The sequence below is a fragment of the Oncorhynchus tshawytscha genome, linkage group LG02 (assembly GCF_018296145.1).
Source record: "Oncorhynchus tshawytscha isolate Ot180627B linkage group LG02, Otsh_v2.0, whole genome shotgun sequence".
In the NCBI taxonomy this organism is placed as follows: domain Eukaryota; kingdom Metazoa; phylum Chordata; class Actinopteri; order Salmoniformes; family Salmonidae; genus Oncorhynchus; species Oncorhynchus tshawytscha.
Genome location: NC_056430.1, coordinates 73222900 through 73294988, shown reverse-complemented (window position 1 = coordinate 73294988; position 72089 = coordinate 73222900). Strand labels below are relative to the sequence as shown.

Below are 72089 nucleotides of genomic sequence, written 5' to 3'. Positions count from 1 at the left end.
GCTGTTTGGTGCAGTGTTGCTATGGAGACACTGGAGGCTGAAGAACACCAACACCATCCACTTTGACAACCCCGTGTACCAGAAGACCACAGAGGACGAGTTGCACATCTGTAGAAACCACAGCCAGGACGGATACACCTACCCACAGGTACTGTCACCTAGCAACCCACCAAGCAACCCAGTCACTGTCTTATTACTTATGTAGACTACACGTGTCACCAGGGTTAGAGTTCATTCCATTTAAATTCTCATACTGTGTTAAGATCAATTCCATTTCGATTAAGTGAAATAATGGGATGAATTGCCCATTGTTTTCCTATGTGGAGTTGCAATCCACTTGACCCCAATCCTGCAGGTGTTCTGCAGTGGCTAACAGAAAGCATGTGACTGTTGATTATGGTATAGCCTATGAAATACTGCATGTAGTGGTTTTCAGTGTTGTGTGACTTTGTGTTTATGGTTATTTTCTGTCTCCCCTCACAGAGACAGATGGTGAGCCTGGAAGAAGACCTGGCATGACTAGTAGAAGAAGAAGAACAAGTGGATATGAAGAATTGTATTTAAAGAGAGATTTTTGTTTGAAAAAGTGACAAACATAAACCGATGGAGGTCATTTTAACCCTAATGCTACTGACACGTCCTTTCCAATCCTATGATGATGACCTCATCTCGATGACCTAAGTTCCTGGCTTCCTGTTCCGAAGATTCCGTTCCGACCTCAACACTGTGCTGCCATCCAAGACGAAGAAGAAGGAAAAAAGAAACTCAGAAAGAATAACTTGGTTGCCGTGGAAACCCACCCCCAAAACAAGGAATGGATGAAGAAGAAACATATACAAACGGAATCACACAAAAAATGACTTGGTAGCGTTGTGGTCTCGAACAACCCTGAAGAGAAAAACATCTGGAGGCCATTTTGTCAAACATCGGAAGGACTTGAAAATGAAAGACACAGTAAATGCACAGTTGGACTGTAGTCGTCCGTTCTTTCATAATGTAAGAGTTCTTACCTAGGTGGCCTGGTCCCAAATGTATGTATTTTAGGCTAACTCCTCGTCAGAGAGAAGAATAAATGTCTAAGCACATAATGCACAGATTTGGTACCAGGCTAGGTCCTGGACCTTGGCTCTTTGACACAAGGAAGTTAAAAATGACAACCATCTAACACAGCTTCAACTTTGTTTGTTTTTGTTACATATCACTTAGCAGCTCTTTTGTAAATGAGTGTACATTTGGCTACTTACTGTAAGATAGGCAAACCTTTGTTCTAATGTTGCATAAGATTGTGCATAGCACTGTACAGAAGACGTCCTACACTTCCAACCCATTTGATTCTTGAGTTCAGTTGGATCCCACTTCCTTTGTCAGCCTGACGAAAGCACTAGAAAACACAATTAGCACGACATGAAGGATGTGTTGAAGATTGTGGGTTTCAAACAGGCTGCAGTCAAAAAGCTGTCTTGTCATATCTTTTGAAGGTCGAAAACGGTACCTAGTTTGTATGTTTATGGTGTACTTAACAATGGACATTGAGACCTCTGGATGGCCTTACCATCTGACATTGACACATGCACGTGCCTAGTCACTTAGCACTGAACATCACCACATCTTAAAGTGGAGACTTTCCCAGGGGGGACATTGAACTATGGTGTGACACTACTCTGAGCTGAAACGTGTGAGTTGTCGGCCCTACTCTGAGATGAAACGTGTGAGTTGTCGGCCCTACTCTGAGGTGAAACATGTGAGTTGTCGGCCCTACTCTGAGATGAAACGTGTGAGTTGTCGGCCCTACTCTGAGCTGAAACGTGTGAGTTGTCGGCCCTACTCTGAGATGAAACGTGTGAGTTGTCGGCCCTACTCTGAGGTGAAACGTGTGAGTTGTCGGCCCTACTCTGAGGTGAAACGTGTGAGTTGTCGGCACTAATCAGAGCTGAAACTTTTGAGTTGTCATTGGTCTCTTTACATATTGGTGCCTTTGCCATCATTAATGCAAGCATTTCTATACTCACTCCAGCAATGTGTGTAATGTCTAGTGACGTACATGTTCTTACGGTATGTGGTATATAGTGTCTAGTAGAGCCCAAATGCCTTATGACCTCCTTTCACTATAGTCAACTATAGCTGACATGATAGTTCTCTTGCCTTGGCACGTGCAGCAGACATTGTCTCTTGGTAAATATGATCTTATAGCCCCTGTCAACTGTTGCCTTACACAAGTTAGTGAGTTGAGTTGTTGCCTTATTGCCTTCTATCTGGTTATGGCTTTACACGCCTTGTGCATTTTTGATATATTCCAATTTGTGCATCAACAAGTTACATCCAAATCAATAAATCGATGAGCATTGTTTTTGTGGCCAATTTTAAAGATGGCTGAATGCCTGTAGCTGAAGGCTAGTTGAAGGCCAGCAGCTGAAGGCCAGCAGCTGAAGGCCAGCAGCTGAAGGCCAGTAGCTGAAGGCCAGCAGCTGAAGGCCAGTAGCTGAAGGCCAGCAGCTGAAGGCCAGTAGCTGAAGGCCAGCAGCTGAAGGCCAGTAGCTGAAGGCCAGCAGCTGAAGGCCAGCAGCTGAAGGCCAGCAGCTGAAGGCCAGCAGCTGAAGGCCAGCAGCTGAAGGCCAGCAGCTGAAGGCTAGTAGCTGAAGGCTAGTTGAAGGTCAGCAGCTGAAGGCTAGTTGAAGGCCAGCAGCTGAAGGCTAGTTGAAGGCCAGTAGTTCAATGCTAGTTGAAGGCCAGCAGCTGAAGGCTAGTTGAAGGCCAGTAGCTGAAGGCTAGTTGAAGGCCAACTAAAAGCCACTGGTTTATGTCTGTATGCTGCTCACTGTTCTAAAGAGTTAAGCCATGAAGAAAACACCTTCCGTTTGATTTTTTTATTGAGGTGGAAAGCTGACAAAATAAATTATGGTGAATGATGTTGAATGACATCCTGGTATGATATGAAGATACTAATTATTATTTTTGAGAATATGTATATAGTTTGTATGTTTCTGTAAATACTACATCCTCAGTTCACTGTGGTATCACCCTGTTAATTTTGTACATTTTAAAACGTGAAAAATATGTTGTACATATTACAGATTTGTTTTATTTATTTATATATATATACACATGTATAAATATCTTGATTGGATGTTTTATTTTCCTAAGCTCTCGTGTCTACTGTGAATGGTTACACAGTTGTTAATATTGTCCCATCATCATAACCAACCAACCAATGTTCATTATCTTGATTCATTATCCATTGAATCATTATCTTGGTTGTGTGAATGACACTGCTGGTTCTGAACAACAGTGTAAAGTTCAGATCCATATATAGACATACATCTATGGTTCTGGTGAAGTTGATGTTTGTTCTGTTATATGGTTATGTTTTCATTCACAGCTGATTGAGGATCTTACATTTTGTAGACTAAATTGCCCCCGTTGTGCAGTGTTTTATGACATCTTACATTTTGTAGACTAAATTGCCCCCGTTGTGCAGTGTTTTATGACATCAGTTGTGGTGTGTAAAGCACAATGTTGTGTATCACCTTAAGATGTACGAGTCCACAGGACAGAGCACCAACAGATTGCCTGTTACATGCAAATTGCTCTTCTTGTTGAGTCTTAATCTTCCTGTTCAGAGAATCCAATCTCAAAGTGACCATTGTATAGTTTGTGTTGTGATTATTTTGTTTAATAAAAGATAAATGATGATCAAGTTTTATCTGTCACGTCTCTTTCGTCCCACTGCACAGATACTGTCTTCCTTGTATGGCTGTGTCATCGTTAGAACAAAAAAACACACAACCTGTCCTTAACGTTCTGGCCACTGAACATACTGTATTACTCATCCCGTTCCTGATAACGGTGGGAAGCCAATCTAATACGGCTTTTTGATGTAGGCTTTCAGTTTTACTGTTTGTTCGGGGCGAAGGCCTAAGCTACAACTTATTTTTGTTCTCGGTCAGTTGTTGTTAATGCTTCATAAGGTTGTTTTTTGTGCTCAGTATTGTATTCAGTCTCTGACATCATCTCCTTCCTGTCAGTGTGTTTCACAAAGCCTTTTACCACCAGTGTAAGTCCAGCTTTTGTTATCACGTGTCAAGGTGAAGATGCAGCAAGGTATCAAATAAATGGAGCCGGCACACTCATAAACTCCACCACGCATCTATTCATAAACAAGGTTTCATCAGGACCTGATGAAGATCCTTGCAGGAACTAAACGTTGTGGTTAGAACGTTGGGCCCAGTAACCGATAGGTTTCTGGATCGAATCCCGAGCTAACGAGGTAAAAATCTGTCGTTCTGCCCCTGAACAAACAACTGAACCTTATTCCCCGGTTGGCTGTCATTGTAAATAAGAATGTGTTTTTAACTGACGTGCCTAGTTAAATAAAGGTTCATAAAGAAATAGGTGCAGCTTCTGAGTGCCGGTTCTTTATAGTGTACCAGCTGTTTTCAGCCCTGCACCCAACCTATTTATTAACCTTTACTTAACTAGTCCGTTATGAACTAATTCTTACTGATGAAACATGTCAGTTTGATCACACTTGACTACTAATAAGGAATGCAATGTGCAGGCTGTGTGTTCTAAGCTAATTTAAACACATGTTTTTATTCTCACTTAGAGAATATTCCACTTGGATTACCATTGTGGGAGTAATGCATTGTTGAACAGCCTAGATATTTGGTCTAACATGTCCTGCCCCAATATGTCACGGTCACACAATTCTATTCTATGATAATCCAGTCATTCCCTGTGAACAATTAAGTTGCTGACTTGTGATAAGGACGTTTACAATGAAGTCCTTGCGACCCAAATTCTCCTTTACAATTATCCAGTCATTTTCATTATACAATAGAGTTTGGATGTATTTGTAACAAGGAAATTAGCACATTTTGGAAAGTCATAAGGCCATCAGAAATAACCCTCCAGTCAAGAATGACTCAACTGTACTGTACCTGTAATATCATGCTCCTGAAAGCCTCAAACTGGATAGCTAGGGATAAACTCATATTATACTCACTGCAGTATTACAGGGTATTTCAGTAACCTCACTGAAATGGGTTATTTAGGACAATTACAGTGTGGAAAGATTGATGTATGTGCACATTGTCGCGTTTCATGTTCTCTTTTAAAGTGGTTCATTGGGAACCACCCAAAGTGTACAGTTGGTCTTCACTTTCAAAGGGAAACAGCATGACCTTGCAATTATGGTTTGATTCAAGTTACAGTACATTGGTTTCCCTGAATCATCACTTGTCTTTGCAATGGAAAATGTGATGGGTAAGGATGTATTCCAGGGTGTATAAACGGTGTGAATAAAGGTGTTTCTTTTAACTCAGGTTTTGTGAGGAATTGCCAGTAGACCTACAAATCTAAGTGTATTTCCATCCTGACTTCAGATAATAAAATGCATAATGTGATACAAAGTTGTGGAGATCAGACAAAAAAAAAGTTGGATTGATCTGGCTGTGAGACTACCCATACATTTCCCCCGGAACATGGAATTACACACATGGGTGAGTTCTAAAGTCTGACTGTAGAACTGTCTGTAGTGCAGATGGTCTCAAATACAGACACACCCAAACAAACTACAGACAACATCCTGTCATCATTTAACATCATCCATAATTCATCCATAATGATGGGTCTTCCCTCTATCCTCCCACTTTTCCCTCTATACACCAGAGACTCAATCAGCACTCTACTTGCATAATGGAACAGAGAGAGAGTTCCGGAACAGGGGGATTAAGATGTGGAATCAACCACCATAGTGAGTTGTGGGAAGAGAATTGTTGTTGAAGAGAATCTAAACTTATAGCCCTCTACTGAAATCAGAAGAGAACTCTGCAACATTACAGTCTTTGGTTCAAGATTGCTTTAACAGCTGGAGACATTTGCTTGGAAAGTAAACCAGAGAGGGAGCAGGGATTGGACAAACAAAGATCACACCACCAGTGGCGTGTATTCATGGATACCCAGGGGAGCCAGGCTTCTCCAAAAATGTACAGATTATTTATTTATTTATTTTCAAATAATTTATCTTTCGTCTCTGTGTTTCATAATTTTCCTTCAATTCGCAAGAGGCTGAATGTATCTCACCGGAGAGTGTGCCCCTCTGTCTCTGTATGTGTAGGCCATCTATCTGATTCTGTCTGGTCCAAAAGGGTATGACATTATTGCCGCCCGTAGCGTTGAATGCAAGGGAAGCCAGTGAGCATTTGGCCTCCCTTGCCCCCTAAAAGTGTCAAGCGAAGCCAGTTTGGATTGGCATCACTCCTATCAAATTCATCGAGAGCATACGTCATTGACAGAAACAACTTGAATTGTTGCGTCTCGTTGTGTTGTTGTCCTCCGGTGGCTATAGCTAGCTAGAATAGTCTGTTTCCTAAATTAGCCATGGATGGAGATAGGGATACTTAATTCTCTACTGGCAAATTATTATAATTGAGATTCTGATCCCACCATAAATTCATACATTGTGTCCCTGGCCTGAGAGGATGGACGTTCAACATGTAGCTAGTAGGTTAATGTTAACCAGCTGGCCTGGCGCATCATTGCCCATGAAAGGAAGTCAGGATAACGAGCATTTTAGCCAGGTAGGCTAGGACAACAAAATATATGGTACTGTATGACAGAGTCACAGACCATTTAGGAAACATGAAAGAGAGGAGGATGGCATTGGCATTTGTCTACAAGTAGGGTGAGTTAAAAATGTTTATACTTGCATGAACGCACACACACACACACACACACACACACACACACACACACACACACACACACACACACACACACACACACACACACACACACACACACACACACACACATCATATTTACTGTAGCTTACATTGATTGGACTAAATGTTTTTGGTATATTTTAGTTGTCACTGTATTAGATTAAGCAGAGGTGGTTAGATGATGTTGACATGTTGAAGGTGAAATGGTGCTGGAATAGTGGAGGCAGCAGCTGTTTTCTTAGAGACTAGCGGTAAACTCTTCGTGGTTCTAAATCAATAGTTCCCAAAATGGCGGAAACATGAACTTGCTTGAAATTATTATTTTTAAGTCTGCATATTTTCAAACAGTACATTTATATTTTCCAACGGGGCTATACATTTGGGTGAGGTTTTTCTTGCCTGAGTAGCCTCGTTTCACTGCCAAAAATACAATTAAACCATCTAGTGTTCAGCGAAATAACAACACAATGTCAAATACAGGTAGCCTAGTCAAATAACTAACATCCAAACATTAACTGTTACTCTCTTGCAAGGAACCTTCACTCTTGCTCAGACATTTAGAAATGAAACATGACAATTTGAAAAATAAGCCACAGGAGTTTTTTGAGTGAGAATAAAGACGACTTTCGAGTAGTAAGACATGTATAACAGCAATAGATACCATTAATAAGAAGGGGCTAGAAGCATTTTATATGGTGAGCTACTGAGTGGCTAGGACAGGCAAGCCCCATACTATTGTGAAGGACTTAATTCTTCCTGCTGCCGCGGATATGACTGGGGGAATGCTGGGGGAAAAGGCCAAAAAAACTATAGACAATGTCTTCATCATACAACACTGTTTCACGATGCATCAGTGACATGGCAGATGTTTTGAAACAATTACTGCTTTGCATACATGCCAGTGAAATCTATGCGTTACAGCTGGATGAGTCAACAGACGTGGCGGGCCTGACACAGCTCCTGGTATATGTCCGTTTTGTTTATGGGGGGTCAATTAAGGAAGACATCCTCTTTCTGCAAACCACTGGAAACCAGGAGAGAATATTTTTAAAGTACTGCACAGCTTTGTGACATCAAATGCAACGTTGGTGGATGTGTTGGTATCTGTACTGATGGGGCAAAAGCCATGACAGGGAGACATAGGGGAGTGGTAAAGTATGTGCAAGCAGTTGCTCTCAACGCCACTTGGGTACACTGCAGCATCCACCGAGAGGCTCTTGCTGCCAAGGGAATGCCTGATAGCATGAAAGACGATAGCTTCGATAGCTTGGACACTAAAAGTGAAAATGGTTAACTTTGTTAAAGCAAGGCCCCTGAACTCTCCTGTATTTTCTGCATTATGCAATGATATGGGCAGCGACCATGTAACGCTTTTACAACATACAAAAAGTCTGCTGGCTATCAAGGAGCTCTTCTCTGTCTGCATTAACAAGGACAACACACAGGTCTTTCCATCATTGTATGATTTTTTTTGTGTGCAAATGAACTCAAGCTTACGGACAATGTCAAATGTGATATAGCGAAGCACCTGAGTGAGCTGGGTGAGCAATTACGCAGGTACTTTCCCGAAACAGACAACACAAGCAACTGGATTCGTTATCCCTTTCATGCCCTGCCTCCAGTCCACTTACCGATATCTGAACAAGAGAGCCTCATCAAAACATTTAATTTAATCAGAAACTGCTAGATTTCTGGATAGGGCTGAGCTCAGAGTTTCTTGCCTTGACAAATCGCGCTGTTAAGACACTGATGCCCTTTGCAACCACACACCTATGTGAGAGTGGATTCTCGGCCCTCACTAGCATGAAAACTAAATACAGGCACAGACTGTGTGTGGAAAATGATTTAAGACTGAGACTCTCTCCAATACAAACCAACATTGCAGAGTTATGTTCATCCTTTCTAACACACCCTTCTCATTAACCTGTGGTGAGTTATTCTTAATTTTTGACTTACACATAAGGTTTTATATGTAAGATGGCTAAATAAAAGAGCAAAATTATTGATTATTATTATATTATTATTTGTGCCCTGGTCCTATAAGAGCTCTTTGTCACTTCCCACGAGCCGGGTTGTGACAGAAACTAACACTCATTCTTATGTTTAAGAAATGTATTGTATAGTGTGTGTGTGGCAGGCTTGATGGCAAAAAACAATATTTGAGAGTGCGCTGACCCAGGTGCTAGAGGGGGTACAGCTGAAGGTTGAATGTTTGAAGGGGTACGGGACTATAATAAGTTTGGGAACCACTGCTGTAGGTGATGTAACTGTTTGTTACAGGCAATATGTTTTGTGGACTTCACAGGACAGAGGTTGCTCTTCGGTTTTGTGGTGAAACAAAGGTGTGGTTGAATTTATTCTGCCACTGTGTCTTCTTATTGTCTCGGCTTTAGGCCTATATATATATATATTAATATCACGGTGTCAAGGCATATGAAGTAACAGGTTATAGAGCAAACAACGCAATTATCACAACACATAGGTTGTAATATGGCTTTTGTTCTGGCTTCCCCAGTTATTTTGCCCGCAAACTGCTACTGTACACTCCTCGGTAACAGTGTCATTTACAAGCAAAAAGTCACACCATTAAGAGTAATTGACAAGAATGTTCCCTTTAGGGGCTGGTCATAGCTAGGCGATACTTAAAAGAGTCCAGTTATACCAGTCCTTCAAATAGACCAAGGCCTGTCCTTCATACAGACACCAGCATCGATCAAACAACCTCCAACTCTAACACCTGGGGCCGAATGTGTCAAGCGTCTCAGAGTAGGAGTGGTGTTCTAGGATCAGGTCCCCTCTTGTCAATTTAATCCTACTAAATCTCTACAAGATTAAACTGATCCTTGATCAGCTCTCCTGCTCCGAGACTCTTTGTGAATACTGCCACTGGTCCCCCGTCCATCTTATTCATTCACAGCACTCCTGCTCTGAGACATCTGATACATTGTACATACAGCCCCTTATCTCCTTCCTAGACACAAGAGAGAATGCTTCTGTATACTGTAGATAAAGCCAAGGGCTTGGATCCCATTACGGCAGGCAAAATTATGGAGATTAGTTTAGTTTGACCCAATACTCTCTCTCACTCCCTAACACAATCTTGTCTGCATGGTACCTCCTAGTACTAACCCTGACTGATAGCAATGTTGCAATGTTTCCTCTCACTATAGTCACAAGATACGACACATGTACGTCAATATGATCCATTTGAAGTCATCAAGGTGTGCTATTATATCACATATTACGATATACAGTGCCTTGCAAAAGTATTCAGACCCTTGGACTTCTTCACACTTTATCAAGTAAAAAAGTGGGATAAAAATAGATTTTTATTGTCATTTTTTAAATTAACAATCTACACAAAATACTGTAATGCACAGGAGGTTGGTGGCATCTTAATTGGGGTTGATGGGCTCGTGGAAATGGCTGGAGTGGAATCGTATCAAATACCACAAACACATGGTTCGATGCCATTCCATTCCATTCGCTCCATTCCAGCCATTATTATGAGTCATCCTCCCCTCAGCAGCCTCCACTGCTGGAATGTCAAAGTGAAAGAAAAATGCTTAATAGAAATGTAATAACAAAATATAGTCGTTGCTTAAGTGTTCAGCTCACCAATACATGTTAGAAACACATTTGACATCTATTACAGCTGTGAGTCTTCTTGGGTAAGTCTATAAGCGCTTTGCACACCTGAACTGTACAATATTTGCCCATTATTATTTTCAACATTCTTAAATATGTAGGGGATCATGTCTAGACAACCATTTTCAGGACTTGCCATTGATTTTCAAGCAGATTTAAGTCAAAACTGTAACTCGGCCACTTTCACTGTCTTCTTGTTAAAAAACTCCAGTGTACATTTGGCCTAGTGTTTTAGGTTATCGTTCTGCTGAAGGTGAATTCATTTCCCAGTGTCTGGTGGAAGGCAGACTGAACCAGGTTTCCCTCTAGGATTTTGCCTTTGATTAGCTCCATTCAGTTTCTTTTTTATCCTGAAGATCTTCCCAGTCCTTAACAATTACAAGAATACCCATGACCTGATGCAGCCACCACTATGCTTGAAAATATGGAGAGTGGTAATCAGTAATGTGTTGTATTGGATTTGCCCCAAACATAACACTTTGTATTCAGGACAAAAAGAAAATTGCTATGCCACATTTTTTAGCAGTATTACTTTAGTGCCTTGTTGCAAACAGGATGCATGTTTTGGCATATTTTTATTATGTATAAGCTCCCTTCTTTTCACTCTGTCATTTAGGTTAGTGTTGTGGAGTAACTACAATGTTGCTGATCCTTCCTCAGTTTTCCCCTATCACAGCCATTAAACTCTGTAACCGTCTTAGTCACCATTGGCCTCATGGTGAAATCTCTGAGCAGTTTCCTTCCTCTCCGGCAACTGAGTTAGGAAGGACACCTGTATATTTGTAGTGACTGGGTGTAATTAATAACTTCACCATGCTCAAAGGGATATTAAATATCTTTTTTCTTTCTTTTTTTTTACCCATCTACCAATAGGAGCTTTTCATTTTTGATTAATTTGTCAAAAGTTTGAAAGAAAAAAACCAATTCCACATTTACATTATGGGGTATTGTGTATAGGCCAGTGACCCAAAAAATCTCTATTTAATCCATTTTAAATTCAGGTTGTTACACAACAAAATGTGGAAAAAGTCAAGGGCTGTGAATACTTTTTGAAGGCACTCTATCTACCTAAATGACTTTGTACCCCTAGACATCGACTCTGTACTGGTACCCCGTCATTGTGTATTTATTCCTTGTGTTATTATTTGTCTATTATTTTTCTCTCTGCATTTTTGGGAAGGGCTCGTAAGTACACATTTCACTGTTAGTCTACACCTGTTGTTTACAAAGTTTACATTTGATTTGAATGGTATCTAGCTTACTTATATAAAGTATATATAGGTGAGCTATGCAGGAAGTGAATGAATAGATTCGTCTATGAGCTGTGATGTCGTTATCCACTCCTCAAGGACAGACCTGTTCTCTATTAATGAATCCCATCTGACAGGAACTAGCATCCACATTCCTTAGTAGGAGTGGTCTACACGTGGAGTCTACCTAGACAGCCAGGAACATCTAATGGATAGAGAATTACATAGGATCGCCTTGTCATCCTCGCGATATTTCTGTCAGGTTTTTGTGCGGTACCTATGCATGGGCAAACAGTTTGCCAACATTTATAATAATGTATGCCATTTAGCAGACACCTTTACTTAAAGTGGCTTATAACAAGTGATTGCATACATTTTTGTACTGGTGGCCCCAGGAGGCCCCAGTGGGACATTCAGTACAGTTTTACTGTAGATCAACAGTCTTCTGATAAATCTTTGGATTCAACATATAACTGCAATACAAAGCTGGAGGTGCAATTCTGGGGTTGTTTTCTTTGGCCTAACCTTCACTCCCCTTCGTTAGATGCAGTATGTTGTATGGAAGCTAAGCTATAATAGTGTTGTGGGTAAAGTGACGCCTGCAGGTAAAACGTGTGAAAGTGCAGAGCAATGGAAATTATACAGGGTCTGTATCCACATACACTCCATCAGCATCACTGTTGACAGATGCACATAGCTATCGCCCTTTATAGCCATTCAAATGAGCCTAGATCCACAGTGTGCTAGACCCTATGGCTTTAAGACACACCCTGAAGCACAGGTGACAAACAATGTTTGTCCCCAGGGGATAGGCTCATAGACACTATCTCCTGTATCGTCACCTCACCTGACTATTTACATATTGCCATTCCACCATCTCCCATTGGCCAGCGATGTCACAAAGGGGCGGGGTCCGAACATCACACCACTGTGACAGTCTACGAGGGAAAGTGTCTTGTGACATGAGAACAGGAAGTCACTTCAGGAACAGGAACAACAGGTCACTAGCCAGTTTACCAAACAGAACAGAGTGGTACTGGCTGTACTAGTCTGGTGATAAGCAATAACAATAGCCTCTGTCTCAGAGACCCAAAGACACCAGCCACTACCCAGAGAAATGCTTCCTCCCAGGCTGCAGGGGAGGATACACTTTGAAACACACTGCTGCACTCAAATCAAACACACCCAGACACATGTAGTCATAGGCCAACTAGTCATAGGCCAACTAGTCGTAGGCCAACAAGTCATAGGCCAACTAGTCATAGGCCAACTAGTCATAGGCCAACTAGTCGTAGGCCAACTAGTCGTAGGCCAACTAGTCGTAGGCCAACTAGTCGTAGGCCAACTAGTCGTAGGCCAACTAGTCGTAGGCCAACTAGTCGTAGGCCAACTAGTCGTAGGCCAACTAGTCGTAGGCCAACTAGTCGTAGGCGAACTAGTCACTAGTCACTAGTAGTTCTACCATCGATATGTTCAGTGGTGGCTCTACACTGTTGAAAATTGGTAGGATTGAGAGTAAGACTGGTCAAGAGCATCACCATTTAGCTTGTCCATTACATTTCTCCATATGCCCCGGCCAGGCCTGTACATACCATGGTGAAGTCTGAGGGTTAAATGAACTGAGCTTGTGATGGTTTGATGATTTGGGAGATGATTTGACCGGCACAGGTGTTCTTAACTAGGTCATGACAATAGCAGCTGCGTCAATGTGTCGTCTGTTGTGTATGTCTACCTCTTTATGGCACTCAGCAGTGCACTGAAGGAACAATAGAATGTACAGTCATATCGACCCACTAGATGGCCAAGCTGCAAAGTCGTAAAAATGTATGGATTTGTTTTTTCTTTTTAATCTTAATTTAAGGGTTAGGCATAAGGTTAGCAGTGTGGTTAAGGTTAGGTTTACAATCAGATTTAAAATCAGTCGTTGGAGGGCAATCTGGGTCACGGTCAATTTCTCATTTGGCTCTTGAGCTGATAAAGTTTAAGAACCCCTGTTATAGCAAGAAGCTACTGTTGAACAGTTTAACTTGTTGACCTACTGTATAGTAAAAACTAGAGCGCTAGAGGAAAAGTCATTTGTTTCCTTGGAGTCTGTCTGAACTACAGGTCATTTGTTTCCTTGGAGTCTGTTTGAACTACAGGTCATTTGTTTCCTTGGAGTCTGTCTGAACTACAGGTCATTTGTTTCCTTGGAGTCTGTCTGTACTACAGGTCATTTGTTTCCTTGGAGTCTGTCTGTACTACAGGTCATTTGTTTCCTTGGAGTCTGTCTGGACTAAAGTTTGTTTCCTTGGAGTCTGTCTGGACTACAAGTCATTTGTTTCCTTGGAGTCTGTCTGGACTAAAAGTAATTTGTTTCCCTTGGAGTCTGTCTGGACTAAAAGTCATTTGTTTCGCTTGGAGTCTGTCTGACCTACAAGTAATTTGTTTCCCTTGAAGTCTGTCTGGACTACAGGTCATTTGTTTTCCTTGGAGTCTGTCTGGACTAAAAGTCATTTGTTTCGCTTGGAGTCTGTCTGAACTACAGGTCATTTGTTTCCTTTGAGTCTGTCTGACCTACAAGCCATTTATTTCCTTGGAGTCTGTCTGGACTACAAGTCATTTGTTTCCTTGGAGTCTGTCTGGACTACAGGTCATTTGTTCCTTGGAGTCTGTCTGGACTACAGGTCATTTATTTCCTTGGAGTCTGTCTGACCTACAAGTCATTTGTTTCCTTGGAGTCTGTCTGACCTACAAGTCATTTATTTCCTTGGAGTCTGTCTGGACTACAAGTCATTTGTTTCCTTGGAGTCTGTCTGGACTACAGGTCATTTGTTTCCTTGGAGTCTGTCTGACCTACAAGTCATTTGTTTCCCTTGGAGTCTGTCTGACCTACAAGTCATTTGTTTCCTTGGAGTCTGTCTGACCTACAGGTCATTTATTTCCTTGGAGTCTGTCTGTTCCTTGAGTCTGTCTGGACAGGTCATTTGTTTTTGTTCCTTGGAGTCTGTCTGAACTACAAGTCATTTGTTTCCTTGGAGTCTGTCTGACCTACAAGTCATTTGTTTCCTTGGAGTCTGTCTGACCTACAAGTCATTTGTTTCCTTGGAGTCTGTCTGGCCTACAGGTCATTTGTTTCCTTGGAGTCTGTCTGACCTACAGGTCATTTGTTTCCTTGGAGTCTGTCTGGACTACAGGTCATTTGTTCCTTGGAGTCTGTCTGGACTACAGGTCATTTGTTTCCTTGGAGTCTGTCTGGACTACAGGTCATTTGTTCCTTGGAGTCTGTCTGGACTACAGGTCATTTATTTCCTTGGAGTCTGTCTGACCTACAAGTCATTTGTTTCCTTGGAGTCTGTCTGACCTACAAGTCATTTATTTCCTTGGAGTCTGTCTGAACTACAGGTCATTTGTTTCCTTGGAGTCTGTCTGGACTACAGGTCATTTGTTCCTTGGAGTCTGTCTGGACTACAGGTCATTTGTTTCCTTGGAGTCTGTCTGACCTACAAGTCATTTATTTCCTTGGAGTCTGTCTGACCTACAAGTCATTTATTTCCTTGGAGTCTGTCTGGACTACAGGTCATTTGTTTCCTTGGAGTCTGTCTGACCTACAAGTCATTTGTTTCCTTGGAGTCTGTCTGACCTACAAGTCATTTGTTTCCTTGGAGTCTGTCTGGACTACAAGTCATTTGTTTCCCTTGGAGTCTGTCTGACCTACAAGTCATTTGCTTCCTTGGAGTCTGTCTGACCTACAAGTCATTTATTTCCTTGGAGTCTGTCTGACCTACAAGTCATTTATTTCCTTGGAGTCTGTCTGACCTACAAGTCATTTGTTTCCTTGGAGTCTGTCTGACCTACAAGTCATTTGTTTCCTTGGAGTCTGTCTGACCTACAAGTCATTTGTTCCTTGGAGTCTGTCTGACCTACAAGTCATTTGTTCCTTGGAGTCTGTCTGACCTACAAGTCATTTGTTTCCCTTGGAGTCTGTCTGACCTACAAGTCATTTGTTCCTTGGAGTCTGTCTGACCTACAAAGCGTTTCCATATGTTATTGTTGGACCTCCAAGTACCCCATATGGGGGATATGGGAAGGCTACTGCAGTCAGTCAAGCCTGCATCTCAAATGGCACCCTATTCCCTATATAGTGCACTACTTTTGACAAGTAGTGCACAATGTATGGAATAGGGTGCCATTTGAGACACATCTCAAGGCTGCAGCGGTGATGGCCTTTCCTTCTGGCTTCACATCCAGGCCACAACAACAGGGGAGGAAGAAGAGGTCCGATTCAGAATCGTGGGGTTTAATGTTGATGTTTACATTTGTCACAGTACTCCCTCTCTTCCTGTAGGCCATGCTTGATTTGGAGTGTGGGGGTGATTTGTTCAAGTTTAAAATCAAACATTGGTGGAGGATGCTAAACTTTGATTTGGATAAACTGTCATCTTTGCTCGTCACGTCACCTGTTTTTAGACACATTTTGTCCAAAAACAGGTCAAGTTAAGGGTGGCTAGAAAAGATGGCAGTAGGCCTGCACTAACTGACTAAAACAAACAGTGTGTGTGTCTGAAAGGTACACAAAGCATTCCTTAGTTTGCATGTCACCCATTGGCCCACATCTGACCCTGTATTATTTGATAGCCAGGCCACAGCCTTTGTGAATGTAGCATGTGTGTTTCACCAAGGCGTTGCTGTCTAGTTTACAGCTCCAGTAGGTCTACAAATTCTCCTATCTGTGGGTTGGATATGGCTACTTCAAGCTGGTGCAAACAAAGCTTTTGGACAAAATGAGCAATAATTTGACTGAGATTGACACATGTCCCAACCCTCCCATAACATACACAACTCCTACATGGAAGTCTGTTGTTGGCCATGGCCTTCCTATAGCCTAAACACACACACACACACACACACACACACACACACACACACACACACACACACACACACACACAAAGATGAATACTATTTGAACCCAGGTCTAGACAAATCCTTATAGGCCTTTGTAAAGATGTCAAGATAAAGAGACCAGTAAATGCTGAAAGGCCTGGGGTTTTGTAATGAAATAGTAAAGTGTCAGATCATTTTTGGTGGGTTTGACTTTGAGGAGAAACATGTGAGTTTGTTGTTAGCCAGTTCTTTGCAAGATTCCAAAAGTGAAGTCAGAGCAATAAATATCACTGCATTAACTTACAAAACATCTTGACAGACATAATGCCTGTTAAAAGTCAAGGTCACCAGGTCAAAATAAATCTAGTTGGGAAAAGCTCCAGCCATCTAAAGTAAATTCTAGATATGTGAAGCAGAAAATATATTTTTTATTTTAAATTCAAGATCACATTAAACTGTTATCAGCAGGCCAGGCCTACAGACCATAGAGTCTATAGACTGTATGGCAGTGGAGGCTGCTGAGGGGAGGACGGCTCATAATAATGTCTTGAACGGAGCGAATGGAATGGCATTAAGCAGATGGAAACCATGTGTTTGATATATTTGATACCATTCCACTTATACAACTCCAACCATTACCTCGAGCCTGTCCTCCCCAATTAAGGTGCCACCAGCCTCCTGTGCTGTATGGTACAGAATCGATCGGTGGATTTTTGCAATCGTTACTTATCTAATGTACGTCTGCCCTCTTGTGGAAGTCGTGAGTATTGCGCTAAATGTTCCAACATACATATTTGGATCTATTGCGCCATCTCGCGAAATAATCGAGCAGTGCGTCCAGGCCTCTTTTTCCATACAGGTGAGTGCGATGCTGTTAATGTTTTACCTGGAGGCCCGTGACGTCAGATCTGACGTGTCCCTTCAAGAAAAGGAACCGTGGAAGCCATGAGTAAATTTATACCCATTTAGACTACTTTACTGGCGAAAGGAAACGCTTCAAATTTAAGCGGACAAGCTTGTAGTGGTTGAAATACTTGCGGAGTGATCCATTTGGTGCTGATAATGTCTGCCTCCGCTGTCTTCGTTCTGGACTTGAAAGGAAAGGTAAGATCACTTCTCATTTTGATTGTTGCCATTGATAACGCTATAAACAATGTCAGTTTTAGCTTGACTTGACCTTAACTCGCTTTTGTTTGGGATTGAAATCGAGTTTGTTCAACGTTTGCTCTTGCCATTAAACATTAATAGATAGCCACGTCGTTAAAGATTAATTCGTTGCCTGTGACAGTTCCATTCAAGCCTTGCACAAGTCACTTCCGGACACAAGCGGATAAAAACAGGTCATAAGGCCAGTGGCTGCATCCTTTTTAGACTTGACAAATTCTTATACCAGGTGTTATGAAAAAAAGCTGCCACAAAAGAATTACATATCATTTCCAAACATGAAAGTGAATATAGTAAGTGAGTCAAAGTTGCCTGGCACCTGTCATCTTGTGTACATTGTAGAAGGATAGTGCCAAGCTTAACACATTATAAATCACATTTGGTTGGGCAGACAACACAGTACTTCCTGTTATAAACAGAAGAGAAGGCTCTATTCAGGTTTCTTATCCTGTGAGAGATTCAGTATAGCCTGAATCTCTCACAGCTAGAGGTGTAATTTGATAAAAAGATTCCATCCCTCTACAATAGGCCTAGAAGTCATGGGGGGAAAGAGGACATGGTTTCAGGTGGCACAACAGCAAGAGGTTGTATTAGGCTACATGCAAATTAGTAGGCCAAGGCAACCATATTCAGCAGCCAGCCGATTATGTTCGAGGGGCCAGAACATAATTATAATACTTTGTACACTACAAATTGACCACAACTAAGCCAAAAAGACATATTTGAATACCTTGATTACATTAAGACACAATCATTAAAGTAAACTCAATTTTAGCTGAATTCTTGTTGATTTTAGTCTTTTTTTTATTTTTACAAAAACTAAAATCCTAAAAAATATATATTATATGTTGATTTTTCTAAAAAACAATATCACTTGGGATGGTTTTGGGCCGCCTGTTGCCGAACCCCTGGCCTAGGCTTACACAACAACTGACAAGCCACAATAACCACCGTTATAAGCCTGTAGCATGGTACTACTGTACACCTAGACTTTGTAGGCACTGCAACATCTTGATTGAGTGACAGGTGTAGCTCTGGAGCCCAATCTCAGCCATCTGATCACTTGTCAGGGCAAAGAGTTGTCAAGCCCTTATGATCTTCCTTCATTTAGCATTCCTTAGAGATGGAACATGTACAGGACTCAACATGAAATACTGTGTAACGTTTATGAGCACCTCTTCGCCTGACACATCCAGAAGGTTGCTGGAATAATGATCTCTAGTTCTACTCTTCCCATATCTGCTCTACGTTACATTACCTCATCACTTCTCTCACCCGTTGACCTCTACGTTACATTACCTCATCACCTCTCTCACCCGTTGACCTCTACGTTACATTACCTCATCACCTCTCTCACCCGTTGACCTCTAGTAGGACCATGAGTTTTTTTAGTCACGTCACATGCTTAGGAAAAACTCAGGTGCCTTAAGGGTGACCTTTGACCCATATAGGTTATTGTTTTTCTTTCCCTATTAATTTCCCCTCTTACCCTGCAGGTGCTCATATGTCGGAACTACAAGGGCGACGTGGACATGGCTGAGATTGACCATTTCCTGCCTTTGCTCATGACACAGGAAGAGGAGGGGCTTACCTGTCCAATCATGTCGCACGGCAACGTTCATTTCCTGTGGATCAAGCACACCAACCTGTACTGTATCCTTATAATGATTTTAGTCGCTAGCCAGCTAAAAGTTAATCATTACCATTTTGTAGCCTGTATAAATCATGTTAGCTTTACTAATGAGATGCTAGTCAAACCTACATAAAGACAAATATGTATTTTTCCCTAGAGTAAAGACGATAATGAACTTCTTAAACATATTACACTAGGACCTTAGAATAGGCCTGTGTGTTCTATCTACCTTGACGCTCTAACAGTGGTTGCCACTACCAACAAGAACTCCAACGCCTCTCTGGTCTATGCCTTCCTCTATAAAGTGGTTGAGGTGAGTCAGAGGTCTGTCTGTGCTGTCTTAACAACTCCATTGCTGTCATTTTCACCCCAATGGCTGAGTCAGAAGTGTTTCTCACTACCAAAAGACCTGCATAATGTGTCTACTGGTTTCTCCCTACCCATTTGACATAACATGATCATAATTCACATATTATTACTGAGGCTGCCAATCGATGTTGTGTTGTTTCCAGGTGTTCACAGAGTACTTTACAGAGTTGGAGGAGGAGAGCATACAGGACAACTTTGTGGTGGTCTATGAGCTACTGGACGAGCTCATGGACTTTGGCTTCCCCCAGACCACCGACAGCAAGATCCTGCAGGAGTGAGTGACACCCGCTCACTTACTTACTTGCTTATGGCTGTCCTTCGATGATGACGCTGCTCCCAATTGTGGGGAGTTGCGTTAGTGCCACTGCATGTGGTTGTGCAGGCCAATTCGAGACCCGCGTGGTTTGCCACATGAGGGGCAGGTGAATTCTCCACCTCAGAGGGCTGTACCCGCTGCACGCTGGTGTCGTTGTGCAAGACGTGTGTGACACCCAGGCGGAAGGTGGGACGCCAGGTATGGCAATTGGTTGTCAGGCTCTCCGCTTCAGGAAGGTCTTGCTGTGGTCCATGATGCACTTCTTCTGCCCCCTGGCAGACCTCAGTCCATTCTTCAGCTGACCATAAAGGATCTGCAGAGGAAGGCGGTGGGGAGCCTGCCAATCACAACACACACTGACACACGTGTTCTCTGTTACAATATAGTCATACATGTGTACTGGGTAAATGGAGAGAATGGACTGAGTATGGTTGAGTATGGCGCTTCTAATGCCAGGGTAGTGAGTTCGATTCCCAGGACCACCCATACATAAAATGTATGCGCGCATGATTGAAAGTCGCTTTGGATAAAAGCATCTGCTAAATGGCATATTTTTTATTATTATTATTATTATAAAGATGCAGCTTTAATAGACATACTGGTTCTAGACCCAACACCATAAAGTAAGGACAAGTTTTGGGACTTCTGAAAGTCCAATCAGACTGATCTCCATACTGTATGTCTCTACTACAGGTATATTGACTTTTATCTTGACTTAGTCTGATTCCAGATCTGTATGTGCTGTCTTGCCAATTCCTGGTCCTTTTAATTCATTGTCTTACAAAACAGATCTGGGATCAAACTACTGATGTCCATACTGGCTGTCTCTCCAGGTACATCACGCAGGAGGGCACCAAGCTGGAGGTGGCTAAGACTAAGGTTCCCACCACTGTCACCAACGCTGTGTCCTGGAGGTCAGAGGGCATCAAGTACAAGAAGAATGAGGTCTTCATCGATGTCATCGAGTCCATCAACTTACTGGTGAGTGGTTTTACCAGAAGGATGTTGGGTTTGATACATGCAATTCGGCAATTAATTTTCTTGTTTTTCGGCAATATCAATAATTGTCATAATTGGTTTTGTGTGTATAATGCTTTAATCTCCATAGGAAAATATTGATCACTGAAAATACCAATAACCTTTGCTTTCTGAATAATTGATTCATTTAATTGATTAAAGCTGGACTCCTTAATTGGTGGAACTGCCACGCCTGTTTGTGATATTACAACAACAAAGAAGTTACGGGAACCAACGAACACAGTTTCTTCCCTCAGACATCACTGCACGCGCAAACAGCAGAATATGTAGGCCTACTGCAGTTGTTTTCCCCTGCTGCCGGGTGCTCCCCTCTGCCGTATCTCCTCAACAAAACAAAAACAATACCGAAGATGCCGGGGTGAACACTGATGCTGTTTCCCCTAGTGTGGATTTGATCTTTAATTGACTGAGCATTCTCTCAATAAATCAACTAGCTACTGTATAAAAAGTCTCCATCAGAGGTTGACCCCTGTGTCATGCGTTGACCCCAGGTGAATGCCAATGGCAGTGTGATGAGCAGTGACATCGTGGGCACTGTCAAGCTGAAGACCATGCTGTCTGGCATGCCTGAGCTGAGACTGGGACTCAATGACCGAGCGCTGTTCGCCCTCACTGGCCGTATGTACAATACACACACACACACACACACACAGTCACTGCTTCTCAGATGCAATTGCATTTTAGATGTTGATGAAAATGAGTGTGTGTGTTCAGGCGACAAAGGGAAGACTGTAACGATGGAGGACGTTAAGTTCCACCAGTGTGTTCGTCTGTCCCGTTTCGAGAGTGACCGTACCATCTCCTTCATCCCTCCTGACGGAGAGTCTGAACTCATGTCCTACCGCATCAACACTCACGTGAGTTACCTTAATACATTCATATTGTATCTCTGAAAATGTACATGACCTCCCTAAAATACCCTCATCCCTCCCTCATACAGTTTCACTCTTCCATTGCACTGTTACTGTACTGAAATCAATACTTGAGTGAGCTGTAAGCCCTGTCTGTATCAAGTACAGTGGTGTAGTGGAGGGTAAACACTTCATGCACCATTTTTTATTTTGCGTGTGCACTTACCCACATTTTTCGGGGAAAATGCATTGAAAGTAATGGGAGTATTACTTGACTCACCGCGAACGGCTGATAAAGTATAATGGCTTTCCAGTGGACGGTAGAACTAACTACATTCTGTATCCCTACAGGTGAAGCCTCTGATATGGATTGAGTCTGTCATCGAGAAGTTCTCTCACAGTCGAGTTGAGATCATGGTTAAGGTAGTGTTATATAGTAACACTCAGTGTATTAATCTATGCATTGTCCTATGCTACAGTTGCCTGTCTCTAATTCCATAGGCTAAAGGTCAGTTCAAGAAGCAGTCAGTAGCCAACAACGTGGAGGTGCGGGTTCCTGTCCCCAGTGACGCTGACTCCCCAAGTTTAAGACCAGTACAGGCCACGCTAAATACGTCCCTGAGAAGAACCTGGCTGTGTGGACTATCAAGTCCTTCCCTGTAAGTGTTTCACCCAAGCAGCACTTGCTAGGTAATCAATCCTCTGATGACAATGTTGTAGACGATAACCATCTGATTAATTGCACAAGCTGCATTTGAAGCCAGAGGATTCTGTATCCCACTCCCATGTAAATAAACCACTTTATGATTCTGAACTGTGTGCAACTTTTCATGATGTGGCCATCGGACAGGAAATGGGTCAACAATGAACCCTAGAATTTAGAACATTAAGGCTCCTGACCTGGAAAAACTCCAGCCTCTTTTTCTGGTCAGGACACATCATCAGAATGAAAAAACTCAGGGCCCTATATGAACCATCTCACTCTTTCTGTAATTTTTCTCTCTGTATCTCTCCGCCCCCCTCTCTCTCTTTCTTTTTCTCCCTCTCTGTCTGTCTGTCTGTCTGTCTGTCTGTCTGTCTGTCTGTCTGTCTGTCTCCAGGGCGGTAAGGAGTTTCTGATGCGGGCCAGCTTTGGCCTGCCCAGTGTGGAGAATGATGAGATGGAGGGCAAACCTCCCATCACTGTCAACTTTGAGATTCCATACTTCACAGTGTCAGGGATACAGGTGAGCTGTGTGTGTGCTCGCGCCTGTGAGTATACTGTATTGACCTTTGAAAACAAGCTTATGCGGAACCAAAGTGGTGACTTACTTAGCATAAACTAGCATAGGCTACAAGTGCCTCATTTGGTTAGGCAAAACAAATGGTCCATTATATCAAGTTACACTGATCTCTCTCCTCTCCTCTGTCACCCTGTGTGCCTCAAGGTGCGGTACATGAAAATTATAGAGAAGAGTGGTTACCAGGCCTTGCCCTGGGTCAGATACATCACACAGAGTGGAGGTAGGACTGCCATGCTCTTTAGATATAGCTTACTCATGTATAGCAAAAAGAGACCCATCATCTAGTATTTATCCTGTAGTATTTTTATTGTTCTATTTTCTTTCATTTAGATTACCAACTACGGAGTAACTTCTAAACCATGGTGGCTAACGTCTGCCTTTGCTTCCAGAGATCATTGTTCAATTTAATTGCACACTAAAAAAGGAAAATGTCTTTGAATTTCATTGAAATGCTCTACTTAATAATGTTACTGTATAAAATTGTTTGTGATTTTAACTTTTATGTCATGCAATGTAATTTGTGATTTTAATTGCTTTACTCATTGTCTCTTAGATTGTTAAATGTTTATATTAAACTATAGCCTTGAAATACCGTAATGAGGGTGTTTTTCTTGTGTATTATTACATTTAATGAACAAAACATTTTAGCTATGAATGTATTGTTTTATATCATCCAAAATGCTAGCTGCTATTTTAGCCAGAAAGTATATAAAATCCCATATCAAACGTTTTTCACACCCATTGGCGCGTTTTAATGACACAACTGTCAATCGCGGGCATTTGAGAATGATTTCTTCAATAACCCGCCTTTTTCTACTTGACTTTGGAGACTTACTATCAAATGTCTGACTTTGGACATTTACTATAACATTTTAGAAATGTGAATGAATGTACTTTGAAGACATCAACGTCCGCAAAATTGCCCGCCTTCTACGCTATGGCTTCTCATTGGTCGACTCAACTGTTACCACAGTGATACTGTAGCAACCAGTGACTGTATGGTGGCAACCAAGTCATTACTCCACCCACCTCGCCATTCAACGCGCTGATTGGTCGAGATACGTTCTGTCCAATGTTTGTAAATGTTGGTTGGGTAAACGGTAACGTAGTTCTCAGCGCGCAAATTAAAGGTCCTGCAGCCTTCAAAGTTATTCAACATTTACCTGCTGTGATTTATTTCAAAAGTATCTCAAAAAAAGGACAGAAAAGAAGAGCCTGTAACGGTCGGGATCATTTCAAAACAGACACGGTAACTACCTTTTCATATGAGTTTTGATTCCCCTTTGAGACTGCTAGCTACTAGCTAGCATACTTATCCTGCGCTACTAGCTAGAATTGGGCTCCATAATTTCGAAGAAATAACGTTGTGAAGTGTGTGTATATATATATATATATATATATATATATATATATATATATATATATATGCATTTTTTCTCAATGTGTCAGTTGAACTACTCGCAACTAGCTTGCTAACGTTTGCTGGTTGGGGATAAATGATAGTGAGCTAGCTAACGAGACGAACTGGCTAGCGTTGATAGACTAGAACAGTTGATTACAATTAGATACTGGGTAGCTACTCAGCTAGCTATTTCTTCTATTCTTATTTTAGGGAGAAAATATAGAAATCCGTCCACAATGGTCCTGAGTCAGAGTGATGCGGCGAAGCGCCTGACCGCTGCCGCAGCCAAGGGAAATACGGACGAGGTCAGGAGGATGCTAGGGCCGGAATGCAGAGTGCACCCCGATACTGTCAATCAATTTGGAAAGACCGCTCTACAGGTAACCAACTTCCTCATTGAACTTTCATTGTGTCCTAGCCTGTAATATTTCGACTCAAACTGTGTTTGCTTTGAATGTAGAATAGGTAGCTAACTAAGTCTGTGTGAGAGGGAGACAACAACAGAGCTGTCAGCCCATGGTTGCTTCCTCAGAATGGTTTCTTATACCTTGTTTGAATGAAATGCAGTGAAAACCAGAGTTTAACCATTTTCTTTGAAGCATTAAGTAACCACCTTGTCTATTGCTCATTAATAGCTAAAGTGTTGGACAACAGTTCTGACAAATGTACCTAACCTAGCTACTTATATCCTTTATAATTACCCTACATAAAATTAAATTGTTACATAAAATTAAATTTTAACATCCCATGAACTCTCTCCCACTAGGCCTATGTCAAACACTGCATCATGTGATGAATAACATTTGATAATGCCCTCTAACGTCAAGTCTCCTTCTGTTCTCCCTAGGTGATGATGATGGGCAACTCCAACGTGGCCAGCTTACTGTTGGAGCACGGAGCCGACCCAAATATCACAGACCGCGAGGAGTCTCACCGCACATGATGCGGCACGCACTGGCTTTCGTGGACACACTCCGGGTTCTGGTGGAGTTCGGCGCGTCAGTCAACAGGCCAGACCACACCGGCACCCTACCCATCCACACGCTGTCCGAGAGGGCTACCGGGACGTCATTGAGTTCCTTGCACCTCTCCCAACCTGAAACACCCCAACACCAGTGGAGAGACAGCGGTGGACCTCGCCCGAGCCTCATCGTCATGTACACCGGACGTGGTAGAGCTTTTAGAGAGACAGCTGGAGTCTAAAGTGTTCTCTCACTCCCACCTCTCCCTCTTAGGAGTTAGATGGACTCTACCACCAACCCCCTCCCCTCTCTCTCTCTATGCCAAATTGATGGTTCATAGACTCCCCTGCTACACCTACCTTACCTACACTCTCCTCTCAACCTGGTGACTTGAATTATTGATGTAAACTTTACTTTGTAAAGTATGATTTTTTTAGTAACTGGTCGAGGTTGACTTGTGTTTACCGTCCTGTTTTGGCAGCTTATGGAGGAATAAGTATGGTAGACATTATTTGGACACCATTTTTGCACAGAGCAAAGCACCTTTTGATGGTAAATTTGACCTCTTCCCCCCCTTTGATTCAGGAGTGCACACTTGTACATGGCTTTATTATTGAGTGTTTGTGATGACTTATATTGCATTATTATTCCTCATTGTGAAGGAAATTGAACTGTTTGTGATTTTTTTCCAAACTTTGATATTTTGACTTGACATGGTGTATCCCATGATGACTGCATTGCATGGTAGTTGTGTTTATCTTTGAAAACTTGTCTTTTATTAGGCATATTTAGAATTTTTGGGAATTTTACATGTATTTATTTATTGAAAATATTCTTATGAACTTTTGTAAATAGCTACATTGTCGGTTTTGTTTTTTTGAGATGTTATTTATATACAAATACTATTGAAAATGAAAAAATTAAGTATTCATTCCATCTTGGAAGACTGAAGCACAAAATAAAGTGTTTAACTTGACCTTTTTTGTTTCTATTCTATTCTATGGGACTTGGCTAAAGAGATACTGTTGGTAAAATAGCAACAACAGGTTATACAATTAGAATTATGTCTGACTATTAAAATTCAGAATCTTGATCAAAAGAATCTTATATTATTACAAGCATGAAGTCCATATTCAAGGATTTTGATGACAAGTGCAGTTCTCTATTGTGGCCACAGGAGGTCACTATCCAACGAGTTGAGGAGCCAAGAAGGGAGGCAAACCCATAGAGATGGAGGACTTATCTTTAGATCTGTGTCATAGCGTCTGTGATAGGGAAAGGGGGGTACCTAGTCAGTTGTCCAACTGAATGTATTCAATTAAAATGTGTCTTCCGCATTTAACCCAACCCCTCTGAATCAGAGAGGTGTGGGGGCTGCCGTAATCGACATCCAAGGCGCCCAGGGAACAGTGGGTTTACTACCTTGCTCAGGGGCAGAATTACAGATTTTTACCTTGTCAGCTTATGGATTCGATCCAGCAATCTTCCGGTTACTGGCCCAACACTCTAACCACTAGGCTACCTGTGGCAGTGCTATTGAAGCTACAGCCCATGGGCTTCTTTAAATGGTGGAGCCCTCAATGGCAATGTTCATGCTGAAACGGGTTATATCCATGAGTCTTCTGTATCTCTACGGGCAAAGCTGACTAGGTGCAGGTGTCCCCATAACACTTTTGAGATAACGTGGTGGTTTTGTGCAATTTCAAGAACCTTCACGAATTCATATGATTATAGACAGAAAATGTTTTAAGGCTTAAGAGTCTTCTCTTCGTGACTGTCATACCTTTCTATTGTAAACCCAATCAGTTGTGTTATTCATCTATTGTATTGGCATTTCTAAAAAAAACATCTTACATGAGGCCTTTTGACACTGCATTCTCTTAACTCTGGGCTAAGGAGGCTGTTAGCCCTGGGCTAAGTGCAGTGTGAATGTGGCTACAGAGATAGAGTACACTTCTAGATCGAGTACTTTACCTAAGGTAACATTGTCCACTGTATTCTGTTTTGCACTCATGAGTGTTAACTCCAAGGTGAGTCAACAAGGACATTTCTAATGACTCCACAATGGTATGTACTACACAAAGGTAACGGCAGATACCTGGACATATACGCACGGGCGCATGCACACAGGGATGAATGAAGGCCCTGTTTGGTTAAGAGCTGTCCAGGCAGTTTACCCAAGTCCAGGCATAGAAGGGCACATAGAAGGGCACTGCCTGGCACAATGGATGTGTTGTTTTCCTACAGTATGTGCCACAAGCCAAAATTCACCTAACAAAACATCCTTATCACTTGATCTCTTGAGAATGGGGGGAAATAATCTGATTCTAGACCTGTGCCTATGGGTAACCTGTATTTGGGGTTGAAATAGTGCTTAAGCAGTATGGTGACATAATGATAATGTTATGATAACAATGACCTTTCCTAGTCTGGCTACCAGTAGGTTAAGCTATCATTCCACTCCTTCCACTCCTTGTCATGCTAAACCATCTTTGCCATATGACACAGAGAACAGGGAGTGGAACGTTAAACAGACTGGTACCCATGCTAGACCTTTCCATCATACCGGTTCAATTTCTGTATATTTAGCATGCATGATGAAGTAATATAATGAGTCATTATGAGCTTATCACATCTGTTAGGATAGGAAACATTGACACAGTTCTTGCCTCCCAGATATAGCCTGGTCCCAGATCTGTTTGTGCCGTTTGCCAACGCCTATGGTCATTATCACGCCAATGACCATAGGCATTAACAACACAGCACAATCAGATCTGGAACCAGGCTATCCCAGATATACAACACGCTGAGTAACTTAAATCACGCAATTGGTAAACATTTCTCAAGTTTGCTGGAATTAAATTATATTGCTGGGAGGCAAATAGAGGAAGTATCTTCGAGGAGATGAGATCAACTCCTCTATTTGTGTAAATATTGCATTAGGATGACCAGACCTGTTGGCTGGTACACACCGAAACAAACATAACATGATACGCATTGAGACTTCTGCACGTGCTCTACTTGCTAAGCAGCACAGTTCAGAGTCAACACCCAACCTATTACTCCTTCCAGGAACAATCCTTAGCCCCTCCTGTGTAGATCTGATAGTGATTTGTTAGGTGTAAACAATACAGCAAGAACTCCACCCAGCCTATCAAAAGGCCAGAAGAAGCAATTACCATACTTTGTGCACCTATCGAATTCTATCAGCTCTACCGGAGTGTCTGGGCCAGAGGTTAGGGCTCCGTTAGGGCTTGTCTATGGCTCTGTCTCGGGGTTATTAAACTGGGTTGTGTCTGACTAATCCTGGATGTCATTTCCAAACTCCAGATCAACCTTTAACTGACACTACTGCCTGAAAGGGAAAGGAAATGATTGGCAGAGCAGAGTGGGACGCGCGTGTGTGTGCATGTGCATACCAAGGACACACTGGTGTGACAAAGAGTGCTGTCTGCACACCTTTGGAAATTTCCACTGGCTGCTCTCTCTCTATCCACTCCCCCACCTTCCAACCTAGCCTACTCCCCTACTGTAGCTCCAGCATGAACAGGGAAGTGCAGTTTCCTCCCATTGGCCTTGTCTGTGATTGTGAGTGTGTGGGCTGGCCTGTGTGATTAGGTATTACTGAGGTATGTATGTTCCTGACTTGGCTGATATGAACGCTTGTTATGGAGACAAAAGGCAGGGCAAGACTGGGCTCCTTCTACAGGAGGAGAAACACAACACACTGACAATAGGAACGCTTTGGTGTTTGTGTGTTAACATGGCTGTGTCTGACCCAGTCCATTGTGGCATTGTGCAGTAACTTGCATCTGTAAATAATCAGATCAATGGCCTGATGCCTTTTGTACATGTCTGTGTGTTCTAAACTGCCTCCTGATACCTCCTAGCAGTGTTGTAGTACTCCAGTCTAGGACTGTGACTCGACTTGGACTCAACCAGTGGGGAATTGGACTTGGACTCGACCAGTAGTGACTGTCAGAAAAAGTATCTTGCTGCATAATTGAACATACTGTACTAGCTACAACAGCAAATGTTAGAGAGCTGTGTTATCTAGTTATCCTTACAATGTGCAACATATTAACAGATTTGACATTTAAACATTTTTTGAACCGCAGCTTTTAGCAATACCAAGGGACTCGTGACTCAACTCGTGACTCGAGTATAAAGAACTTGCAGTCAAGGTTTAGTGACTTGACTACATCCCTGCTTTCTAGTAATATCACTATAGTATAATACTTTAGTACGGTATGCAACCTGTTGAAAGAGCTGAGTCCTCATACTGCTACAGTATTACTGCAGTATAGTACTGTCAGCTGACTCCTCATACTGCTACAGTATTACTACAGTATAGTACTGTCAGCTGACTCCTCATACTGCTACAGTATTACTACAGTATAGTACTGTCAGCTGACTCCTCATACTGATACAGTATTACTACAGTATAGTACTGTCAGCTGACTCCTCATACTGCTACAGTATTACTACAGTATAGTACTGTCAGCTGACTCCTCATACTGATACAGTATTACTATAGTACTGTCAGTTGACTCCTCATACTGCTACAGTATTACTCCAGTATAGTTCTGTCAGCTGACTCCTCATACTGATACAGTATTACTATAGTATAGTACTGTCAGCTGACTCCTCATACTGCTACAGTAGTACTACAGTATAGTACTGTCAGCTGACTCCTCATACTGATACAGTATTACTATAGTATAGTACTGTCAGCTGACTCCTCATACTGCTACAGTATTACTCCAGTATAGTACTGTCAGCTGACTCCTCATACTGCTACAGTATTACTCCAGTATAGTACTGTCAGCTGACTCCTCATACTGATACAGTATTACTACAGTATAGTACTGTCAGCTGACTCCTCATACTGCTACAGTATTACTCCAGTATAGTACTGTCAGCTGACTGTCAGCTGACTCCTGTCAGCTGACTCCTCATACTGATACAGTATTACTATAGTATAGTACTGTCAGCTGACTCCTCATACTGCTACAGTATTACTACAGTATAGTACTGTCAGCTGACTCCTCATACTGCTACAGTATTGCTACAGTATAGTACTGTCAGCTGACTCCTCATACTGCTACAGTATTACTACAGTATAGTACTGTGTACAACCCTTTATAGTGCTGACCTTAGATTCAGCCCTAGTTTATTTCTTAACATTGGTTGCGTGACTCACAAGCTGAAAAGGTAGTCAAAAAAGGGATGACAACAACAAAGGAATAAGGAAGCTTCACTTGGGTCCACGTCATTCACTCATTACAGGTGGATTGTACAAACGTTGTGAAATACATTTGTGCATTGCCTACCAGTGTCATCATTGTGTTGTTGTGGTGTACTACATTGTCAAATAACACGTTTCACTTTGTGAATGTACTGCAGTGTATCATAATGAAGCTTACAGTATTACTGTATATGATTAGCTAGTTGAATTGGCCTCCATCTAGTTTCAACTGATATGCATAAAACACAATGAAAAACATTCATTCAATGAGTTACTCTCCAAGTCACTCAGTTAATGTGGGAAAAGGTCAACCTCCCAAGGCACCGGCATTGAAAAGATTTCACTCTGCGTTTCTCACATCTCCATGACAGTGATACAAGAACCCTTTGTATGAAACAACCAGTTGAACAGGATACAGGATCCCCATCTCTTTTCCCCTCTGGCTGGATGCAACTGAAGTTCTCTCTTTAGAGATCTCAGAAATATATGATTCCTCTAGCCGTACACCACTAATCTAGCAGGTAAATAAATTGAACAAGAGAGGTATAATCTTTGAGAAGGGAGAAACTGATACTTAGATGTTTTCCTCCCACTACCTTGTATTATGTGTGTTCATATCATCCTCCATCCTTTCTATGGCATAAAACAGTAACTCACTTTGACAGTTTTCTCTGTAAACTTAAGGCTCTAATCAATCCATATCATGGAAATTCAGAGTTAGTGGAGGCTCCATTCACGGCAAACTTTGCATTGGTCAGCTCAATCGGGAATAACCTTTACAGTATTTCTAGTGTGCAATACACTTCAGTGATAAAGAGTAAATAATGCCCTTAACAAGCCTGCAAGACAGCCTTCATGAGCAACGATGTCCAAGCCACCAGCAAGTTAAATGAACAAAGAGAATCATCATATGACATACGCTTTAAGGATGACATTTCATCAAGGACAATTTGATAGACATCTTTGTATTAAAAAATATTTTTAAAAAGTACAGTCATGGCAATAAGTAGGTGAACATGATTTGAAGAGAATTTGACCAAAATATATTATATTTGCTAATTATTCTATTGCTATACTGTATGTCCCTCCAAAAGGTCCTTTCTTGAACCTTATATGCTACGGTATGTCCGTAGTTCCGTCCTTACATGTCCTCTCGTACTTTTGGGCTCTTATTTGCCTTTAAAAAAGTGAATCCCTCATGTCCTCACAACTGCAAACCCAACCAGAGGTCCAATCCTTTCCCACGGAGCTGACATCTCTGACCAATCAAGTGCAACCAAACCTGACCCTTTATCCTATCTCTCAATTGTTGTCAGTGGCCTATGCACCAGGAGGAGTAAAAAGCCCTTTAAAGTAAGCAAAGTAACTGTCTCTCAACTGTCTTTCATCCTGCTCCGTACATCCGACGGCAGTAGATCCAGCAGGTTGTCCTCTACCACAAGATTACTGGTCTTCAAAAGGGGACAGTCCCCTATCTCCGGAGGTATAGAGTCTAGTCTGTTCCCCTTGAGCTCCAGGCGCACTAGCTGAGCCAAGTTAGCCACCCTGGGGCTAAGAGAGAGCAGGCAGTTGTTTCCCAACGCCAGAGTCTTGAGCCTCTTGCAGGAGAACAGCTCCTCCGGCAGCTGTTCCAGGGAGTTAAAGGCTGCTGAGAAGAACTGGAGACTCTGGAGTATCCCTACCTCGGCTGGTAGCGACGTGAGCTGGTTGTGGGACAGGTTCAAGTGCCGGAGCTTGGTGCAGTAGAAGAGACGTGACGGAAGTTTCCGGAGCTTGTTCCAACTGACGTTCAGCGTCTCTAAGGACTTCAGCTTAGCAATGTGCTCAGGGATGTAGGTGATGCCGTTGTGCCAGAGACGAAGAGTTACCAGGCGCCGGCAATGTTGTAGACTCAAGATCTCCTCTACTGTTGTCAGCTTGTTTTCCTTCAGGTCCAGTTCCTGCAGGCTTGACAGGCTGAAGACCGCGCTGGGGATGCGCTCCAGCTCACATCCTATCAGCTCCAGCGAGGCCAGGTTGGTCAACTTCTTTAGGCTGCTGAAGGCTTGTAGTTTGAGGCCCTCATTATAGATGCAGAGACGCTGGAGGTTGACTGCCACATCCCCAACACTCGGAGGGATCTTGGTTAGGCGGCTGCGAAGCGTCAGGACTCTTAGAGCTTTGAGTTCTCTCAGGGAGTCTAAGGTTGCACTGCGGGAGAGTTCATGGGTCAAAGTGCCACTCAGGTGGAGCTCTTCGAGACTCTGAAGTGTGTACATCCACATTGGTACCTGCTCCAGTCCTTCAAAGGCTAGCCGGAGGACCTTGAGGTTCTCTCTGAGGTGGGTCAGGGCAGCCAGCTGGAGCTTGGCAGGGCAGTGGATGAGGGACAGCTCCTGGAGAGAACCTAGCTGGATTACACTGGAGGAAATAGTCACGTTGTTTAGCAGCTCCAGTTTGAGAGATTCCACTTCAGGGACATCGAAGACGGTGTCGGGAGACCCGGGAGCATGAAGAGATGGAGTTCCTGACGGTTGTCGGCGTTCCGGGAGAGGCGTCCCCGCAGCTTCTTGCCGGGCCACTCGTGGTTGAGGTTGACCTGGCGAAGACGGCTCTCGCTGACCTCGGAGAGGAAGACGGCGAAGCGTTTGGAGTAGAGCGCATCGTACTGGTCGCTGAGATGGAGGAGGAACGCAAAGTCGTTCTTGACGTCTGGGATGTCGTTGATACCCGTCTCCAGCCTAACATGCTCAAAGGAGTACTCTTTAAGAGGTCGATGGAAGAGCCAATAGAGGGTGTAGATGCACAGAAGTCCGTAGACTCCCACAAAGCAGATGTAACAGTAGCACAGCTTGGAGAAGAGGTGGGCTTTGGTGTGGTTGCAGCAGTAGATTTCGAAGCCGGTCAGCTCCGGAGGAACTGAGCAACGAACTACAATCTCAATGTTGGGGACCAATGCAGCGCTGTAACAGGTGATGAGGACGAACTTGAAGACCTTGAGGGAGGTCTGGAGAACGTACATCAGATAGAGCAGATCCGCCTCCTCCACATGCGTTCTGAACTTCTTCACCTTCTCGAACAGAGCTTTAGCCTGCTCCCCTTCCTTCCTGTCCAAGAGTGAATCCGCTGGCTGTAGTTCCGGGTTCTTCTTCTCTGGATTTGACTTGATGGACGACTGCCGGAGAAGTCCCACCATCTCCTCCTCCGCCCTGGCTCACTGTCCGGCGAGGCAGCGAACGCCGATGCCATCGACTTCGAAATGGTGTTCTTCCTCCATATCACCATCTTTTCCTCGCCACGCTCCTCAGACACCTCACTCAGCGCCCGGGTGGTCCATGGCGAGTCGAAACACTTCCCCAGGATGGTGACAAAGATCTCGATCTTGGACGACGTCCCAGGGAACTTGAACCAGAAGCTGCTGGCCACCATGAAGATCAATGTGTGGATTACCACCAGGTACGGGAAGTACTTGCCGTACCAGTGCACGGCCTGTTCGTAGCAGTAATGGTTGACGAAGATGTACTGGTGGATGTCAAGGTTGTTCTTGCGTCCGTACACCTCCCGGATGATAGGGCTGTAAAAGAAGAATTTGGATAGTCCATCTGTAGATGCTGTACAGACTATCAGTAACATTTCAACGAACTATCTACTGACCTCGCTCTAACCCAAAACTATACTCTAAACGTAAACCTTATTCTAAACCTAACCCTAACCTTAGCAAGAAGTTGCTTATCAACAGATCCAAACTATCCAAATAGACATGTGTCTTTTGCTTTATCTGGCCACCAGATTTCCCACCTTAGGAGCTAGGATTCTAACCTCTACCTCTAGGCTACCTACCTGACGGGCTTGACTAAGGTATGGTGCTCCCATGTCTCGTTCTCGCCGTGGCTGCGGATGTGGCTGCAATCGATGGCCTCTGGGGTTGAGCTGGAGAAATGGCTGGGAAGGCAGGAGATCTTCTCCTGGGTGAGCTATGATGGAGAGAGGGAGGGAAAAAGAGAAAGAGAAGAAGAGTGAGTGGTATTGGAAAGATTAGGCAATGGAACAACATGCAGAGTAGCCACCTACATAACATAAGGCTTAGATTTTTGGGATCTATTTCTTTCCTTGTTCCAGTTGATATCTAACAGACATGGGTTCAAATAGTATTTGTTTTCTTTCAAATTCCATTTGAACCCAGGTCTGATATCAACCAATGATTAGGATTGTGTGATGAGAAGATGACATATTAAATACGGAGTTAGTGACCTGCTTCCAGGGGAAACATTGGTCAATTTAGCAGCGGCGGTGCTAAATGCAGACAGGGGAAACACTAGTTAATGTGTCTTTCCTTTCCCTTCCCACTTGGAGGTCACCACCACTGATAAGAATGCTTTGTTACGTGGCAGGGAGTAGATTTAAACAGGACACACTAATCAAATCTAAAATGTTTTCATTATCCAGGGCCAAATGCTTTCTACATGTGATTGTTCATTAATTTACTTTTTAAGTTGTCCTCACATATCACTAATAACAGGTCAACTTATTCAGGTAAAAGTATATTTCATTTACATAAAGTAAGTAATGCCAAGTATTTTTATTTCATATACTGTAGGCACTCCTATTCTTATCGCTACAGGCTACACACCGACAACATCTGTCAAGATCCAACAGTTCCATTAGGTGCTTACATTCAGCTGTTGCAATGATGCCCCGGGGGCTAACCTGCTATGTGCTTTAAAGACGCACTCCAGCTATCTTTTGAATGTTTCCTGTTGAAAAACAATATCCCAAGAATAAATACAGTAATATACACACACTTAAGGGTAAAATAAATTGTGTTTTGAACAAAATAGTATTTTTTTTTAGACAAAACGGCAAACTTCAATAATTACCCTGACTGATGTCATCGGCCTCCATAGTCACAAGAAGTAAAGGTGCTGAGGGTGCTACAGGACCCACTGATAAATCACAACAAAAAAACTACAAATATTCAAAGAAAAATACCCCCCTCCGATTAGAACGGTGCCTTACGAATGCTTGACTTTCTCAGGTGGGTCAGCCTGAATTTAAAATGGATTAAATTGAGATTTGTTTTGGTCACTAGCCTACACACAATACCCCAGAATGTCAAAAAGGAATTATGTTATTTTTCTTACAAATTAAGTAAAAATTAAAAGCTGAAATGTCTTGAGTCAATAAGTATTCAACCCCTTTGTTATGGCAAGCCTAAATAAATTCACGAGTACAAATCTGCTTAACAAGTCACATAATAAGTTGCATGGACTCACTCTGTGTGCAATAATAGTGTTTAACATGATTTTGGAATGACTACCTCATCTCTGTGCCCCACACATCCAATTATCTCTAAGGTCCCTCAGTCGTGCAGTGAATTTCAAACACAGATTCAACCACAAAGACCAGGGAGGTTTTCCAATGCCTCACAAAGAAGGGCACCTATTGGTAGATGGGTAAAAATAAAATAAAAAACAAACATTGAATATCTCTTTGAGCATGGTGAAGTTATTAATGACACTTTGGATGGTGTATCAATACACCCAGTCGATTCAAAGATACAGGCGTCCTTCCTAACTCAGTTGCCGGAGAAGAAGGAAACCATGAGGCCAATGGTGACTTTAAAACAATTACAGAGTTTAATGGCTGTGATAGAAAACTGAGGATGGATCAACAACATTGTAGTTACTCCATAATACTAATCTAAATGACAGAGTGACAAGAAGGAAGCCGGTGCAGAATATAAATATTCCAAAACATGCATCTGTTTTGCAACAAGGCACTAAAGTAAAACTGCAAATAAAATGGAAAAGCAATACACTTTATGTCCTGAATACAAATTGTTATGTTTGGGACAAATTCAATACAACATATTACTGAGTACCACTCTCCATATTTTCAAGCATAGTGGTGGCTGCATCATGTTATGGGTATGCTTGTAATTGTTAAGGACTGGGGATTTTTCAGGATACAAATTAAATGGAATGGAGCTAAGCACAGGCAAAACCCTAGAGGAAAACCTGGTTCAGTCTGCTTTCCACCAGGCACTGGGAGATGTATTCACCTTTCAGCAGGACAATAACCTAAAACACAAGGCCAACTCTACACTGGAGTTGCTTATACCAAGAAGACAGTGAAGGTTACAGTTTTGACTTAAATCTACTCTTCGTTCAATGAAAATGTATACCTTCATTGGTGGTTAGTTTGTTTGAGTTTAGTCTTACCTGTAAGGTGCATCCGAACACTCCGATCATGAGCATGGCGATACATAGGTATTCCGAGAACACATCCCACCATGGCTTTAGAACCCGGAACTCGGGGTTCTGTGATGAGGCAAAGTTCCGGAACTCAGTTACTGGTATCATCCTGATCACTGTAGCAAAGTGAGGAAGAAGAGAATGCAGAAATAATGACGAAGTGACCAGTTGAGGATTAAGCCAAAAATAAGCATATCATAAGCAACATAATGTATGGCTTTAGTTATAGTCACTATATTACAAAATATCCATGTTTAAGGTTATAGTAAGCCTGCCCCACATTAGAAGATGTAGGTTGACGTTTACTGTCATGAATTTTGTCCTGGAGGCAGAACCGAACGATTTCTGCTATATGGGCAAGCTGTAAAGTCCAAATTGACTATATTGTAAAAATGAGCTTTTTGGTCTGTATTTAAAGTTAGGGAGTAGGGTTAGCAGTGTGGTCAAGGTTAGGGTTAAAATCTGATTTTATGTCTTTGTGGCTGTGCCAGCTATAGTGACCACTCTGCAGAGCTGCCTACAGGGTGCCCCAGTATCTGTGCGTTAGAGACCTCTCTAGCACCCAGGAAGCTCCGATTCAAACTCTCATTCACCAACTCTACAAGAGTTGTAATGTCAAAATATGTTTGTTACTCACCAAAGAGTTTCGCTGAGCGACTATCTTCATTTACCCCGTTACGGCCGGTAGGTACTTTCAAAAAAGGTCTAAGTAAACATTTACAAGCAACCTTTTTTGGAATTGCATACCGGCCGTAACGGGAGTAAATGAAGATACTTGCTCAGCGAAAATTTGATGAGTAACGAACATGGTCAATTTATTAGGTACACCCATAGAGTATTGGGTCGGGCCCCGCTTTGCCTCCAAACGGCCTGACTTTTTCGGTGCATGGCGTTCAATTGTTGCTCAATTGCTATCAAGGGACCTAACATTTGTCAGGAAGAAATTCCCCACACCAGTACACCACCGCCACCAGCCTGTACCATTGATACCAGGCAGGATGGGGCCATTTTGTTTGTCGCACCATTTTCTGTAAACTCTAGACAGTGTCATGCGTGAAAACCCCAGGATGGCGGACGTTTCTGAGATACTGGATCCGCTGCGCCTGGCACCAACGATCATACCACACTCAAAGTTTCTTAGGTCACTCATTTTGCCCATTCTAATGTTCGATCGCACAGTAACTGAATGCCTCGAATGCCTGTCTGCCTGCTTTATACAGCAACTAACCTCCAGGGCAAGATTCATGACACTAAATGCCAACCTGCTTAGAAAACTAATCTGACACAAAGACTGGATTATAAGCAACATGTCTCTACCTGATAATAACCTATAATTTAGGAAGAAATATTTATTTTGTGTTTTCAAAAGGGGTTGGGGAGGGAATAGAATATGTTTCTCCTGAGGTGTCTCCTACAGTATCTATGAGCCTTGCATGGGAAAATGAGGGCCGGCCTGTAGCCGGAACTGTAGTCCAAAGTGGACAAAGTGCACTGAACAAAAACATAAACGCAACATGTAAAGTGTTGGTCCCATGTTTCATGAGCTGAAACAAAAGATCCCAGAAATGTTCCATATGCAATAAAGGCTTATTTCTCTCAAATTTTGTGCACAAATTTGTTTACATTCCTGTTAGTGAGCATTTCTCCTTTGCCAAGACAATCCATCCACCTGACAGGTGTGGCATATCAAGAAGCTGATTAAACCTGTGTGCACACAGGTGCACCGTGTGCTGGGGACAATAAAAGGCCACTCTAAAATGTGCAGTACACAATTCCTAGAAGCTGAAAATGTCCCAGTTCTTCCATGGCCTGCATACACAACAGACTTTTCACCCATTGAGCATGTTTGGGATGCTCTGGATCAACGTGTACGACAGCGTGTTCCAGTTCCCGTTAATATCCAGCAACTTCGTTCAGCCATTGAAGAGGAGTGGGACAACATTCCACAGGCCACAATCAATAGACTGATCAACTCTATGTGAAGGAGATGTGTCGCACTGCATGAGGCAAATGGTGGTCACACCATTGGTTTTCTGGTTTTCTCATTCATTTATTTTTTATTTATTTAACTAGGCAAGATCCACATCCCTACCTTTTTTAAAGGCATCTGTGAACAACATATGTATATCTGCATTCCCACTCATGTGAAATCCATAGATTAGGGCCTAATGAATTTATTTCAATTGACTGATTTCCTTATGAACTGTAACTCAGTAAAACCTTTGAAATGTTTGCATATTGTGTTTATATTTTTGTTCGGCATAATATGACAAGACAACAATGGCTGATCAACAGAGGTCTCTAAGGAAAGTGATACAGTTGAGGTAATCATATCTTGGGTGTTTTAAATTCAAGAGGTAAATCACCATTTCACAACAAGCTTAGTAATTGTGTCTCCCTCCTGACAGTGTATTTAAAACAAATAGCCTAGCTAATGACTGAGAATGCAACTATTTCATTCTGAAAACTTTACTTATATTGACCAAAACCATAAACATTTCAACATGCTTTGTGAAAGTAGCCTACACTTTTATTGGGTAGCCTGCCTATAATTTATCCGATATTTAAAAAACGGACACTTTATGACTCGTGTATTACAGTACACTACACAATGAATCAGGAAAACACAGCTTATTGCACGAGACAATTTACTTCACAGTTCGTTATGGCTCCTGCCATTCCTTGTGAGAAAAGCATCTGTCAGACAAAATTGAATAAACAATTTTCGTTTACAAAAGTATAGGTTTAGACTATGAGTTCACATAATATATTTTCAAAACAATTAATGAGAGTTATTTTTTAAGTTCAAATGTATGAAATAAAAAGAATACGTTTAAAGAACCAACAGTTCTCAAATATTTCTGATATGAATTGTTTCAGAGCGGGCAATTTACCTGAGCTCGTGCGAGATCCACGGGGGTAGTCCGCGAGTTTCCCTCCTAACAAAAAGTATCAGAACTCTGACCCATCGCTGCCAGTCAAGTCAATTGGCTATTGAGGCGGGGAAATACTTATTGCTTTCGGCTTTTAGTCGATGACAACATGGACCCAAGTTTAAGTTTGAGATAGTTGTTTGAGTGTGAGGTGTCGTTCAGTAGCCTACCACGCCACACAGGATTGTCGAAGTCCATACAGGTAATGCAAGCCTTCCGCCTCCTAAAATACGTACGACGCGTCGACGCTTAATCTTCCTTTGACTGGCCCACCCAGTGACAGTGTGGCAAAAAAAAAATTATACGGATGTGTCTATTTTTTGCTTACATAGGCTATTAAATAGGAATGTCACCTTGACATTGATCTAGAATGAAGAGAAGTGCATCATCATTATTATTCAGCATGTTTTGTTTCTTCGTTGGTCTGTATAGTCATTTATATAACTCAACTGTATACTTTTCAAGGGAGCCGAGTTGCGATGAGGGTCGGCAGAGTGTACCTCCGACTACATTGAGTCAGTATCAGTCGATACTTGCAGAATTGCCCATTCTTTAATGTGTACCTTGTAACTGTTTGGCCTGTGTAACTGCGTTATTTTCTTTGGGTGCTGCAACCAGTAGTTTTTTAAAATAAAAATAGCATTTTACGCGACCTCCACCAAGGGAGCCATTGTTAACAGAGAAGGAACAGCTTAGCTTTGGCAGGGGATGCATAGAATGCCTTTTAATTTTTTTTTTAAATAAAAAACTATGGATTGCAACACCCACTGACAACTCTATAACAATCAGGACAAGCACACGTACACAGTTAGCGTTAAATAATTGATCTGTATAAAATTATCCATGAGACTGGCAGTGCATTGCTTGAAGTGGCAAACTTCGAACTCTATTGGATTTCGCGGCGCAATTTGACAGGCATCACATAAAATGCTCTTTTTGCAAAAACTATAGATTGCAGCACCCAATAACAATAACGCAGATAACCATGCGCAATGCCAAGCGTCGACTGGAGTGGTGTAAAGCTTGCCTCCAATGGACTCTTGAGCAGTGTTCTCTGGAGTGATGAATCACTCTTCCACATCTGGCAGTACTACTGACGAATATGGTTTTGGCGGATGCCAGGAGTACGCTACCTGCCCCAATGCATAGTGCTAACTGTAAAGTTTGGTGGAGGAGGAAAAATGGTTGAGGGCTGTTTTTCATGGTTCGGGTTAGGCCCTTTAGTTCCACTGAAGGGAAATCTTAATGCTACAGCATACAATTACATTCTAGATGATTCTGTGCTTCCAACTTTATGGCAACAGTTTAGGGAAGGCCCTTTCCTGTTACAGCATGACAACGCCCAAAGCGAGGTCCATACAGAAATGGTTTGTCGAGATCTGTGTGGAAGAACTTGATTGGCCTCAACCCCATCAAACACTATTGGGATGAAATGGAACGCTGAGTGCGAGCCCGGCCTAATTGCCCAACATCAGTGTCGAACCTCACTAATGCTCGTGGCTGAATGGAAGCAAGTTCCCACAGCAATGTTCCAACATCTGAAAGCCTTTCCAGAAGAGTGGAGACTGATGTAGCAACAAATGGGGGTACAAACTTCATATTAATTCCCATGATTTTGGAATGAGATGTTCAACGAGCAGGTGTCCCCATACTTTTGGTCATGTAGTGTATATGGAGTTGAGTTTAGGCTACTTATCTAAATCTACTGTAGCCCAGTCCCTATTTTGCATTCCGCTGCCAGATTCACCAAGGGAATGTGAAATGTCAAGTCATCATGAATGGCCAGTACTTACAATTAATTACTTGGTTTACAGCCTACAGCTATTATAAAATAAGAAATAATATTGAACAAATATGAAACAAACCCTTAATAGTAAAGTATGTTAACTATTATTTTAATATTGCAAATGTAATCAAAATTCCACATCATCAATGTTATCATCAATAACTTGTGATATCGTGGCCATCTGGTGGTATGACGAAAATCTGTGTTTAGGCGCCATCTTGTGGCAACATGATGCAGACCACAGAGTTTCTAAACCCAGAAGTGCAATATTGCGAGACTTCTGGGAACGCTTGTGAAGCAGACCATGCCGGAGTTTGGCGTTAGAGAAGTCAATTAGAGAAGTGGAAAAATGATTCCTTGGTTGTAAACGTTTTCTAAATCTGAAAAGGCACAACCGAGATTCGAGACAATGTCTTAAGTAGCTGAGCATGTTATGACTAACCTCCTGAAAGTGACAAACTGACAAGTTCTCATTTTCCTCAAAAACAACGATATATCGAAAGCATGCCTTTGATTTGACGCGAGACGACCGTTAGAACCGATTACGTGTCTCTGCGCATGATCTTAGCCAGCCAAAGTCGCCATGACATCGCCTACGAGCGTGATCGGGGATTTCTATTGGAGAAGCAGTTTCTGCCCATCGTCGTACTGTACTGTCTTTGCGCAGACACTCCCTGATCAGGGCCCGGTTTCCCGAAAGTATCGTAAGGCCAAGTTCATCGATGGTTCTAACGAACCGGATTCAGGTGCCTTTCTCTCAATGGTAATTGGAGTATTGCTAAACTAGGCTCAGATCACCCTCTTCATTTTGATCGAAAAGGCAAAGACGTATCACATATCAGCACTTCTAAATCAGACTGTGTGAATATGAGCCCAGAACTGGGATTTCGACAAAGAAACATATGCCACTGTTAAAATAAACATATTTTAATATACAATGTGTTTTGTACAGTGTTTGTTTGCTGAAAAATGTACAAAGCATTTCTTTAAATATTCTATTTCTTTAACTACGAAGAGGAAAAAAGTCCCTTTCAAAAAAGAGGCAACCTTTCTTTACAAATGTAGGCATTCAACAGGCATGCCTAAATACAATGCATGCTTCTCATTAGCAGGAAAACAGTAGAGTCCAATTGTAATACAAAGTCGTAGTCAGTCAAAGCAAACAAGAAAAAAGGGACAAAATTAATAAATAAAAAACCTCAGGTCTTAAATTCTTCTGTACAAGACTCCATTGGAATATAATATCAATGTACAAAACATCACTTAAAAAAACCTTTGTAGTTTAATTAAACCGCTGTTACAAATACATTTCTTTAAGTAGCCTGTACTAAATAGCACTCTTTTCCAATTTAGTTTTGGCAGGCTCCGGCCCACTGACATTCCTTCTCCATCGAGAGAGCAGCGGAATTCAATTCAGTACGAGTCATCAGGAAATATTTAGTGCACTACTCTTGATAAGGGCCCATAGGGCTCTGGTCAAAAGTAGTGCACGACATAGGGAATAGGGTGCCATTTGGGATTCAGTCCTTTTCTCCTCATCTTCCCATTTAGTGACATTATCAAATGTGACTTAATGCACAACAATGGTCACTTGACCCGTGGTTTGGGCAGATGTGTGTACGAGTGTTAAAACCCAAAAGCAGTCGCAGGGGGGGAGATTGGAGATATATTTGCGTGTAATGTTTGAAAATTAATTGACACTTCTTTTGTCCTTATGGGCGGTCCTTGTGAGTTCCCTACTCTAAACATTTTTCAGTACATTCCCATCCCACAAATTCTTTATGATTGGTTTGCAACGCTATTGAGCCGATAGTATCTAGACTCAGTCTTGGGGCTCTCTAGGCCTACTTCGACCACTGTAGGCTAAGTCTCCAACCCTTGGCCCAAGCACCAACGTGCTTTCTTGCCACCAGAGAGTGGTCTGTATACTGATGGTGGTAATCATGCCAGCAGGCATAGTAATGGCACTTATATAAGGAAAACCCTAAAATTCCCCATTTGTCCACAGACTTTGCCAAAAGTACTACAGATGTAGGATCTTTAATTTGAGCCAGTTTGCTACAGTAGGAAAATAATCCTTCAGCAACAGGAAATGTGAATTATGTGGATTATAATTAAGGGACATTTTTGCGTAGGGTTGATACATTTTTCATTAGGTAAAATCAAATCTAACATTTTTTGTGGAAAATTCAAACTTTAGAAGCCTTTTTAAGCCTTGAATACACTACAAGTTTGCATTTACTACTGTTCAGGAAAATTCTCAGCAAAAGGTACTTTGTCTTACACTTTGTTGTTTGAAGGTATGCAATTTTGTATATTTCTTCCCCTCCCCAAAATATTTGGTTTATCTGCACAGGCTGGTCTTGAAATAGAAAAAAAGTGACTACTAATTTAGTAGACAGAGGTTAGTTAGTAGCCTTTTGAATATATTGTACAGCCCTTTCTCCTCTTGGTGTAGACCAGGGAAACATTGGTCCAAGAGGGCGCTATAGTGCTACTGTGGTGGTATGGGATGGAGGACATAGAAGTAGATTTGAACAGATTAAACAATCTAGAACTCCTATTTCTATGACTTTGCCCATCTGCATTGTTATCACGGGAACAGTGAGTGAATCGACGTGCTATAGATCATAAACTATATACAATTTATCATTAAACAACTTGTCACATATGACTGAAGTTGTGTGAAACCAACATGGCTAGGGAGGGCCTCTGCGATCTTGTGTTTTTCAGAAGACATGTGTTTCTGTCTTCTATTCAAGGCGGGGGCGCTTTTCCATGGAAGACTGAAGAGGACTGAGCCAGGGATGGTTGAGAGCGTACAACTCAAGTCCCCTTGCCGAAGGCACCGTGTCTGGAGTTATGGTGCGATCCAGAGTCCCCTCCTGTCCCTGAACACCCCAAACTAACACCCTCACAACCGCCAGTGACCTCCGTCCTCTCATGCTTCAGACACTGGGCCAGGTCCTTTTGGCAGGGCTCCATGGTAACGGCCACGCCCACGCCACTGCGTCCCGACATCATGCGGGTCACCTCCGACCACGTGTCCGTCTCCGGGTCATAACACTCCACGCTGTCCAGGAACGTGTTCCCGTCATAACCTCCTGTAGAACGGAGGAGGAGAGGAGAAGCACTCTTTAGGACATAGGATGGGATTTAAAACACTTTTATAACATGAGAATTGTATCTCAAATGTAAATAATAATGCATGCATTTTATATGGTGCTTTTCATTACACGTTGAATCACAAAGTTGCTTTTAAAAACAAAACAATTAAACAACAAAAAAAATGTAGGAGGATCTGGTAGTTATTGGGCGAAGGTCTTTCATCATGGGCAGTTCAGAAAGGTAGTATTGTGGCCGGAGGAAGCATTGATGGAACAGCCAGGCTGGGAGGTAGAGACATCTGACAAGACAGGCCATGGAGCTCTTCATCAAGTACCTCGTTGTCTGTCGATGTTCACAGCTCCTCCTCTCTAGATCAGGCTGGTAGCACCCACCTGGGTCATGCTTCGGGGACTGTAAAAGCGCAAATAAGACCACCACACCTCAGCAGTAGTCCTGAAAAGCGCCCTGCGAGGCGAGCCTCTGCATCACCTCACACCGCTTCCCTCTGCATCACCTCACACCGCTTCCCTCTAGGAGCCGGAGCAGGAGGCCTAAAAGCGCCCTGCGAGGCGAGCCTCTGCATCACCTCACACCACTTCCCTCTAGGAGCCGGAGCAGGAGGCCTAAAAGCCGATGTTGTTGACCAGGTGTTGCTGCTGTATCATTCAAATGGAGCTAGCTGCCAATTATAAACTGACTTGCCAATAATCAGTCCTGCAATTCCGTGAGACACCACCAGATAGGTCTCTCGACAAATGGTAAAAAATAAATAAAAATTCAACAAAATAAATCAATAAATAAAAACAATAAGATATGCTTCTCTCTGTCACTTCGACACTGGAAAACTAAATGTGACCTAAACACTGTGGTACTAAATACTGCACATCATATGGGGGTTGATTCTGTCATAATGTAATAGCAAAAACAAAATGGGTATTTGGGGAGGACTCCAGGCTTTCTTTACGGTGTTCAAAGAAAGAATTCTTGCCCCCGAAGCAAATGACTCATAATTCCGCTAAAGCATTGTTGCAGTAGAACCTGCTTTTACAATACCCACCCAGTACATAGATCTTCCCATGGTGCGCGGTGACCCCCAGGGCGGAGCGCCGGTGCCTCATGGAGGCTGCAAAGCTCCAGGTGTCAGTCTCAACGTCGTAGCGCTCCACTGTGTTCAGTTGGTTGGTGCCGTCGTAGCCCCCCATCACGTAGATACGGTTCCCCAGCGCACACACACCTGATATGGGTCAAAGTTCATTATTAGAAGGGACTTCTTGACACAGGTGGAACTTTAGGCCTACACGCAGGTTTCACTCTGAATCTCCACCCTTTACCCAGGAAAGTGCATTTAAAATCGATTTGAAAACATTGGATTTGTGCAAAGCATGGCAGGAGAGTTTCCACCATATTCCTGTCCGTGCCTTAAGGGGCGTGTAAGTACATGCGTCGAGAGAAGGGTAGAGAATCAGACCGTACATTCTGTCCAAAGTCAATGTGCTCCTTTTGTTGTTCCTCACCTGCCCCAGAGCGCACAGTGTTCATGGCAGCCATGCTCTTCCACTCATCCCTCTCTGGGTTATAACACTCTGAGGAGGAGAGGCGGTGTGTGCCGTCGAACCCGCCCACCGCGTACAGCAGCCGGTTGATGACCGCCACGCCCACCCCGATACGCCGTGTCAACATGGGGGCCACCAGGTGCCACTGGTCCCTGTCTGGGTCATACCTGAGGAGGGGAGAGACAGACACAGTCAGTCAAACACACTGACAAAACCTGCGGAGCAGGATAGAGACACACGCCCACAAAATCAACCAACTGGACTATATTTAGTGTGAGGTTGGAAAATCGTGACAAAGAAATTTCTTCCTGGTTTATTTTTAGACACAAACAACAAATACTTTCCTTGAGATAAAAAAAAAAAAATTATATACTGTATATAAACTCAGCAAAAAGAAGTCCTCTCTGTCAACTGCGTTTGTTTTCAGCAAACTTAACATGTGTAAATATTTGTATGAGCATACCAAGATTCAACAACAGACATAAACGGAACAGGTTCCACAGACATGTGACTAACAGAAATGGAGTAATGTGTCCCTGAACAAAGGGGGGTGTAACAGTCAGTATCTGGTTTGGCCACCAGCTGCATTAAATACTGCAGTGCATCTCCTCCACATGGACTGCACCAGATTTGCCAGTTCTTGCTGTGGGATGTTACCCCAATCTTCCACCAAGGCACCTGCAAGTTCCCAAACATTTCTGGGGGGGAATGGCCCTAGCCGTCACCCTCCGATCCAACATGTCCCAGATGTGCTCAATGAGATTGAGAACCGGGCTCTTTGTTGGCCATGGCCAACAATGACATTCCTGTCTTGCAGGAAATCATGCACAGAATGAGCAGTATGGCTGGTGGCATTGTCATGCTGCGGGTCATGTCAGGATGAGCCTGCAGGAAGGGTACCACTCGAGGGAGGATGTCTTCCCTTAAATGCACAGAGTTGAGATTGCCTGCAGTACGATGATGCTGTGACACACCGCCTCAGACCATGACGGACCCTCCACCTCCAAATCGATCCCGTTCCAGAGTACAGGCCTCGGTGTAACGCTCATTCCTTCGACGATAAACACGATTCCAACCATCACCCCTGGTGAGACAAAACTGCGACTTGTCAGTGAAAAGCACTTTTTGCCAGTCCTGTCTAGTCCAGCGACGGTGTGTTTATGCCCTTTGGTGACATTGTTGCCGGTAAAGTCTGGTGAGGACCTGCCTCACAAGCCCTCAGTCCAGCCTCTCTCAGCCTATTGCAGACAGTCTGAGCACTGATGGAGGGATTGTACGTTCCTGGTGTAACTCGGGCAGTTGTTGTTGCCATCATGTACCTGTCCCGCATGTGTGATGTTCAGATGTACCGATCCTGTGCAGGTGTTGTTACACGTGGTCTGCCACTGCGAGGATGATCAGCTGTCCATCCTGTCTCCCTGTAGCGCCGTCTTAGGCGTTTCGCAGTACGGACATTGCAATTTATTGCCCTGACCACATCTGCAGTCCTCATGCCTCCTTGCAACATGCCTAAGGCACATTCACGCAGATGAGCAGGAACCCTGGGCATCTTTCTTTTGGTGTTTTTCAGTCAGTAGAAAGGCCTCTTTAGTGTCCTAAGATTTCATAACCGTGACCTTAATTGCCTACCGTCTGTAAGCTGTTAGTCTTAACGACCGTTCCACATGTGCATGTTCATTAATTGTTTATGGTTCATTGAACAAGCATGGGAAACAGTGTTTAAACCTTTTACAATGAAGATCTTGGAAGTTATTTGGATTTTTACAAATTATCTTTGAAAGACAGGGTCCTGAAGAAGGGACGTTTCTTTTTTGCTGAGTTTACTTCCTTGTATAACATCACTTTGCTCCGCGCAGAAAAGAGCAAGTCCTATGGCGCAAAGGGCACTGTTCCAGTCCTACATACCTAACCAATCATAACCCCAACCTAAGGACACAAAAACGCAACTACCACTCCCTTCATCAAACCTCCCAATCAGATCTCAGTTCCACGAACCTCTCCACGCTGTTATGATGAATACATCCATGCGACCCTCCGACAGCATAGATCATCCCGTCAATCACCCCCACTCCTATCCTGTTCCTGGGTACACTCATGGGAGCACAAGGCAACCAGCAGTTGTTCATGGGATTATAACAATCCAACGTGTTGGAGTCCATATTCCCGTCAGGAGCGTTGTTCCTTCCTCCGACAGCGTAGAACAGCCCAGAGATGACCACGGCAGCCAGGCCACTCCGGGGGACCTGAAGGTCAGCTAGCCTCAGCCAGGCCCCAGTACAGGGGTTGTAGGCTTCCAGATAGGACAGGGACTGACGGAAGTATCCCCCTGCCGTGTAGATGAGCTGGGGCACTTTGGGCGTGCGGCACGAGATCACCTAGGAGGACCACATAAATGTATCAATCAATTGATCCATCAGGAGATTACCTTGGAGACAAATACATTGGAAATATATATATATTTTCCCCCTCCCAATGTCAATTCCGATCTTGTCTCATCGCTGCCCAACGGGCTCTGGAGAGGCGAAGGTCGATGACCCGCCAAACCACTCTCCTTAACACCTGCCCGCTTCTCCCGGAAGTCAGTGTTCACCAAACACTGTTCAACTTACGACCGATGTCAGCCTGCAGGAGCCCAGGCCCGCCACAAGGAGAGAGCGATGAGCCAATAAAGCCCCCCCGGCCAAACCCTCCCCTAACCGAGACGACGCTGGGCCAATTGTGCGCCGCCCTATGGGACTCCCTGTCACGGCCGGTTGTGACACAGCCTGGGATTGAACCCGGGTCTGTAGTGACGCCTCAGACCGCTGCGCCACTCAGGAGGCCAGCTTTGTAGTTTTTTAAAACGGTATTTAATCAGGGTTCTTGGCATCAGTATTGGACGTTAAGTGCTAGATACAGCAGCAAGGTCATTGATGCACATCAGAAACAATGGAGGCTTTGGAACTTTAACTGTAAACAGGTTTTATTACCCAAAATACCAACCAACCATCTCACCTTGGTGGGCTTGTGGAGGGTGAGGTCCTGGAAGATCTGAGCCAGGTAGTCTTTACACTGGTCGTCCCACTCCAGAGACTGCAGCTGGGCTTGGAGGAAGTGTGGGGTGAGGGAGTGGCACCGCACGGCCTGGAGCAGGGCCTGGACGTAGGGCCGCCGGTTCTCCCGGTCGTACCGGACCCACGCCACACAAGCCTGAAAGACCACCGACTCACAGCGCACGTTGAGTTCGTCGCGGCTGATGAGAGTGACCAGCTGGCATTGGGAGAGGTTGAAGAACTCCTCCTGGGTCGCCACCTAAAGGTGAGAAGGAGGAGAAGGAGGCTGTTCTAAGAAAGGCATCACTTGGTTGCCAGTCTAAAATAAAGTCATGGAGAATAACAAGGGGTTATTGGATATGGTTCATGGGCAATTGTTAGGCTTTTAGAATTAAAAAGTGAAGTAACGCAGCATTTTGAAAACATTTTTATTCAATGGAGTACACTGAATCACACAGCACACCTTTGGTATTCATCTTATTATGACTCATGATCATTCTTTTGGTTGTGGGAGTGTGTGTGTGTTTGTGTGTGTGTGAGAGACAATCAGTGATCTTTGCAGAATATATATGAGACATCTCTTCCTGTTAACCAGCTCTTCCATGGTTACAGTTTCAGTCTGACTCCCTGTGAAGTCATGCAGACTGACTGCCTGTACATTGAACATACAGGTAAACCCCCATGAGCCCGCCCACACAACGAGCTGATTCCACACGACTCACTCAACTCACGCACAAAACTAACCCAACACACACTCACCTAACACACACTCACCTAACACACACTCACCTAAAACACACTCACTCACACACTCACCTAACACACACTCACCCAACACACACTCACCCAACACACACTCACCCAACACACACTCACCCAACACACACTCACCCAACACACACTCACCCAACACACACTCACCCAACACACACTCACCCAACACACACTCACCCAACACACACTCACCCAACACACACTCACCCAACACACACTCACCCAACACACACTCACCCAACACACACTCACCCAACACACACTCACCCAACACACACTAACCCAACACACACTAACCCAACACACACTCACCCAACACACACTCACCCAACACACACTCACCCAACACACACTCACCCAACACACACTCACCCAACACACACTCACCTAACCCACTACCACACAATAGTAGGATTATTCATGTTGAGGGTTCAAGGGCCAAAGCAGAAAAGAAACAAAGATGGTGCACAGTAACAGCTGAGACTATTTGCTCAGTGATGACACGCTGTGGTGCAGGTGGTGGTGCTCCACCCTCGCAAAGCCTTGACGTTTCCCTTAACTAAACACAGCGAGTCAGTTGAGGAAACGGACTCTGGCTTTTCAAAGACGCCAGTTACAGGAAGAGACTACAGATCTGAGAAAAGCCATTCATCTGTATAGCAGCTGAATGGCCTGACGGTGACGGTGACACTAACGATAAGGTTGACTGAATGACTCATCCATATCAAATGGAGATCAGGAGAGACGCACAGTATCCGCTTGAATTATTTCAACTGATCGGAGTCAGGCGACGTGGTTATTTCCTGGGGGAACCCATAGGGCATATCGAAAGGTCAAGGAGCAAAGTGTCATGGTGAAACACTTCGTACCATCAACAGTGAGCATGCTCTGGAAACTGAACTTTTCCAACTCGGGGGGAGAAAAGAGACTATCATTCTCTCCGAAGTGTGTACTTGTTCACTCCCCTCATGAGTTTAAAAGGATTCTCTCTCTATGGTTTGGAGAATCGCAAAACCCAAAGAACGAGGTTAGGCAAAGCTGATCCTGAATCAGTTGTGAGGGGGTTAAAGCTAACTGTTTTAAAAGGATACTTCGGGATGTTGGCGATGAAGCTTGTTATTTACTTCCCCAGAGTCAGATGAACTCGTGTATACCATTTTATGTCTCTGTGTCCAGTATGAAGGATATTAGAGGTCATAACATGCTTGTTAGCTTTGGCTTGCGAAACTACCTCCAACTTCCTTCATACTAGATGCCGAGACATAAAAATAGTATCCATGAGGTCATCCGACCCTGGGGAAGTAGATATTTGCTCAAATCCAGTAGACAGTATCTACACCACATACCTGGCTGAAGTTCATGTAGATATATTCCCGAGCTTTCTGATGGAGCTCCGTGCAGCTGATCTGCTCGGCGAAGCTGGCTATGCCGATGGCGTTGCTAGGGTCCAGCTGCGTGACCAGGAAGTCGCAGCAGGCCTTTACCACGCTGTCGATCTGGTACATGACGGCGCCGTTCATGACGTGGATCACACACTTCTCCCCAACAGAGATGCTGGCCGTGTAGGCAAACTCTATCAGCCTGCCCATCACCTGAGAGAGAGAAGGAGGGATGTGGAGAGAGAGGAGGAGGGATTTGCAGAGAGAGAAAGGAAGAGAAAAGATTGGAGATGGAGAGAAGAGATGGGACAGATGGAAGAGAGAGTGGAGGGCAGGTGAGAGAGAATGAGACGAGAGTAGTTAGAACAGTTAGAAGAAACAGGAAGACAGAAAGGGGTTGATTCAATTACATCATTATTGTTGCATGAGGTTCCAGACTGACACAATCTGCCTCAGTACTGAGGAACTACACAATCAAATTAAACCGATCGAATCAAATTGTATTAGTCACATGCGCTGAATACAACAGGTGTAGACTTCACCGTGAAATGCTTAGTTACGAGCCCTTTCCCAATAATGCAGATTTAGACAAAGACAATTTGCAAATAAAAATAGTAACACAATAAATACTATCAAAGCCGTGGCAGTGTGGCACAGTTCTGAGTTAGCCTATGACAGAGAGCAGTCAGAGAGCTGCTGGTTTATGAGTTCCCTCATTAGTCAACATGGCTAATCCTGTGCTCTCTGTGAGCTTGATGTGTCTACGTGTGTCTGCGTGTCTAAAGGCAGCGGCATGATTACGATCTCTCGGAGATAACTCAGTGGGGCTGTACGCACCAGCTGGAACAAAGAAGCCAGCGATAAAAGCAGGTGTGTGTGTGTGTGTGTGTGTGTGAGCGTATATTTTTACCACTGAAATACAACTGTCTTTCTTATGGAGTCAGTCTTTGGTCCCTCGTAGGAAAACGTGGAGTGACTGCCTTCCTATCTTGAATGCAACGTGGATAATTACAACTGGGACTTCTAAAAGCCAGCTCTACTGACACGCCTGGATGAAAGGCATCTCATCTATCCAGTCTTCACTACTATTACTCACATGAAAACGCAGTTGGTTTCCATAGAATTGGTTAACACTTTACTTTAGGCCAACAGCTAGAAAGGTTTATTACATGCCTGTGGCAAGTCTTATAAAATGTGTTGTAACACTCACCCGGGGGTGTATCCCCTCGATGGGCACCACCTCCATCCCACACTCCTTCAGGCCGTTGGTGAACATGGCTCTGAAGACCGGAGAGGACGATGCCAGCACCACCTGTAGACGTGAACTGTCAGCTTGATATCTCAAACATATCAACTGTATCAGTTTTCTCCTCCCCACTCAGATTACTCCCAGACAGTCCTATCAAAATTCTTGCTTGAGAAATTGCTCTTTGCTAGGAAGCTATTTTTGTTTATTTTTTACAATTTTAATTGAAAACAATCACAGTAAGTTCCTTAATTGTTACCCAGAAATGATTTGAGATAAATTAAAAACAGCTGCATTGGAGCTTTAAAGATCGGAGTGCCAAACATAATTTCCCCCAACATTTTTGGGGGAGTTTCACAGACAGAAACCAATCTGGGGATAGACAAAGCATGAGGACTAGAAGAGAAGGGCAGACCCCCTATCGCCAAGGGGGCAGGAGTAGTCCGAAGTCAGGAGCGTTACCGCTACACCTGACTCCATCCACAGCATAACCGTTGACACAATGCTACACACCTTGTGTGCCACGAAGTCCACGGCCTCCAGGTCGTTGTAGCACACACGAAGTGTCACGTCGCACAGCTGGCCGTCCAGCCGCAGCTCGTTCATGATGCCGAAGGCGGCCGCCGTGTGGCTCTCCAGCGTGTAGCTGAAGACGCGGTGGCCGTTGCGCGTCGACGGCGTCACCACCGCCTTGCACTCCGTCGGGCACTCATTAGACATCCTGACTGACGAAGGATCCTTCCTGGTGCTTCTGTTGAAGCTGTGACAACAACTAAGAACAGTGTTGGGAGTGACTGCTGCCGGACATCCTTGCTCACTGAGGGGCAAGGAGACACTAGGGAAATGTTGAAAACTGGAGGAGCTATTGGGGGATTGTAGAAGGCTACGACCCTTTTCCTAGGGTCTTTGTTGTTTTTTTGGTTGAATGTATGTCTGTGACTGTAGAGTTCAGAGAGTATTAAATCGTCTTTCTTAGAAAGGTCCGAAAGACGGTTTCTTAGCCCTTACTCCTTATTCTTCAATTCCAGCCATTGTGTCTATAAGAGTTTTTCGTACAGTCTTACTTATTCCACAAGCCCAGCCATAGTGCACAATCAGGTGCTATTGTAAAACTAAAAAAATACTTCTTCTACATGAACTGCCAGTCATGGTTATGTATGTTATAACCAGGCCAATCGTTATCCACCACGATTTATGACATCAGTGTTCTAGATTCTCTCCCACCTGCCCTTGAGTAAACTTCTCTTCTCTTTCTCTTTTAATTAAAGGAACAGCAAGATGTATGGTCTTTTTGGCAGGAGGTATGTAGCGAGTCCGAAAAGACGCAGTAGGGAATTACTGTTATTCACATCAACAAGCGGACATGTTTTTCTCCTAAAGGGGAACTTTCTGAACAAAAGAGTCCGCAACAGTCAGAAAAACAGACAGATGTGTCTAGTACTCTGACATCTTCTCTCAAGTCCAACTACTTGCTTATTCCTTTTTCGCTCTGAGGCCCAAAAAACAGACACTGATATACTACTGCATCTTCAATGGTGGTCATAATTATAAATCAGGACTTAGCTCATGGAGCTACACTTCTGCCAGAAGTTGGGTAGAAGAGGGACAAGGATAGGGTAGTAGAGGGGTGGAAACTCCTAAAACTCTGTAGAGGGAGAAAAAAAAGAGCAGGTGCCAAAAATGTCATCAGCGTAAGCTAGCAGCCCTGAGGATTCAGGAATGAGGGGGGCTCAGTTTAGTTTGGTTGATCAGTTGCTCCACTCTAGAAGCTTTCCCAGAAGTCGCCCGCTCTGGAATCTCAAATTGCACTGTTGTATTTACTGGGAAGGTCTGGGCGCCGTTGGCAACTAGAAGAGAAGAGCGAAAAGACAGGACAGTTAGGTGTTAGGGTGAACAGGGTTTATCTAATAGTGATGGGGGAAAGAAAGAAATACATTTTCATATCGGGATGATATATCGTACTGACAATATTTAAATAATATTTTTGCGCTAGTTGGCTGTACCTGCACCAAAATGTCAGTATCTTACCTTCATAGCTTGTTCACCATCTTCCTTTAATTTGTTTTTAGCACTGATTTCCATGTCTGATCAAAACAGATAGAACTTTCATTTTCAAGAGTGATTTAGTATGTTCTACGACAAGCGAATGACTCAGCTAAATAACATTCCGAAGCCATCCAACCTCAATCACTCCAGTCAGAACAAAAGTGTCCTAGAACAGAAAGAGATACACAACATAGATAGATATACCTTTAAGGTAATCAAAGAGTTTACAGTCACACCCATGGATCCTCTTGGGAGGGATCACAGTTTCTCTTAGTCACTGTGACTAGAGTCAATGTGCTTTTAGACAACATCACAGCTCTAGGAGAGCTTGGGTGTCTCCACAGATTCCACACAAGGGAATGCAGAGTCCCCCCCCAGACCTGGGTTCAAATACCATTAGAAATCATTTCAAATATTGCATCTATGCTTGATTGAGCGTACCTGCTGCAATGGAACCAATAGAGACGTCTCAAAAGTGCAAACCCCACCCATCTGGCTCTTCAGGCAGACTAGAGCAAATGCTCAGCGTATTTGAAAGGTTTGTAAAAGAGTCTGAACCCAGCTCTGGCGGGGAGTGGGTAAGATAGCCCAACCACTGGTCGAGAGTCTGATCCGAGTGACGTACTTTCCTACTGAGGAAGACAGAGTGAGTGACTTAAATTAGGCCAGAATTGAATTAGTCATCGTGACTGAGTGTTTTTTTTTCTTCCCTGGACTGTCCTGTGACCAATCTGGCTACAGCAGTGGAGAGTAGGAAAATAACCTCACACACAAACACACACACAAATAAGTAAGCTACAGACTATACAGGTGTTAAGCCTGTTTGTTCACAACTAGGCCAATACAAAAAAGTCACTATAGAGAGTCATAGTTACTCAGCAACAATTGTTATCGTGTTATTGCAGCTGCTCTGGCCTGAGTGGGTAACATAACTGCAATGTTATGTTTTGCACATAATGATTACCTGTACAAGTAGATAAGAGAACTGACTGGCTGAACTGAAGGGCTGGAGGACAAGTTCTGGCCTACCTGTTCTACATGCCTCCCAAATGGCACTCTATTCCCTATATAATGCACTACATTTGACCAGGGCTTATAGGACTCTAGTAGTAGTGCACTATGTAAACTCTTAGAAAAGGTGCCACCTAGAACATAAAAGGGTTCTTCGACTGTCCCCATAAGAGAACACTTTGAAGAACCCTTGTTGGTTCCATGTATAACCATGTTGGGTTCCATGTATTGCCCTCTGTGGAAAGGGTTCGACATGGAACCCAAAACGGTTATACTTGGAACCAAAAGTGTTCTACCTGGAACCAAAAACAGGTTATCTTATGGGGACAGCCGAATTAACCTTTTGGAACCATTTTTTCCCTAAAAGTGTAGGGAACAGGGTGCCATTTGGGCGCAGCCTTAGTTGTATGGTCTGCCTACCTACAGCTCTATCTAGGTAATTCTACTACCCTCCCTCGATATCACATGAAATCCTGTACAACTCACTGAAGTGAAACCAAGATTAGACTAATATTATGTGGTTGGACCATTCTCTGTAATGAAGACAATGCTTACATTGGACACGGTCTGATATATTATTACAGTGTGTAGGCTTAACTAAAGTCAAGTTGGGTCGTTCCTACAATGCAGTGCCTTTTGGACCTTGTAACTTTAGAAAAAAGTTCAGAAAAAGGACTTTTGACTTTCAGATAAACATATTGGTCAAGCTCAGGCACTTAATTATTATTATTTTTTAACCGGTTAGGAGCATAATCCTAACAGGGTGGAACCTAACAGGGTGGAAATGTTGAGCCTAAATTAGCCATCGCACTGTGAGTGAGCAAGATTGAGCTTAAATTACTTCTACATCAAACATATTTTAACAGGGTGGACATTTATGAGTTGGACAGACTAACATGAAACAATATACAAATAGATCCAACTGAGTGTGTATATTTATTTAGCGTTGCGCTGTTGTTTTCTCACCAAATAAATTAAGGGGTTGTTTCTGGAGAATTACAACAAACTAATGGGGTGAAAAGGGATATCAGGGAAACAGACCATCTTTAATAAAAATACAATAATCATGAAAAAATAAATATTGAGAGAATTTAACTAAGACGATAAAAAATGAAAGATGAATTATTTTAAGGCATATATTTATTGTGGAAGTTGATGAATAACACCCAGAGATGTGGCAAAACACCTGCATCCACTAAGAAAACAGTTCCAAATGCATTCAAATTCAGTTTCAATATCCATATTTAAGGTAAAAGGACACCTGACCTTATATTTAAATCCTTTTGGATTCCACATTTTACACTAAAGAAGAAGTGATACTTCTTCGGGTAAGAAAAGGCACTGCATTGTAGGAATGTATAGTTACCCATTATAGCTTAACGAGGAGATGTAGGAGTTCTGGCTTAACTAGGAAATATAGCTTAACGAGGAGATGTAGGAGTTCTGGCTTAACTAGGAAATATAGCTTAACGAGGAGATGTAGGAGTTCTGGCTTAAAAAGGAGATGTAGGAGTTCTACCTAGATGTAGGCTACACAGCAGCAGTAGTAGGCCTAGTGGTAAGTAGACCTATATTGTGTGTCTTTGTTGTGTGAAATCTCATGGAAGGCCTATCCCTCACAGTTCCTTGAGAAAGATGTGTCACAGTTTAATAGTAGCCTGTTGCTCAACACTCACAACTCACATAGTGTACTCATCATGGAAGAACTCACCCCCTCAACTAGCGGAGTTTACTCAACGATGATATATACACCGAGTGCACAGCACAACACCTTCTGCCCTCAGAACAGCCGTAATTTGTCGAAGCATGGACCCTACAAAGGTGTCAAAAGTGTTCCACAGGATGCTGACCCATGTTGACAAAACTGTGAGAAGCATTGGAGTCAAGTTGGCCGGATGTCCTTTGGGTGGTGGACCATTCTTAATACACACGGGAAACTGTTGAGCGTGAAAAACCCAACAGGGTTGCAGTTCTTGACACAAACCTACTACCATACCCTGTTCAAAGGCACTTAAATATTATGTCTTGCCCCATTCACCCTCTGAATGTCACACATACACAATCCATGTCTCAATTGTCTCTAGGCTTAAAAATCCTTCTGGTCTTTAACCTTCATCTACACTGACTGAAGTGGATTTAACAAGCAGCATCAATGGGATCATAGCTTTCACCTGGTCCATCTGTCATGGAAAGAGCAGGTGCTCTTGATGTTTTGTACACTCAGTGTACATCTCGATGGAGTTGAGTTGCGATGAGTGTAGGTGGACTCTAGGCTACCTCGAACTACATCGAGTCACCATCAGTCGATACTTGTAAAAATGTCAATTCTTTAATTGTTTCCTTGTACCTATGTTTGTTCTGTGTAGCTGCAAGCTTTTCTTGGTTTACTATTGAGTGAGTTTATTTTATTTTTACAGGGACAGTGCACAGTTATCAACGTTTCAGTAAAAGTGTTGGTTTTAGCCAGCCGGCAAATTTTCAACCGCAGTCCCTGGGCAGGTTATTAAAAACAATTACAATATAGACAATTATTGAGTAGTGAGCACACGCAGAGCAACATAGGACAAGCAAGACGTAGCATACAGACAGAGCAACATAGGACAAAAAGCAGCAAGGCAAAATTCATAAAAGCAACAAAGTGTTTCCACACCTCACAAGCTACAGATAACATGGAAAGTGGCAATACACATCTAGGGATTATGATCACAAATCTGATTGACCTTTAGCCATGTATTCATACATTTTGTGAAAGTGTGATAGGTGGTGCAGTTATGTGTGTCTGATGGCAGTGTATTCCAGACATGGGAAGCTCTCACAGAGAAAGCGGATTTGCTAAAGGTGCTTTTCCTTAAGTCACCTCTCATGGCAGACCTTGTGGATCTGCTGCCATATGTTTGGGTTTTCTGTTTAACAAAAATACTGAGTGAAAGACTCAGATCTGTATTTTATTTATAAAAGTAGCATTTTACATGAACCCTGCCAAGGGAGCTATTTGTTAACGGATAAGGTGCAGCCCATCATGGCCGGACAGACTTTCAGTTTTGGAAGCGGACGTATAGAATGCAATTTTATCAAAATATGCATTCCAAATTCAACTGACAACTCTATAACAATCAGGACAAGCACAGGTACACAGTAAGCGTTAAAGAATGGATATTTATAAAAGTATCGTGTTGTGGTGCACGCTTGAAGTCCTAACTTCCTACTCCATTGAAAGACTTGTCGATTACGGGGTGCAATTTGACAGACGTCACATAAAATTATGTTTTTAATCAAAAACAACAGATTTCAGCACCCAAAGAAAAGCCTGCAGTTAAAAAGGACAAACATGTGCCCGTTCACGTGCTAGTCGGAACTAGGAAACTCCACAATTTCCGACTTTCTAACTGGTTGTAGTTATACACGTGCCGCGTTCAAGCAGTTAACAAGTTGGAAATGTCAGTTTCTTTGATCCGACTAGCACGAGAACGCAGCAGTAGGTACAAGGGAAATCATTAAAGGGTTAGTTGACCCAAATGATAAATTGACAATGGTTTCCTTACCCTGTAAGCAGTCTATGGACAAGTTATGACAGCAATTCATACTTCAGTTTAGTTTCCCTGGCACTGGTTCCACAATCCGCATTTGAGTATTTGTGGCACAAATCCCATTCACATCATGGGCAAATACCTAAAATTGATTGTGAAGCTCAACAAAGTCACTTATAAATAAATTATTTGAACATTATGCGCAGAAAAAGCTAATATCAGTCCCATGATATATCCCATGAGGACAATTATTTTTTTAATAAGCATAGCCTTATTTCTATTACAGCATATTGGATGACTGTCATTCACATTCCATTCACCCAGCTCAATGTAACATTGATAGGTTCAGGTTACTACACGATACTCAAAATTTCCCTATACCCATCATGAGGTTGCTACAGACTAGCCTATGAATGAGAGTTTACAACGTAGGGAGCACAAGTCGAGAGAAAAATTTGAGTAATCAAGGTTACAGACATTGACACATTCAATACCGCCTTGCACTCTCTTGCCTGCATCTAGCTGATTTAGGGTGTAAACATTACTCCAACAGTTGCAAATTAGTTTCTATCATAACCACTACACACAGCTTACATCTTTGTCATCATATTAGCGAACATCATACTCATAAACAACATAGCTACTAGAACTAACGCATATTAATCACTGCAAATCATGCAGTACAGTCATCAAGCAGTCTAGAAGTTACACCTGCCGGCTCCAGAGGCAATAAATTAATCAAACCAAAACCTTACCTTGACTTGGAAAAACGTTCCAGTGTTGGATAGCCATAGCCTGCTAGCTAACATGGCATCCCTCTCTGTTTGAGCCGTGTGTTTGAGTAGGTTAAACTATCTAGCTGCATTCGCTAACTAAGTAAGTGGAGAAAATACAACAAAATATAGCTAGCTCTCGCTTGCTTATTCATTTTTTAAGAAATGAATTTGTTCAAAACTGTTCAACTATTGTCTTTCTCTTTCAGTCAACTACTCCCACATTTTATGCACTGCAGTGTTAGCTAGCTGTAGCTTATGCTTCCAGTATCAGATTAATTATCTGATCCTTTCATTTGGTGGACAACATGTCAGTTCATGCTTCAAGAGCTCTGATCGGATGAGGTCCTCCAACCTGTTGTTACTGTGTAAGTCTATGGAAGGGGGTGAGAACCATGAGTCTCCTAGGTTTTGTATTGAAGTCAATGTACCCAGAGGAGGACGGAAACTAGCTGTCCTCCGGTTACACCATGGCGCTACTCTACAGAGTGCTTTTGATGCTACTGTAGACCTTCATTGCAAAACAGTGTGTTTTAATCCATTTTCGTGAATATATTTAGTGTTATCTAAAAAGGTTACCTTTAATGTTTCGCTATTTTTTATTAAATTCACTCCACTGAGGAGCCTCCACTAACTGTCACATGTTGAGTGTACCCATGCTTAGGTTTAAGATAGGAAGGTTAAGACAATGGAGTCACAATAATGCAAAGGGTCTACCGCTCTGAATCAACCACGGGACCAGCTCAAGCATAGTAGCTACGCTGCTTAGGCAGAACGCAAGCGGTCTGAAGCAGATCATAAGGTTGGTGAAAACTTGCAATTGAAGCTAATGCAAGACAACAACAAAAACATCTAGCCAGCTAGTTAACGTTGTAATCTTCAACCTACACGTTAAGACAACGGGGTTCTAATATCCCATATCTCTTTGCAATTCATGGGACCAGTTTATTAAATTATAAACTGCCCTCGTAGTCAATATACGTATATAGGCGGTAGGCTACACACTTCTGGGCAGATCACCCTGGAACCCTGTATGGAAGATATCCATATTACTGGGATTTACACTACAGCTATCCCTCAACAGGCCTACAGTCCCCGGCCTAAAGTGGTCACTTTCTCCGCGCCAAATACGATAACGTTACTTCGCAGAGAACGACTATAGGTTTCAATTTGATGTACGACATGAGAGATACGCACATGCAATAAAGTAGACTACAAAATATCTGGATTGTCTGGGAAAATCTGTATTGTTGCTTAATCGGAGTTACACTAGTAACTCGATCCCATAACTTTCTCGCGCTTCTTAAATAATTAATTTAGACAGACATTGCACATTTGGATAGATATTGACAATAGACGAACGACAAACCGATCGACTACCGGTAGCCTAACCTTCCCTAAACTATCTGAAACAATGCCCACCTGTATTAAGAACGAAGGCTTATTACAAACAAGATTGATAGGGGGACTGGCAATGCGCCTTCGCCAGTGACTCATCTTATCGTGGACTGTAACTGACTGTGATGAGGGAGCAAATTACCGAACTGCGTGTACCAAAACATGACCCAGAAGTCAAGAGTCCCTTATGTAAACGGTATAAAGAAAGTGCTTACCGCGCAATTATATAGCACCATATGATTTTTGCTACAGATTTCAGACAAAGGGATGGCGATTTCCCAACAAATAGGCTACAGTGATACATTTAGCTTGCTTGGTGAGTCACACTTGTAACAGTTATAGCTAAACACATCGAAGTGTTGGCATGCACGGACGTTAATACTTAACTACTCGTTCACAACAAATATGACCATTAGGCAACCAGTCGATGTACTATTAGGCTATAGCAACAAAACACCACGGCTATTAAAAGCAAACGCTGTGAAAAACATTGTCAGACAATCAAAATTAGCTTCGCTGTCAGTAACTGCCTGGCATTATTGGTGTCGACTCGATTCGTGGGAAAAAAAAGGTTGCCGATTGGAATCGGAAACATCATTCATGAACATTAACATTCTCGCGACAAAATCACTAATATTATATATCTTCAAAATCAATCGCGATCGGCTTTATTAATAGTAAAATAGACTCACATAGCTGAATAGTTCCATCGCTGTCTGTGCGCCACATAGGAACGGGGGAAAGCTGTAACTCACCATGACTAAGCATTGTACGAAACTGATTCTCGCTGCCAAAATAAGAGTGGGCCTCAATACGAGTCTGCTGGCCTCCATAGACATGCATGAGCGGTGAACCGCGAGCGGAGGGAGGGGACTTTTACGGAAGAGGAGTTCTTTAGAATAAAGGAAGCGGGACTAGTTCTGCATCGTTCTAAACGCGCTTCTGACAATCAAATATTGACACAATTAGCCCAATTTTCTCAAAATATATATTAGAAAGCCGTATTCGACGAAATTGTACAATCTGTTAAATAAACGTGTGTGCACTTTACAGAAATAAGGAATAAAGCTTTGAATGAAGTGCTGGCTATGCACTTTTCAATAAAGCTGAGTTACAAGTTCACACAGAAACAAAGCACAGGGAAAACGGAATGAATCATTACAATAAGCTACAGTAGATTGAATGAATGAAGCTATCTTTTACACTGACAATGCATATTTTTCTTTGAATGAATGACGTCATTCTGAAATAGACAGCTGTTCAGTTGAATAGGCCTATATGAAAATATACATTTTGTTACATTCAACAACCCCATAATAACATTATGATATGGCTCACCTGATATAGCTCACTTCATATTCCCATGAATTTGAACCTTTGGGTACATTTTCCATTCAATTTCACGATATCACGATATGATTATTGTACAACTGGACACGTAATATATACTGCTTGTTCCAGGTGCGGAAGGTGCTGACACACCAACACATATTGTTCTCCCCTGGGAGGTGTTCTGCCTAGAGAAAATACGTAATTTCAGCAAGTACTGTACATTCCAGAACAGAGCCACACGGTGGCACTAAAAGCTTAGTTTGTTATGCTGGGCACACAATACACTTACCCCATTTCCTTGTCCCAAATATTTTATTCCTCGAATCCACAACCCCAGGACGTGGGTGCTCGCATTACACGATAATTTCCTAGTTGATCCTGCCTGGTGTTCTACAGAGTGAATTGGCGGTTGTTATTGTCTAATTGCGTCCCCCCTTTACTGCTATAACTGCCTTCACCCTTCAGGGAAGGCTTTCCTCTAGATGTTGGAACGTTGCTGCGGGACTTGCTTCCATTCAGCAATAAGAGCATTAGGGAGGTTGAGCGATTAGGCCTGGCTTGCAGTCAGCGTTCTAATTCATCATTAAGGTGTTCGATGGGATTGAGGTCAGGGCTCTGTAAAGGCCAGTCAAGTTCTTCCACACCGATCTCGACAAACCATTTCTGTATGGCCCTCTCTTTGCACAGGGGCATTGTCAGGCTGAAACAGGAAAGGGCCTTCCTCAAACTGTTGCCACAAAATTGGAAGCACAGAATAGTCTAGAATGTCTTTGTATGCTGTAGCGTTAACATTTTCCTTCACTGGAACTAAGGGGCCTAGCTTGAACTTTGAAAAACAGCCCCAGACCATTATTCTTCCTCCACCAAAATGTACAGTTGGCACTATGCAATCGGGCAGGTAGCGTTCTCCTGGCATCCACGAAACCCAGATTCATCTGTCGGACTCAGATGGTGAAGTGTGATTCATCACTCCAGAGAGCGCGTTTCTACTGCTCCAGAGTCCAATGGTGGCTTTTGACTGGTACTGTATATCCAGCCTATAAATAGGAAGAGAAGTTTAGGCCTGGCTCCAGAGAGAGCTATGCTACGTGGCATGCTACGACACCAATGCATTTCTTTATGTCAGATGGCTATTGCATCTGCTATACAGATATAGACATACAGAAGGAGGCTAATTCTTACATTTTTTTTATTATAATATTTTGTATAAAGATAAGCATAATATTGTTAGATTATAGGAGTAACTCTAGTAGGCCTGAAACATTCTTCCTCACCTCAAGTTCAACTGTCGGTGTCAGTTGAAGCGCCTTTATATCACACTGCCTTTATAGCATAGGCTTGCAGTGGCTAAAGCTTAATAATAGCCACTCCAAACCTTCACAAACATTTATAAACTTTATTAGGGAAATGTCAAAAGTAAGTCAAGCCATTGTTTATAGGGGAAATACAAGCAGGCTGTTGTACTGCGGCAAACACAGCATTATAGTTGGAACTTAATTTAGCCAAAGAAAATGGCTCAAATAATAACAATGACATACAATAATAATAATCGAACAAATTATTATAAATAATGTAACTTCCAAAATATCATCCTACCTGAATAGGGAGTTGCGCAGTAGCCTGTATTACTCCCATCTTAGTCCACCCCAATATTAAAACTTATATTAAATTCCCCTTGTTGGCTTTTCACTATAGGTATACTCTTTTCCCTCTTTTGTTTTACTTCAATGAAAAATGCCTCCATCTTGACAATCAACAGTAGGCTGAGGCCAAGGCTCCTCTGCTGCTCTCTCTCCTCAGCAGCAGGCGCACCTGCGAGCAAGGCGTGAGAGAATGGTGCTGAAGCGCACATTTGGGGGTGTAGGCTATGATAGACAGCCTCTGCTGGACAATTTTGGCCTGCTACAATTTTATTTATCTGCTTACAAAAAAAAAACTGGAGCATTTTCCCATCAGAGTTGTGTTTCCACCGAATTGACTTGTTGCAGATGAAAGTCTGTGTGTAAATACACAATGCACAATAAAAATCCCTTTTGAGGTTCAATTCCCATGTACTGAATGCAAATACAAGTTAAATGGGTTTCCATTGCATTTTCAACTCCAGGCATACTGATGGTTTTGTCTAGCCAACAGCTGGCAACAGCCTATTCATATTCAAGCATTGTGACAAGTTGTGTTTATGCCACATATAAAAGGTAATACATTTTAAAAGTTTATTCATACATATTTAGGCTATTGTTGAAGCTAAAATACCACCTATGCAGGATCAACAATTCAACTTGCCCCTGCCTACCCAATGGCAGATATTTCTCATGAATCCCTACAGATCTGATCAGGGGCGCAACTTTCACTGGGGATGCATTTTTGTCCCCCCCAGTTTTATCAATGGAATGTGATACAAAACGGTGTGCTTTAGGACCATGCGGACGCCTCAGAGCGGTCAGGTAGGCTGTTCGGAACGTTTATCCGACCGGAATAAAAAACGAAACAATTATGTCCATCCCACTTCTAAAAACAAAATTGCGCCCCTGGATCTGATAGATGCAGCTCTGCCTTACCACTGAGCTAATGTACAGCTAGGGACAGTTCCTTAAACTCAACAATAAAGTGGGCTATCCCCAAAGTTGAGCGCTTACGCTCCCTCACCTTGAACCTATAAACCCGGTGCCTTCTCAGGTTCATCTGGGCCAGAGCTTCAACTTCAGCACACTATGAGCGGGTCGACCTCCTCTGGGTTGTCTTAGCCCAGAGACACCCCTCTTACGACACCTACCAATGCACTCAGGTTCCTTTATTCCAGCCACTCGAGTTCCCGATAGACTAATTAACCGGATGTTAAAAATCCTAAATGAATCAAGTCTATTTCAGACCCCTAGAGTAAAACGACATGCACTTGTATGACTCTTTGATGACACAGGGTTTCAGAACAATAAAGTAAGTTTATTCAAAATTCCGGAAACAGGCATAAAAATACCAAATTAATATCACCAATCAATGACAAGCGAAAATGAATCTTGGATTAAATTGAGAGATGCCTCCAGCGTCTAAACCCTTATTGGAGTGCCAATACATTGTCTTTTACAATGTCTTTTTGTATTTTTTTGTCTTTTATTATGAGAAGCACAGTGTTTAATAACAAGAAAAACGTGTTCTTACCTTCTACAACTTATAAACATCTTTTTGTCTCCCCCTCAGGATGATCAGTCCCTCAGTTGGTGTCTAAACCACTCTTAACACTTCTATCAATTAGGTAACCTAAACCTCAACATCTATCTTCTATCAATTAGGTAACCTAAACCTCAACATCTATCTTCAACTAAAAAGCTACAGAAAACATCTTCTTCCAGCCGGCAACAGGTTCTTCTAGCAAGCTCAAAGAGAGTCGTACCTCTCCCTAAAATCCTGCCTCTTTTATACCATACTCCTCATCTTCTGCTAGCTCATCGTGGCTAACACCTGCCCCGATGACGTGTTCAGTGGTTGACACCTAATGTGGCCATTTCTCAAAAGGTGCCTTTTCAGCACCCACTAGCCCCCACCTTATCCTCGCCGAGGCAAGAGGAGCGCCTCCACAGGATGTCCCCCCCCCCCACCCCCTCTGCCTCCCCTGGCTGCTCTGACCTGGGGGTTTCCACCCTTAATATACTTCATTAACATTACCTTTTAAAACATTATTTTTTAAACATGAACCTTTCTTATTCTCTTCTAACTTCACTCAATTCTAATCCTACTCCAATCTAATTTATTACTCAGTTATATCTTGAACACCCAACATTTTAAATATCATTTATAACATTTAATCATTATCATATTTGATCAAACCTTGTCCTCCAAGCCTCTTCAACATAATCCAAATGTGCTGTACGTTGAAACAAACAACATTATAACATTATTAACCAGTTTACTACATTACCTTTATCGCCTTTAATAATTTTTCAACCTATAACATTCAATCGTTAACATTCAAACTTTAATGTTCAACATTCAATAATAATCTTATTAAATATCTGTACCAATTTTTTCTCCTTCTTCTTCTTCTTTAGAGTCCATGTCCATTTTCTTTAAATATTCCTTCTTCTTCTTCTTTAGAGTCCATGTCCATTTTCTTTAAATATTCCTTCTTCTTCTTCTTTAGAGTCCATGTCCATTTTCTTTAAATATTCCTTCTTCTTCTTCTTTAGAGTCCATGTCCATTTTCTTTAAATATTCCTTCTTCTTCTTCTTTAGAGTCCATGTCCATTTTCTTTAAATATTCCTTCTTCTTCTTCTTTAGAGTCCATGTCCATTTTCTTTAAATATTCCTTCTTCTTTATGCTCCGTGCATGGGGTGCAAGTGAAACTTCTGCACGAGTGTGTGTGTGTTAGTGGGGCCTTCCTAGCCATGCTCTCTGTCACTAAAATGTCAAAGAAAAGCCTGCTATTCTTCACAATACATTGAAGCGTTAGGTTCTAGGTGTGCAAGGAATAGCTCCGATTCGTGAGGAGGCAGAGCATGTGTTAAACTTTCCTGAATAACTGGGCCTGCCGGGAGCATATGGCCACATTATTATAGGATGACTTGGGAGAATGATGATCTGCAGCAGACAGCGCATTCAATATCAGAAGTACAAAATAAAGCCAGACTGGCCTGCTACTGTGCCTTTCTAGACCTTATAAACTGTCAAGAGTAGAACCACAACTGATCCAAATCAAATGAAACATTCAAATCACAGAGTAGGCTAGAATGTTGTACTCACTTGAAAACAATAATGCAATTATTCATTGTGTTATAGGCGAGTCTACACTCTTAGAGAAAAGGGGTTCCAAAAGGGTTCTTTGGCTGTCCCCATAGGACAACCCTTTTTGGTTTCAGGTAGAACCATTTTGGGTTCCATGTTGATCCCTCTGTGGAAAGGGTTCTAAACAATCCACTATTCTCACTATGAATGGTGGATAGAGGGCAGGATAGAGCATTAGGCTGGTAGACTATACTTAGCTGTGGTATAATAAAAGTTAGCACACGGAAAAGCGTATGCATAAGGGAAGTACCAAAACACCTTGATATAGGGGAGGTGCATGCAAGCAGATTAGAACATTTGGCTAGGATGGAAGAAATAATGTAGTAAAACCTGCAAAAGAGAGAATGTAAACCAGGAAGAAAACGCACTACCCTCCCCCGGCCCCCAAAAAAACAAAACACAATCCTCCCCAAAGCAAAACAAAAGTTTGACAACCCACCCCTATTTTCGACCACCCCTCCCCCAGTAAATTGCGATCTGTCCCTAACATCCAATTATCTCATATCTCCATTCTCCAATTACCTGGGGCCTTTAGGAACAGGATCTATGAGGGGGAAAAAACATGTCTTAGACATGAATTGCACATCAATGCTGTTGATCATTCAGAGACAGAACATCTTAACTGGCAATAACCACCACAGAGCTAAGGTGATTGAAACCACTCTTTGCAGAGAAGGTATTTAAAGGCCCAGTGCAGTCAAAAACATGATTTCCCTGTGTTATATATAATTAAACAATATTAGGTTGAATAATACTCTGAAGTTGTAAAAATTATGATAATGCCCTTTTAGTGTAAAAGCTGTTTGGTGGGATGGAGTTTTTTCCTGCCAGGCGGTAAATGAGTTAATAAACCATTAAGAAAGACTTCTCTGCCAATAGCAGCTAGTTTTCAGTTTTCCCCTCCCCACTCAGACCACTCCTAGACAGTCCTACCAAAATTCTTGCTAGAGAATTTGCTCTTTGCTAAGAAGCTATTTTTGTTTCTGTAAAGACCATTTGAATTGAAAACAATCACAGTATTGTTACCCAGAAATTATTTGATATTGAGATAAAAACGGCTGCATTGGACCTTTAATAAAGTAATATTGCAGCAGAGACCATATTGAAACTCATTCATGTCCAAATTCCAAATGTTAATGTCTATGCTTGAAGGAAAATGAATGTTCACACTTCATTAGTGATGAACAATACACCTTCATTCCAATAACATCACATTGAGCCTTGGGAGACAATTCTGAAATCAGCTTTAATTTGTGTGACACTAGCAACTCATCTGTGTGAATTCAGTCTATCCATGGCCCATTCTGCCATTCCACTGCAGGAAGGAAAGGTAGCCCAGGGCCAGTGTTTGGGTATTCCTGAGACAGATTCATGGGAGTCTCTACCTCGCCATCTACCCTGGGTACGACTTGCTCCGTTGTTGTGCATAAGAGACCTTAGAACAGCTGCGGGAATGGATTTTACAGTCCTGCAGCACAGGGGTCAGTGCCCCAGGAAGGAGGCTAACGTTAGGGTTCACCGACCTTTGACATCTTTCAGAACATGGTCATGTTCATGGAGGTAGTGGCAAAGTGTGGTGCTAAAAAGTGGGGAAACCTATAGGCCTACAGTATATACGCTACCAACGTTTGCTGTTGGTCTTCTATGTGGTCATCGTATCGTGGAAAACCTGTATGTCAGATTATGTGTTTGATCTATGTATCCAAGTTCGTAGATCAACTCACAGGTTACAACCACACAATACTTCTCTCATGTTTTAAGAGCCATAGTAACAACTGGAGAGAGGGAGAGACAGAGAGAATGAGACAATGCCAGAGAGAGAGACAGACAGAGGGGATGATTAATCTGTTTTGTTAAACTGTATGTACAGTACACTGTGTGGTATTAGTATTGAATAGATTTGTTTTTTCAGTCCAGCTGGTATTATGTTACTGTATGCTGTACATTACATTGCTTCTATAGTAGACTCATAAATCATCCACACGTGTCTGGTGTGTATGTGTGTGTGTGTGTGTGTGTGTGTGTGTGTGTGTGTGTGTGTGTGTTATTCACTGTGAACCGTGAAAGCCATCGCTATAGAAACAGATAACCCAGAGGTGTTTAAAGTCTCACAATACTAACAAAAGACACTTCACTCTATGGGGTTAATGATCTTTACATGTTAAACCCGGGTAGATTATTCAGATTTACATAAATGTCCAGTAAATACATCTCATGGGATTGTTTGTGAAACATATTATTCACTGTAAAGGGGGCAACTCAATGATCCTAACTGTAACCCTAATCTATAGAACAGACAGAATTTGTATTTAAAATTGTGTTTTTTTAGACACAAGTGTAAAGTTCATGGAGGAGGCCATTCAAGGAGTTGGTCTGATGGTGCCCTCTGATGTCATCGGCAAAGGAAAACAGAAGAGGAAAGGCCTGCCTGCCCATGTCATGTCCCCGGACCACCTATTGAGAAATGCCTTTTGTTAAGTAAACAAATGAACTGAAAAGGAGACTGGAGTGCAGCTTTAGAAACCTATAACCCTTTTATTACCATACATGTGTATGTCCATTTCTGGGCCGTATCTATGACGCACAACCAGAGGACAAGACTAGTGTGCCTTGGATGAGTTACGAGCTGGGAATATGTGTCAGCCTGGTGAAACAACACCTCATTATGTCTACATGTAACTAATGTATTCATTAGTGCACCACACTTTTTTTTGCCAAGGATCATGAAAACAAGCCTTTCTCATTGGACAAGCTCAGGTGGTCATCCCTTCCTGTTACAGTCTTTTTTCTTCCTGTTTGATACTGTATTAATACGACCCTGGTATGACAGGTTAAGAGAGACAGGAAGGCCATGTGTCAGGGGCCTGGCTTTGAAGAATAGGCTCTTTGTGTGTTCGCAGTCAGTCAGACAGGAGCTGGACGACGGAAATATTTGAATCATGTCAGAAGCTATACAGTATCCAGACCAATGTTATTAACAGATGTTGGAGAGGGGGGGTCTGAGACTGTTTCCTGCCACAGTTCTCTAAGAAATAATATTTCACTCACTCAGCTCCTCCACGATGGGAGGACATGCAGGCCAACGCACGTATGCACAAGTACACGCAGGTTTGCACACACACACATACAGTGCCTTCAGTAAGTATTCATACCCCTTGACTTATCTATGGTTTGTGTTACAGCCTGAATTCAAAATGTATTCAATTGTTGTTTTTCTCACCCATCTACACACAATACCCCATAAGGACAAAGTGAAAACAGATTTTCAAACATTTTAGCAAATTTAATTGAAAATTAAATACATAAATATCTCAGTCACATAAGCATTCACACCCCTGTTAGAATCGCATTTGGCAGTGATTACAGCTGTGAGTCATTCTGGGTAAGTCTCTAAGAGCTTTGAATAACTGGATATTACAATATTTTACGGCCGGCTGTATCACAACCGGCTGTGGTTAGGAGTCCCATAGGTTGGAGCAAAATTGGCCGAGTGTCATCCGGGTTTGGCTGGTGTAAGCCGTCATTGTAAATAAGAGTTTGTTCTTAACTGACTTGCCTAGTTAAATAAAGGTTACATATGTTTTTAAATGATTAAAAGCTCTTTCAAGTTGGTTGTTGATCACTGCTAGACAGCCATCTTCAAGTCTTGCCATAGGTTTTCACGTTGATTTAATTCAAAACCGTAACTAGGCCACTCAGGAACATTGACTGTCTTCTTGGTAAGCAACTCTCTGTGTTTTAGGTTATTGTCCTGCTGAAAGGTGAATTTGTCTCCCAGTGTCTGTTGGAAAGCAGACAACCAGGTTTTCCTCTGTTTTTTAAATATTTTTACCCATCTATCAATAGGTGCCCTTCTTTGTGAGGTTTTGTAAAACCTCCCTGGTCTTTGTGGTTGAATCTCACTGCTGGACTGAGGGACCTTACAGATGTTGTGGGGTACAGAAATAAGGGCATCATTCAAAAATCATGTTAAACACTTTTATTGGAGAGTCCATGCAACTTATGTGACTTGTTAAGCTCAATTTTACTCCTGAACCTATTTAGACTTGCCATAACAAAGGAGTAAAATACTTATTGACTTAAGACATTTCAGCTTTTCATTTGGAATTAATTAGTACAACATAATTCCACTTTGACATTATGGTGTATTGTCTGTAGGCCAGTGACACAAAATCTCAATTGAATCCATTTTAAATCCAGGCTGTAACAACAACATATGGAAAAAGTTTGAATACTTTCTGAAGGCACTGTACACCTGTGTATAATCCTGCAGAGTGAACACCAACTTTATTATCAGATTCTTCAGAAAACAGTTGTTTTAATAATGGTAGAACCTTGGGAGTACAAAAGCATATACTTTACAGTACAAAGTACAAGTCCTAACAAATTCCTTTAGAAATACAAAAATAAATTCCTCAATACACAACA

At 42.5% G+C, this 72089-nt stretch overlaps 2 protein-coding genes and 3 pseudogenes across 2 annotated transcripts in view; 3 read left to right on the top strand and 2 right to left on the bottom strand.

The window, feature by feature from the left end:
* Positions 1-3301, top strand: part of LOC112230198 (low-density lipoprotein receptor-like) — a 22449-nt gene extending 19148 nt beyond the window's left edge. Inside the window, exons 16-17 of the mRNA XM_042304477.1 lie at positions 1-148; positions 484-3301. The exon at positions 1-148 is cut by the window's left edge and continues 16 nt beyond it. Coding sequence (XP_042160411.1) covers positions 1-148; positions 484-519 — 184 coding nt within the window. The 3' untranslated portion in view covers positions 520-3301. The remainder of the gene's footprint in view (positions 149-483) is intronic.
* Positions 3302-17380: 14079 nt separating this feature from the next.
* On the top strand, positions 17381-23737 carry LOC112230199 (annotated as a pseudogene).
* Positions 23738-23831: 94 nt separating this feature from the next.
* LOC121840685 lies at positions 23832-25893 on the top strand (annotated as a pseudogene).
* Positions 25894-30745: 4852 nt separating this feature from the next.
* LOC121840577 lies at positions 30746-39909 on the bottom strand (annotated as a pseudogene).
* Positions 39910-42615: 2706 nt separating this feature from the next.
* On the bottom strand, positions 42616-62397 carry LOC121840576 (kelch-like ECH-associated protein 1B). The gene is made up of 9 exons (XM_042304462.1): positions 62244-62397; positions 53310-54643; positions 52761-52862; positions 51518-51763; positions 49360-49656; positions 48361-48740; positions 46327-46532; positions 45870-46046; positions 42616-44808 (listed from the first exon to the last, which is right to left on the bottom strand). The coding sequence occupies exons 2-9, from the start codon at positions 53514-53516 to the stop codon at positions 44531-44533; spliced, it is 1893 nt and encodes a 630-aa protein (XP_042160396.1). The 5' UTR covers positions 53517-54643; positions 62244-62397; the 3' UTR covers positions 42616-44530.
* Between the last annotated feature and the right edge of the window lie 9692 nt (positions 62398-72089).

Coding starts and splice junctions, on each gene's coding strand:
- LOC121840576 (XM_042304462.1), bottom strand. CDS start 53,516: ATGTCTAATGAGTGCCCGACGGAGTGCAAGGCGGTGGTGACGCCGTCG. Junction 51,764..52,760: donor TCGAGGGGATACACCCCCGG/GTGAGTGTTACA, acceptor TCTCTCTCTCAG/GTGATGGGCAGGCTGATAGA. Junction 44,809..45,869: donor TGGGAAGATCTATGTACTGG/GTGGGTATTGTA, acceptor TCCGTTCTACAG/GAGGTTATGACGGGAACACG.